The 72,089-nt window shown below is 37.7% G+C and overlaps 2 protein-coding genes across 3 annotated transcripts; both read right to left on the minus strand.

The window, feature by feature from the left end:
• Positions 1 to 9,880: 9,880 nt before the first annotated feature.
• Positions 9,881 to 33,179, minus strand: PCYT1A_1 (Choline-phosphate cytidylyltransferase A; the record flags this gene model as incomplete). Of its 2 annotated transcripts, XM_012945260.3 has the most annotated exons (7): positions 32,203 to 33,179; positions 30,041 to 30,157; positions 29,561 to 29,712; positions 27,910 to 27,992; positions 24,137 to 24,275; positions 11,747 to 12,144; positions 10,551 to 10,758 (listed from the first exon to the last, which is right to left on the minus strand). In XM_012945260.3, the coding sequence occupies exons 1-7, from the start codon at positions 32,639 to 32,641 to the stop codon at positions 10,551 to 10,553; spliced, it is 1,536 nt and encodes a 511-aa protein (XP_012800714.3). In that variant the 5' UTR covers positions 32,642 to 33,179. The 2 variants fall into 2 exon arrangements, with proteins under 2 accessions (XP_051067438.1, XP_012800714.3); XM_051214286.1 differs by lacking the exon at positions 29,561 to 29,712 and having other exon boundaries at positions 9,881 to 10,758.
• A 67-nt stretch (positions 33,180 to 33,246) lies between these two features.
• On the minus strand, positions 33,247 to 42,814 carry LAMTOR2 (Ragulator complex protein lamtor2). Its single transcript, XM_051214287.1, has 2 exons — positions 41,612 to 42,814; positions 33,247 to 34,605 (listed from the first exon to the last, which is right to left on the minus strand). Exons 1-2 carry the CDS (start codon positions 41,804 to 41,806, stop codon positions 34,426 to 34,428), a joined length of 375 nt encoding a protein of 124 aa, XP_051067439.1. The 5' UTR covers positions 41,807 to 42,814; the 3' UTR covers positions 33,247 to 34,425.
• Positions 42,815 to 72,089: the final 29,275 nt, after the last annotated feature.

Genomic DNA, 72,089 nt, shown 5'->3' on the forward strand with positions numbered 1-72,089 from the left:
ATTGAGTTTGTCAGTATCTCGAAGGAAGGCTGTATTGAACCTTTGTATTGCTGTTTGTCCACTTGTCCAGTTCTTTTTTAGCTTCAGTTTTAAATTGGCTACAACTAGGTGGTGGTCTGAAGCTATGTTAGCTCCTCTCCTAGCTCTCACATCTTCCGTTGTCCTTCGGAATTTTTTATTGATGCAGATATGATCTATCTGGTTCTCTGTGGTGTGGTCCGGTGAGATCCATATAGCCTTGTGTATACACTTGTGTGGAAATATTGTGCCCTCTATGACCAATTTGTTGAATGCACATAGATTTGCAAATCTTTCTCCATTTTCGTTTCTCTGTCCCAGTCCATGTCGTCCCATAATGTCTTCATATCCGGTGTTGTCTATTCCGACATTGGCATTTAGATCTCCCATTAGAATGATGAGGTCTTTTCTTGGGCATTTCTCTATGATTGATTGCAGCCGCTCGTAGAATTGATCTTTAATGTCGTCGTTGCTATCATTGGTGGGTGCATAACATTGGATAATATTCATTGTGATCCCCTCCTTCTTTGTTTTGAATGATGCTTTGATGATTCTGGATCCGTGAGATTCCCATCCTACAAGTGCATTTCGTGCTACTTTGGACAGCATAAGAGCGACTCCCTGAGTGTGTGGAGCATTGTCCTCTTCGTGACCGGAGTATAGCAGCATCTCTCCCGTAGCTAGCCCTTTCTGTCCAGCTTGGGTCCAGTGGGTTTCGCTGATTCCCAGTACTGCTAAGTTGTATCTCCTCATTTCATTGATATTTGACTGGTCTTCCCGGTTTCCCACATTGTTCGAACGTTCCATGTACGTATAAAAATTGTTGCTCTGGTTGTTAGAAGGGGTATCGGCCTCGTGACTTCCGAAGGAACTCAGCTTTCACCATGAAGCGTCATAATTCTTCTAAATGAAGATCTTCTAACTCCCAGGGCAGAGTTTAAATGGTTTGAGTTATTTTTTCTGGTTAGCGTTTTTTTAGCGAGTTAGTTTTTTACAGGATGGGGTCGCTAACCCCATGCCCAACCCTCCTCCTTTACCCGGGCTTGGGACCGGCAGTAACTCTAGAAGAGCTACAGACGAAGTAACCAACTTTAGTTGATAATGAATTAAGTTTGCATACTTCAGAAATTTTGATAGCCATCCATTAAAAAGACATAAGCTGAAAAAGAAATAACAATCCGTTAAGCTCCCATAACCGATAGATTTTAACCTCATCAAAGACTAATTTACCTAACGTTTTACGGTTAGCCTCAATTTCGCTCAATGATCCAAGAATGGAAGCCCCTGTTAAGGACCCATTACTCATGAAAACCCAGCAAGTGGTGTTGAAGCAAGGAATTCACTGTAATCTGATAAAGATATTAATTGCCCATATCACCGCAATAAGACTTTTCAATTTAGAAATTCTCACCAAGTATATTATGAGGAGCAGAGTTGTAGAGGGCTGAAATTTATACATTAGTTTTGCGACTACAGGCACCCCAAGTTTTGCTGTTAAAATGTTCGGTTACTGGGACCAATTAGTTGTTTATTTCTCCCCCTCATTACATTAAATTGAATCCGGTATGTCATGTAATGAGTAATTCACATCAAATCTAGAATTGGACTCATCTGATACACAAAATGGTAGGATGGCTCTGAGGATTATAAAATAAACGAATAAAAACTTAGTATGAGGATACAAAATGGAAAGGACTGTACTATTTTCACTGTTGGCTACTATTTTTAAAGTCGATAGGAATCTTACTAACTGAAATCAGTGCGTTTCAGAGCGAGGATTTTGTAGTGAAAGTTCCTTTTATCTCTTGAACAAGGCTTTCGCGTAGATTTCAGACACCGTATATGCACAAGTGTCTCTCAAAATCATTGACTAGCGGTTGGATATGTAAGCCCTATGGTTCGTCTGTTTGAAAATTCTGAAGTATTATGAAACACTTTGGGTGCTTTATCTGTCTATCTATCTTGAAATCGGTTGTATTAGCACAGATGTACTCACACCTGGTTTTCCTCAAAATTTTAAATTTTAGTTTCCCTACGCTAAACTAGTTCTAACCATTTGAGTTCAGAAAGTGTTATTTCTGGTCTGCTGAAACCGCATCTAAAGCTTCGTGCCGCCGTTCGAACCATATGTTGAAACGGACAACAGTATTCACTGAGATCTAGACCAGTAGACAAATACTGAGTCTTCAAAGGTCGCATATTGGATCCAAATGTGGTCATTAACCTGACCTCAACTAGTCAGTTTCCAGGATCAAACAGAATTACCTGTTATGTCTGGAGAACTAATCAGAAGAGGCCATTGTGGACTAGATTCCGATGGACAACCGACTGTACACTGACCGACTAAACGGAACATTAAGAAATCAGAAGCATGTGAATACATGTGATTGTCTTCGGTCTTTGACTAAGCTCCCACTAACTGCGATTCTGGTAGGGGAAAATATCATTTCTATGGTCAGTCAGTCAGTCAGTAACAACGTAGAACTTCGTACGTACGTACATCAGTTCGAGTTGCCACACCACATTAGCACAGAGATACAGTTGTCGATTCAAATCCCATAGTGGTAGACGTAATAAGAGTATAAGCAGTAATCGGGAAGATTAGGGTTCGGAGATGTTATTTAAAGAGTATAATCCAGTGAAATAAATTTGGAAAGAGGAAAAAAAGGGACATGAAGAATTCAGAATATTAGAATTTGGGAGAACACAGAGAGTGGATGCACCTGCGCCATTGCAAACGATTTTGAGCCATGTCAATCAGGGTCTCTAACCGTCGGTTGCTATCATCTCGCGGTCCCCAACCAGGTAGTCTACACCTACCAACATGACTCAGTCCACTTGTCAGTGACTTCATGGACTTGTGCCATGTTTTGGTTTGGCCGCCCCTAGCTTTCTTCCAACCTACTCCTATACCACTGAACATAGCACATCGAGGTAGTCGGTCGTTGGGCATACGTAACACGTGTCCCAGCCATCTCAACTGATGAAGTTTCACTACATCATCAATTGATTTGCCATCCTTACCTAGTACCCGTTTCCTAACAACTGCGTTACTTACTCGATGGTCCCAGGATATACGAGCAATGTTTCGAAGACACCTACGATCGAATACTAGTAGCCTACGGATATCCTCTACTCTTACCGGCCATGTTTCACTGCCATAAAGTAGGACGGAACGAACTGCTGCGCAGTAAACACGTCCTTTGGTTGATAGACGGATATCTCGCCTACGCCATAAATGACGCAAGTTGGCAAAAGCTAGTCGAGCCTTCTGTATCCGTGCTGAGATTTCGCCACACACCAGACCACAAGGGCTGATGAGACTTCCAAGATAAGTGAAGCGGTCGACACACTCAACTACTTCACTCCCTATCACTAGTTCGGGTGTCGATGTAACCCAATCGTGAAGCAACATTTTGCATTTCGAGGGAGAGAATCGCATCCCGAACATGCTTGCACTGTTGCTTAGAGTGGTCAGAAGACTCTGCATTTTGCCAGCGTCTTCACCAAATAAAACTATGTCATCGGCATATTCCAAGTCAACAAGTGAATCTCGCGGTAGAAGTTCAACCCCTGGAAATTTAGATGAGAGTGTTATCTCTAAAAGTACGTCGACCACAAAGTTGAACAAGAATGGGGAGAGTGGACAGCCCTGACGAACACCACTTGAGGTAATCAATTCTGATGACAGTTCGCCATAAGCTCTCACTCTACCAGTTGTGTTCGAGTAGAGAGCCTTTATAAGGTTAATGTACTTCTTTGGTACTCCTTTCAGTGACAAACACTGCCATAGAACCTCACGATCAACAGAGTCGAATGCCGCCTTAAGGTCGAGAAATACTACCATTGTGGGGCGTCTGAATGTGTGTCTGTGTTCTAGAACCTGACGTAGTGTGAATATCTGGTCTATACAACCACGTCCAGGTCGAAAACCAGCCTGATTTTCTCTAGTCTGCTCTTCACGAGCTTTAGTTAGGCGTCGAAGTATTATTGAAGCTAATATTTTAGACACTATATTAGTCAAACTGATTCCTCTGTGATTGTCACAAGAGGACTTTTGTCCTTTCTTAAAAACGGGAACAATCAGTGATTGAGACCAGTCACATGGGATTACGTCCAGTTCCCAAATTCTACCTAAGACCTCGGTTAATCTCATTGCTAATACTGGACCACCATCCTTAAAAATCTCAGGAGTAAACCTGTCAGGGCCTGCTGCTCTCCCTCGTTTCAGATTTCCTATGGCTTTTTCAACTTCGTAAAGGGACGGAGGACCTACATTAACTTGCCATTCAGGTTGACTAGAGATCGTGGGAAACCGAAGTGTGGCTGAAGGCCAGTTGAACTGATCCCTAAAGTGCTCTGCCCATCGATCCAATCTCCTGGATTGAGAATGAATAATATGTCCATCATTCTCTGAGATTGTTTCGCTAACGGTCGGGTTCCTAATTCCGGTTTCCTTAACGAGTCTGAACAATTGTCTGCTATTACCTATTGCCGCTGCCTTTTCCATCTCTCTTGCTTTCGCTACCCACCACTGTTCGCGATCATTGTGTAGGCTTCTTGTCAGCTTGCGCTTAAGCTGACTCCGCTCTTCATTATGTTCAGAGCCAGGTGGAATGAGTTTCCGAGCATCTATCAGTGAGATAGATGCTGCTGAGATCCAGTGTTGCTCCCTAACCTTCTGGTTTACCTTACTAGCAGATATCACTGCTGTTTCCACAGCTTTTCGGATATCATTCCATGCTGCACCGGGATGGGCATCACATACATGGCTGCCTAACTGTTTTCCTAGTTGTTCCTGAAATATACTCTTAGCTTGACTATCATTAAGTAAGCCCCTAAGAGGTTTCCTTGCAGCGTCTTTCCTACGTCCAGTAAGACGCAAGCAAATACGCGCTCGCACTAGAGCATGATCTGAATCTAGGCATGTGCTCCAGAATGAGCGACAGTCTTCTATGGAGCCCCTCCATCGGTGGTTGATAGCGATGTGATCTATTTGGGTCCAACGTTGGGACGAATTAGGGGTCTCCATGTTAAAAGATGTTTTTCCTTATGTTTAAAGTTAGTATTTGCAAGGAACAGGCGGTTATCTGAGCACAGCTGCAACAGACGGTCGCCATTATCTGTTCTTTGAGCCACGACACCATAAGATCCACCTAGGTGTCTTTCCCTATCGCTTAGTTTACCTACTTGAGCATTAAAGTCACCGGCCACTATTACTACATCTGAGCGCTTAGCTTTTCGGAGAACGTCCGAAAGTTTTCTGTAAAACTCATCTTTTACATCGTCTGAGCTGCAGTCAGTGGGAGAATAGGCAGAGACGACGAAGAGGCAACGACGAGTGTCCCTATCTTTCCGGATTCTTACTGTTCCGTTCGGTCGGACAGCGCACAAACGACTGTCTACTGGGATCCACTCTAAGAGAGCTAGTTCTGCCCTAGGACTCAATGCTATACCTACGCCGGCGAGGCCACGGGAAGCAGAATCAGGGCTTCCAGATACACGAAGCGTAAATCGAGTCGGTTCTTTATTTTGGCATGGTGAGGTCAGATGAATGACGCTATTCAGATCCTGTATGCGCGTTTCGGAGACGCAGCACACATCGATGGCGCGAGATTCTAAAGTTTTTGCTAAGGAAGCCTGCTGTCCTATTTGGCAAAGTGTTCGTACGTTAAAAGCTCCTACGTGTAGTTTAGAGCGTGGTTTCAGGAGACCAGGAATGGCGTTCCACGTACTCGAATCGTTTGCCCTAGCGGTGCGAGGTGATAAAGAGACGTGGGGAGGGTTAGTCGGGGAGATAAGAGAGGTATTAGAAGGTGTAGGAAAGATTTGAATGTGACCACCTTGGTCTCTTGTGCTGTCACGGGTATGAGGGCTGATATCACTTCCCGGCTGCCCACACCGTGGAAGGGTATTTCTTGAGGAACCTGAAAAGGAAATTGGATTAGTGTTGGTCTTGACGACCTGGGAGCGTGACCGCAGAGCCCAAGGGACAACTGCTTGAGGCCGGTCGCGCACGGCCTTTTTGTGGAAGGTTTTTGACGTGTTAGCTCCGTTCTTCAAAGGGCCTTACCGCCGGAGACGGAAATCCGTGAGGTAAGGTGAGGTGTGACATTTTCAGGGTCGACCTTTTCTAACCCCACCCCTCCTTGTGGGAAGGCAGCATCGCTGTCGTGCTGGATGTCCGAGGGAAACACCTTACTGCTGTCACACCCCTCTACAGTCAGCAGTACGACTTCGCCCTCAGACCTTGAGTTGCTGCTTTTAGTCTTACCGTTCACCAATCGACCTGCATGGCATGGTAGAACCTGCAGGAACATATGTTCCAGCCAATATAGCTCGGTTGGGTCATCACGATAGGCAAGCCCGACCACCGCGTCAAGGTAGCAGCTATGGAGTGATTCTTGACCTCTGCCACAGAACCAGATGGTCTGCAGATAAGCACTAATATCAAACGATTAGGAGGGGAGATCGACCTAAGCCCTCCAAATCCTAACGAAGTTGAAATGTTTATAGCTGACCTGGAGCGAGGGAGAGCATTGGGACCTGATGGGTTGACTCCAGAGATCCTTGAAAATAGTGACCCACTGTTAGCTGGCCTGGGGGGTAATTTCACTTGATTTGTTTCGACCGCCCATCGTCTGATTTTATAGGAAGTGACAGAAACCCCTTTTGATAACCGCAGAGTGGTCAGTTTGAACAGTATCGTGCCTAAAATATTAGCTACATTGATCATTCAATGTTTAAATAAGGCATGTGAATGAGCTTGGGGGAACTAAGTTGTTTTTAGACTTAGACTTACCGATCAAATATACACCAAGTTTTGGGACAATGATGCTTATTGAAATCCAACAATAGTGGTGTTTGTTGATCTGAAGGTACCCTGTGATTATGTTGGCTGGGATGTCTTGTTGTAATATTTGTAATAAAGAGGTGCGCTGGGGAAGCACATAAAAATTACGAAGGCTCTTTACTCGAGTCACAACTTATGGGCAGTTGTTATTAGCATTGTTAACCCCAAGGAGTGTTCCTCAGGCCGATCAACTTCCCCTATTTCTGTTAAACGTCACAATAGGCATATTCATAGTAATAACACTTTAACTCTTCAAGAATTGTTTTGGTAGACAAATTTGTAGACTTGGAGTACGAAAGTGTCGTAGTTCTATTCAGTGAAGACTGAAAACATGCGCTGCCTTTTAATCAACTTGGACGATGATATACGGAGGCTCGAAATAGGTTTCTCTCGCTAAACGCAAAATGTTCCCTGAAGACTGGTTTCTTTCAACAGCTAATGATGAGGGATGAAGTAACAGAAAGTGTCGACCGCTTCAATTATCTTGGTAGTTTCATAATTCCTAGTAGGTCTGACGAAATGTCTTGACACTGATCTAGAAATCTTGGTGGGGTTTTGCATCTTTCAGTGGAGAGCTGACTGTCTGCTAACCAAAGGACGACTATACTGTCCAGCAGTTCGCTCTTTTTAACCTTATGACTGTAAGAAGTAGTCTTTAGAAATAGAGAACATCCGTAAGTTGCTAGTGTTTGATCCAAAATATCTTTGAAGCAATGCTTGCGTATGTTGGGACCTGTAGGTGATTAGACGCAGAGTACTGGGGAAAGGTAGTAAGTTAGTTGATATGATTGCGAATCCTCGTCAAGTAAGGGAGTTAAAATACATATTACATACACCCAGAAGCCACCTACGCCGAAGTGTGATGTTTGCTGATGGAGTAAGATGACAGAAACTCAGGGACAGCCAAACTGAAAACGTATTAATCTATGAAGTGTTTGACCATTAAACTTAGCCATGCTGATAGATACAGGCTATTTGGTTGAGGTTCGCACGATAACGGTAGTCAGTGGCTGGAAACGTTGGGTAACACGACTCAAAATGAACCACAATGTACCAGCTATATTCTCTATTGATCTTCTTATCGATCTTGAATTCCAATACCACCTCAAATTGTAGTGAAATGCTCTCGAGATAATTCCTATGCTTCATACATCACTAATATTGGTAACACTTATTAGATAACTCCTAACGGTGCATCAATTTGGAGAAGGCTATACAGAGCGACGATCAGTTTATCATTGCATAGTACAGATCGAAAGGCCACAAGTACACAGAGAATACGAACAAAATGCGAATGAATAGGATTTAGGAATCACATATATGTAGGTAGGCGAATGAGTCATCGAGCAATTTAAGCCAGTTTGAGGAATATAGAGTAAGCCGTAACATGTGATCAAGCATACATGACCACAGAAGCATGGAGATAATGGCTCAAAGATATGAGCAAACTGATGCCAACATAAATAGCACTGTCTACTAAATAAGTTAGTCAAAAGGATTTGTAGATTTTAATACCATGTCAAGCCCACATGCGTTATTTTAGCTTACAGACAGACCACTTTGTTTCTTCTAGAGTCACATTTGATCTTGTCAATAATTTGCTTATTAACCTTGACTGTTTTTATATGAGCGCATATGTAGGCATTGTATATCTTATCCACTACTTGCCTGTAGCTTATTTTTGTCTGACCATAAATATTGAGTCACGTTTGATAAAATTCAGTTGGCTCACTCGCCTTATCCGCTCCTCCTTCCCAATTTTTGCTCTGAAGGTCTGTTTGGATAAGCGAATGCTTGGAATAAATTCATCCAACGTAAGACTTATTATCGCGGAGTTAGACTAGGTAATATACGAAGTTAAATGGAAGATTTATGTACATAGCATATTTATACGATCATCCAAATCCGAGTTAGATACTGGGCCACAAAAGCTTATTACATTTAAACGTGCACAAACCCAAGCGTAGATGGGGGTGTTATAACATATATATGCTTTCACTCGGTCCTTTCGAATACCATTCTCAATACTTAGTCTTTATTGTTATTAAATTATTTCGATCTCTTCGGGTATAAATCTTGTTGATTTCATCTCGTCATTATGAAGCAGTATGGTAACTTGGGTCAATGAACATTCATATCAAGCTTTACATTGATGATGACTGATTGACTGCAGGTCCTATGTCATTTGTGACTGATTGAAATTTACTCGTCACAGTTAAATGGTGTCTATTACAAAAAATATATTGTTTATCCATGGGCCGACCTTTTAAGCTGTTCACGGACATATTTGTGATTTAAGTAATCTTTTTGGTTAGTTGACGCTGTTACTAAATCAATCACTGCAAGTGACTCAACAGTCTTCAGACTGTAATATTGAGGATTTATACAACAGCTGATTAATCACTGGTTCAGTAGTGACTAACGTGATGTTTATTACTTCCTGTTAGTACTATTTGAATTCCACCGTTCAAATTGCAATGTGTCTAAGTGAACTGGGATCACATGAGCTATACTGAGTTGTTAGGTTGTTTGATGCACTCAATAGGGAATATTTCTCGACCAGAGATTTTGACGGAAATGATGTTTCCTGAGAGATGTGATTGTACATCATCCAGTTCCACAGTTTGAGACATCACCGATTAGAGATATACATTACTGAAGTGTCAAATAGCATAAGCCCTGGGTCCAGGGATTCCTGCTGACTGCCTCCAGTTACCTAAAAAACCGTTAAGTCATAGTTACACACACGTTAGGTGTTATCGTTTAATATTCCTATAGGGATTAAGGTACTAAGAGAGGTAGTTATGTTTTGTTTTGTTCATTTGTATCAGTCAGTACAATTCCCACTTGTGGTTCCATTAATATACTCAGTCGTATCAAAGTAGAAGACTGTGCTAATTGTAAAGACAATCTATACTGCTCTATGTAACAATCATTTATAAGAATATTCATTAGAATTTGAACGAAAAGTTCTACAGAAATCGAGCACCGAGTAAGTAGAAGGCATTAAAAATAAAAATTATAATCTCAATGGTTTATGTTTGAATAACTCCAGGGTTTTCCTGAAGCAGATCGGATCAGTGAAACGAGCAAAATGTTGGTATTTTAACCGCTAAAATTATTTGAAACACAATTTAATAATAATTGGGTGAAATGTTTTTTTTTCTTTTCAAAAAGTGTACAAGCGAATCATTCTCCATAGGTATACACAACACGAACAATTTGCTTTTACATGAATAAATTAAAACTAAACGTGACCTGAATTATTAATTTAAAACAAAATTTTTCATCCCACTTACATGGGAACTTACACTTTTGGGACAAAAAATATCAATTAAAACAAACAATTATACACACATACAAAGTAAATATACAAAGGTGGAAATTAATTACCACAAACTTTGTTTATATTTCCTCACAGAAATTATGTCATCGATTTATTTGCGTAAAACAATAGGGATTTGTAATCATGAACATCATCATTATATTCAGAAATAAATGGTGAACTTATTCGATATGATATGCACAAACTATTCGTTGAAATCACATCGCATTACACCACTTTAACTATTGATATGCGAAAAAATGGACAGAATGAATCATACAAGAAAGCATTGTGTAAAAAAAGAAACCTGAATGATGATCACTTTTAGAAGATCATTTCTTCTCGGTAGATGATTTAATTTCTTTCTGTGCAATAACGTAGACTGCGGTAATTGTTCCTACGTGACTTAGGTTCACTTTTAGGTCCTTGTCGAGAGAAGGAATTACGTCGAGTTTCATTCGTAAATCTGTTTATAGTAGTAGTATTCTTAGTTAAGGTAGTTTCAGTTTGAAATGTTGATAGGTAATCATCACCAGTGACACGTGGTCGTTTTTTACATAATCTATTGTTGTGTAAGAAAAGGAAATAAAAAACGAAAATTAGGAAATTTACCGATTTATAATTAAGATCAATGCATACTGCTATATACATGCAGATTATTTATAGGTGAATGATCAATATGGAATAATTGTTTTCAGTGTGTTTGGAGACCTTAGGTGACATAACTGAAACAAAGTGAGTATAGTGGGGTGATTGGATTCACGTTTTCCTATTTTCTATTAAATCCTATGCTCTGACAACAATCGATATTCCCGTGGTAAGATTTTTTTATTACATGATAATATGGAGACCATATTATTTACGATTTACATGTACCAAGAGAGAGAGAGAGATAAAAATTCCAGTTCTTAACATCAAACAGGGAATATTTAGTCTTTTACTAACATAAGCACTACTATTACATTTGATCACGTTATTTCAATGTAGGTAGTGATATATTTTCTTTTATATGACAATAATGAGGTTTGATAGAAATACCATTTAAATCGGTTTATAACTGATTAGTGACCAACGTCATGTTTGTCTAGTCTGTAGTGTCGATTGAGTTCTTTAGATTCGATTGCAATTTAGCCAATGGTCTGGATATCGCATGGACTATGCTTTGATATCTGCAGACAAATTGAGTGTCAACTAATACGAAACCTAGGTCCGGGGTACCCTGGTGAATGCTTTAAACAACTTGACATGATTAACACCAGTTGAAGATAAAAATGACTCCATCAAGTGACTGTAATGTTGGTATAAAAATGATACAGGTGTTCAGATTGAAATTTTTTATAAAAGGATAGTAGAAACGATTTTAGGTTAACAGATTAAGTGCTTTTCTTATTCAGTCTATAATTTATTTTATAATTTACGACGAAAACACACGTAGAAAGATTTACATGGTTACAAAAACGGAAATTTCTAAAATAGATAAATCAATATTAAGCTAATTATAATTTTGAATGTGATATAATAATCATAGGCTAAAAGCCATTAAAACGTACATTCTTTGTTCATTAATCTGTTCATCAGAATCAGTAAATGAACTACTGGAATTTGATCCATACATTGTCATACTATAACATTTTCTTGACTTTTTACTATATGGTTCTTCCGACTCATCATCATCATCATCTTCGCTAGCGCTACATGTTGGTGATGTTTGGGGTGTATAAAAAGTTGAATTCAATGCTGATATAGGTCTTTTACAACGACGTGATGACCACCAATGACGTAAATGACCATCAGAACCAAAAATACGCATAAATGAACGAACAACTTCATGTGAAATATCTTCTAATTGATCAACAAATTCACGACGTTTACTATCAAAATTTTGAATAAAAGTAGAACCACGTTTCATCATGTTTTCAAGATTATCTTGTAATTGAATACTTTTTTCCTACATAAATTTAATTAAGGAAAAAAGAGAGGATAAAATGATATTCATTTAAAGAAGAAAAGTAATGCATTAAATTACATCATTAATAGTCATTTAAAGAAGTAGAATTTAGGGGCATTTATTAAAATTTTAATTGCATGTATATTCAGCTGACCAGGTTAAAAAAGGAGCATACGACACCGTGAATTTCACGACTAGCTACTAACTCAACTTAAAGTGGTTGCAGTTTAATGGCAATGTTGAGACAATACGAATAGAATGAACATATTCTAAAAGAGATTTGATCAATTGTAGTCTTTCACACTAACAACAAGAAGATTCAAACGACACTTACAAATGAAATAGAGTGATATAATCTTTAAAAAAATATTAACTTCATGTAATCGTAAGATATTTAGATTTTCCCCATTTTGAAATCGTGGAGATTTACAACTCTGGAGGATCATTTTGTTAGTTACCGATGATGTTATTGTCTAGAAGGAATAATGAAAACTTTACGATAAAACCATCTTATTTCAAAGAAGTAATTCTACCAAAAATTTACTTTAATGAGTAGTGAAAACAGCAGGTGTTTGTAGCCCGAAAACGTTTTTTTAAATATCTTGTTGCTTTATTACTAATGACTGAGAAGTGGTTGAAATACCCTACTTCTACGATATTATTTAAGTATAAACAAGTAGTGACTGGCGTAACATAATTTTGTCGATAAGAGGGATGTTAGGTAACAGCATTGAAAAAATCATAAGACTAATTCACTAACATTGACAGATTGAACATTTCTCTTCTGACATTGACTTGGTTAAATATGCGCTGAAGAACAATTCGCTAGTGAAATTATGAGGACAGCGAATGAGCGAACACTGTCATTATTAAATGTATGAATTATTTGATTGTTGATATGTTTGAATGAATTTTGATTGATCTTTTTTCTCATACGTGCATCCTGTAAGAATACCTCGATAGAGCCGTTTGTCACAAGCTTTTAATAGATAGTGTAGATGAATTGTGGGTAGCAGTGGAATTCAGGATACAGTTATCTGAGACATAAATCTTTACTATCATTCGAAAAATATTTTGAGTCTGTTTCACTAGGCGCTAATCTTAGTTCAAAGTACATATATGTGTCGTAAACCTGCTTACTATTTGAAATACATATACTTTAATTTTTAAAAAAGGTTCTGAAATAAGCCTTATTGTGATACGTGATTTAAGAAATTCAACGTTTACTTATGGAAGTATAATCCGTTTATTATCTAAACTTTATATATATATATATATATATATATATATATATATATATATATATATATATATATATATATATATATATCACCTATAAATTGTAAAGATAGGTGAACTTCATTTGACCTGAATGAAAATACAAAACTTTGAGAAATATGATTCAATGATGTTTGGATTAAATACTAATACTATTACTACTACTACTACTACTACTACCAATAATAATAATGGCCATCGTCACATGCTGTCTATACATGTGATAGGGTTATTAATTCATTACTATCATGACGAAAAAGTATTTCAGGATTACTTGTTTGTGAAGCTGAATTTTAATTTCAGGTCAACTAAAAACACAAAAATAGATGTAGGATGGAATAGAATTTTGGATAGATTAATAAAATACCCTTACATTTACGTAGAAAAGTTTAAGCAGAGATGTATAGTGGCTAACAGTGGAGTCAATGATGCACATATAATTCTATTTGGGATTCTTTGGCTGGATCCCACAGTTAACGTTAACTCCTGAATTCGAACTTAGTAACATTCGCTTCAAACGTCATCGCGTTATTCAGTTAGTTACTGAGTCCAGTTAGCCACTGGCTTGTGCGATGGGGGAATTTTAATATATATATATATATATATATATTAGTTTTTCACAGTTGACAGTTTATTTTGTAGATGACATTTGGTTTTCCTTCATTTGTCAATCCGTCCTTAGGTCCGCATTGGATTGATTGAAATGATTTTCATGGTTTGTGTGTTACACCTATTGCAAACAGCTTCAATAATCTCGTAATTTCTGATAGGTCTTTTAAATATGGTGAGATGATCCGTTTGGTGGTTTTTGTACTTGACTTCTCTTCTACTGATGAGTTGGGTTGATATTTCTTGATGAAGTTGCATAGACAGCCGTTCCTTTGAAAAATAGTCTTTAGATATTTTTCATCATTTTTCCGAGATGCAAGTGTGTGTCCTTGCCCTCTTAAGTAAAGTTAGTACGCAATTGATTTTGTGAATTCCTGGGTTGTTGCTACTGTAATTGAGAATTTGATTCGTGTGGATCTGTTTACGATAAACCTAAGTTTACGGTTTCCCTGTGTTGGTTCTGGTGATTAGTACATGCAAGAATGGTAGTTTGTTGTTTGACTTCTTTTCCATTGTGAATGTTTTATCATTGAAGACATGTTTGTAGTAGCGATGATAGTGAAAGCTGGATCCAGAGAATACAGTTTTTAAAGGCAGAAAGAAACGACATGTATGAAGGAATACTGGAGCTCAAGATCTAGATGAACAGTAAATACATGTGGACAATTGTAATCTATTCGGAGTCAAATCACCAGACGTTTTTTAGCATCTCAGCAGTTCACCTGCAAAATGATTAACGCTCAGTGATAATAAATGAGTACTAACTAAATCTTAAAAACTATACTTTTTTAAAGTGCAATGAAATAATTTAAGATACGTAATACATAGGAATTTACTACTACATTTAAACGTGAAAGTTAGTTCGACTTTTAATACTTGATATAGGATTAACCAATAACAGAGTCATTAATTTCAGTTACCTAAAGTCTCGAAATAAAGCACGCAATATCAAGCCACTTAGACTAGAATCCACACTACCACTTAATCGACACGATTCAATCGTCAATATGACACTGATCACTATCCACTCAGTGCTCAATAGATTGTAAAATTATAGTAGTTATTCACAAAAGCAGAGCGGATAACTGTGTGAATATATTTGTATTAATAAAACCCTTTTTTCGTTATTGCCTAATACGATGAAACACCGATTAATTCACTATGAGGACACCAGACAAACGTCGTAAAGTTGTGTATAAACTACTGACTACTAGGAGAAAAATTCAATATTACCAGACAAAATATTGATGAATTCGAGCAAACTTTACTTGATATCTTACAACATACATCGAGCTAAAAAAACCAACACAAGGTTTTTTCTCGTGTTGTCAAATAAGAAACATTGTACAAGGAGAATTCTAGTGCTGATTAACACTTATTAATTAATCGTCTATAACCTGTTGAATAAAAAGTATGAGGTAATTTGGAAATTCAAGATTTAAAGGAGGCTAGAGTAAATACATGAGAGTCATTATGACCTTCGATTTCATTTCGAACATACATCTCGAATTCACTAATAAAGGTATTTTTAGCTTTGTATCTAACTATATTATTTCTTGTAATTTTAAGCCTTTTTGAAGTTTACAGGAAGTTTTGGAAAGAATAAAATCATTTTATTTTTTACTTTATTCAAATTTATCATTGGAGCTGATTAATTTAAACTCTTATTCATGTTCTTAATGTTTTAGGCTACGGATATATGAAATTACATTTAGTATTGTGGTAAGATATAGTTGATATTTGTTACATTCTGCGTTTACAATATCACATCAATATTAAAATTTGATTATATTGGATAGAGAAAACTATGGTAGAAGTATTTCTAAGATTAAAAATATGACAATTAATGAACTCATGTTATTGATAGTTAAAATTAACCATTTCAAAGGTATACAGCACCCTGATAATAAATATGATTTGGGATTTAGTACACAAATATAGTGTTCTATTTGATCCCATCAACATTTTATGTATTACTATGTGGACTTGGCGGATTAAAATTCTGTTTTCCTAACATGGAATGACACAAAGAATCCGGTTCAGTTTAGCTGTATATCACAAAAATCGAGGTTCTAACTAGCGGGAAGTTGGCTCTTACGTAAGAAAATAACTCATGATATCGAAAACAATGCCGATGTATAAAAAGGTCCTCATAAAATGGCAAGAAAAATATTAAATATGTAATTATAGATCATGATATGGAAAAAAATCTATCAGTATTAATTTATCAGTTTTGAATGTAAAGGAAATAATGAATGAAGTCATCACAGAATACAAACGACTAATCACTAAGTAGAGCAAAATGTCATGTTTGTCCCGTAACTTCATGATAATGGAATTCTATTGATCAGGTTAGATGATTAAAACTAGTCGGCAGGAGACTTAGGTTTCGAATCCGATACGGAGCATCAGTCCTCTCAAGATTATAGATACGTCTTAGCGATGAGTATTAACCAACACGAAACCAAATTCCAGGGTTTTATGTCGACTAATTTCAACCAACTAGCATTTGATGATAAATTGAAACCGAATGAATTTTCATTATTAATAAGTTTAACAGGTGAGAAGAAATAGACAATATAGCTTTTGTTTCCACGAAAAAAACAAACAACAAACTAAAGAACAAGATTACAAACATGATAAGAATGACTGTTCACAAACTGACTCTTCAATAAATGTTTTAACTTTAATTAGGGAATTCTGAAATTTAAAACAAAATAGTTATTACGCACCCTACGGAATATTAGGATAAACCTTTCAAGTCAGTTGGAAACGATATATTCAGTTTAGGTTAATAATATCTCTCAAGTTTGTACACGGACGCACACTCAAAAGTAATATTATTATAGAATTGAAGGTAAATACAGAAGACGAATCTTTGATCAGTGAAATATATTAAGTGGCGAGACCATAATTTGTGGATGGAGCAACGAAGTTAAGGATAGCAAGTTTTAGATTTTAGTGCGAAATTCATTTTGGCACTATAGATTATAGCTAGTTCGTGATGAAATACCGTACTTTAACTACTAACCTTTAATTGTAACTCTAAATCCTACTTCTAATTCCTCATATTAATTTATAACTCTCTTCTGATCCTGGTAGGTAGGTGAGTTGCTTCAAGGTCAATAGTGCTGCTCAAAAGTTGTCCATAAATTATAATCCGGCCCATTAAATCATAATAATGAAAACTGATTGAATTGGTTAAGCAACGTGTAAATTTTAACGTATTTTAAATGTCAAATATTACAATAATGATAAGATTAATTACAGATATAAATCTATACAAGAAAAAAAACATGTGATTAAAACACGCTAAATCAGTAGTTGGATAAACTGAAATGAGAAAAAAAGAACTGGGTTTGTATTTCTTAAAAATAATAATAAGAATTTGGACAAGATGAAAGTCAATAGTGTACAGATAGTTTGTTTACAACGTGATCAATGGTACAGAATCATCACTAGTATCGCTACTACTGGTGGGAGTATTAGTATCGGAAGAAGTATTGTTAACATCATAATTAGTAATATTATTTCCATTTAATAAATAAAATCCAGAATCCTTTAAAATACCAATTAAACATTGTGATGTTGATAATGAATGTACCGATGATATACAAATATTCACATTTAATAACCATAATGTTAATGGTTTTTGATTGATAGTAGTACAATGAATTTCAAATAATTTTTCAATTGTATTCAATGTTGATTGTGGTGATAGAAATGTAATGGAACAAGATGAATTTATAAATGGATGAAGTGTACAAGACCAATTCACTTCATATGCATTCGTTAATTGATTAAAATTACTAGTTCTTACAAAATGTGGATAAATTAAACAAGATAATATGTCGAAATGATTCATTTGATGAATAGTATGATCTGATGGTATAGTACAATGTTTATGCATTGCTAATTGACAACTAATTGCAAATAAATTACAGAGAACACTTTTTGATTGATGACAATCAATGATACATTGTGGCACAACAACACTTATTCGATAAGTTACAGTATAATTAAATGAATTATTTAATATATTTTTATCCATATCCGATAGTAATTTCGACATTAATAAATGTATTATATAAGGTAATTGTAAAAGATTTTTAATGTCATTAGAAGATAAACATTTATACCAGTTAGTTTTGATTACATGATGAAATAATTCCCCTAATTTATTCAGATTTACAGCACCTTCTAAACCTAAATCCCAATTAGATAATTTACCATTCACTAATAATAATAAACGACTAGTATGTATAGCGGTACGAATTTGTGCTTCACAACTAATTTCATTTAAATGAGGTGAAGCAATCACATTAGGATGTTGTAATAATTTACCCATAATGCAATTTGATGATGATGAATGGATTAATGGTTCATTTTCAAAAACATCTAATGCTGCACCACAACAATGCCCAGATTCTAGTGCTTCTAATAAAGCAATTTCGTCAATAATACCACCATTGGAACAATTAATGATTCTAATGCCCGGTGAACAGATAGACAATGTTCTAGAATTTATAAGATGCTTAGTTTCTGATGTTAAATTAACATGTAGTGTAAGATAATTTGATTCACTTAATACATTGTCTAATTCCATAACAGCATCTAACCAATCTGGTAAATTAGTATTATCGAAATTATGATTTGGATCATAACCAATGATACGCATACCAAATACTTTCATTCGTTGACCAACAGCTGAACCGATTTCATTATTAATACCTATAATGCCTAAAGTTTTCCCAGATAATTCAGTGATACGAAATGTAGCATTTCTTTCAGTGGATTTCTTTTTAATATTGAACCATTCAGAAGAGGAATTCAATAGAATATGAGGAATATGTTTAGCTAAAGCTAATATTAATCCACAAGTATATTCAGTTGTTGATATGATATTTCCATATGGTGCATTTATAACTAGAATTCCATGCTCTTGTGCTGTGATACAATCGATAGTATCCACATTCCCACCAGTTCGAACAATTATTCGTAGACCGAATTTACATGCCAATTTTAAAATCTGATCACTAATTGGAGTAGTTGAACTGATAATTAGAACACTAGCAGAAGATGATTGTAAAATATATAAGAGACGATCTTCAGAAACACAACTTTCTTTAAGATCATAAACAGTTAGACCATGATCTGTCAGTAGATCGACCGCCAATTCAACCAAATTGTCAGCGATAACAATATTATTCAAAACAGGAAGTAATGACATTTTATTAAAACAGTATTAACTCAAGTTTGATGTGATTAAAAAAATCACAAATGCCTATTTATAGTTATGGCATTATTGTATTTTGCTTAAATTACACGGCTACCAGGTCAAGTGTACACAATAGTAAATGCGAGTATAATAATGACAGATTAATAAGGTAGATAAGCGTTTAAGTGAGAAGTACGTGACTATGAACATTGTAAACTGATAAGGCCTCACATATAAAAATATATATATTGGTAATCTAGCAAAATAAGGTATCTGTCTGAGTTGGTTCAACTTGATAAAATTGACAGCGGTAAGGGTGAAAATGAAACGATACATTTAGCCATACAAATGAAAAAAATATATAAATATACATTAGGCATTACGCGGAGGACAGTAATTGAATATAAAGTAAAAAAATGTACTGACAGTCAACATCTTTACACTGAAAACTGATCGAAATACAACACCGTAAGATAATCAGTACATTATCATTGATGGTGCGTGAAAGAATGAAAATGCATAACACACCATATATAAAACTATTGGCTACTAACTAACTTTGAAGTAGTATTAATTATGTAGTGAAAGATTAAACAGCTTTAATGATGATGCGTTATACTTCAGGAACACATTGAATGTCTTCGATGCAATTGGTTAATCATAAAATTTTAATCGCTGATAGGTACGCATTTACCTAGGTTTTACGGACTACCGAAGGTACATAAACCGGATATCCCATTGAGGCCAATTTTGGACATGTACGATTCCCCTTATCATACTATAGCAAATTGATCATTAACTGTTTTAAAACCACTCCACAAACACCTAATGAAGCATAGTATTAAGGATGTATTCCAATTCGTCGACAAGATTAAAAACATAAACACGAAAGGTCAAACGATGATGTCCTTTGACGTAACGTCATTGTTCACAAATGTCCCACTCAGAGAAACTGTAGAATATATTTGTGAACAACTTAGAGAACAAGAATTAGAAATTACAATCCTTGTGGAGATCATCAAAGAATTACTACTCAAAATGTACTATGAATGTGCATTTCGAATTCAATGGTGAAATCTATAGACAAATAGATGGTGTTACGACGGGTTCACCCCTAGGTCCCATATTAGCTGGCATTTTTCTCTCTAAACTAGAAAACGGCCCACTGGCACAACAGATCGACAAGTTTTCATTTTACTGCCGATATATGGACGATACGTTTATCCTTTGTAACGACCATACGGACTTGATAGAAACACTAGAGCGAATCCATACAGTTCACCCGTCCATAAAATTTACATGTGAGAAATAAAATGGGAGTAGAATAGCCTTTCTAGATGTTCTACTTACAACGAGAAAAGACAAGACATTAAGAAGAAACATAAACAAGAAAACTACTTGGACGGGCCAATATACAAACTTTCTTAGTTTTGTTCCTCTGTAATACAAAAGGAACCTGATCAAGACACTGCACCATAGAATCAAGACCATATGCTCTCTAGATACGGTCGAAAATGAAACAAAGGCATTATACACGGCCCTGAAAAAAAAATGGATACCCTGAGAAATTTATAAATAAAAACATAGCCAATAAGAGAGAGCATAGAGAATGCCTAACCGTGAATAAAAAGCCTCTGTATATACGCTTACAATTCAGAGGCGATGAACCCAATGAAATGTTAAGACTGAAGTTAAGCAGATCAATCCAAAGAACTTTTAATGCAGGTAAACTACAATTACTGTTTTCTACACGTCAAATGATCACTCCGAGGTTGAAAGATAAATCGCCTAGACCAGCCACTTCTTTCTTTATTATTTTAACTGCTCCTGTGGAGCAAGTTATATTGGCAGATTCTCTAGTAAGTTGTATATTCGGGCTCGTGAGCATCTCCCAGTGTGGTTAAGCAAAGGTGTAGTTAAAACGGTTAACAGCTCCATTTTAGCCCATTTAATTCAGACCGGACATACAGCCAACATGGAGCAATCTTTCGCAATAATCATTTTGTATGAGATACAATAATCATAGGAATGATAAGTTGTTCTTAGATAAATCAATCTTATTTATCTAAGTATTTTATGTCATAATTTCTGCGGAATTCTACTCTATCCACTTCAGCTTGGACAACCGGGTAGTAGTACTAGCCCTTATACATAAATTATGGCCGGAAGCCAAGTACGTATATCTGTATTTGTAAATACTCGGTAAATGAGTTACTCCAATATATGAAAACATTGATAATGGCTGATTTGATAAAAGTAAGCAGCAGAAACAACAAATAGATTATTGTGTAATATATGAAGCATCTATTGGGAATCATAAGATTACTGAGACCGTTTGAAGTAGGCGTAGAACATAAGCTAGCCAAATCACTTCACTTATTCCTATGGACACAAAAAGGAGAAAAGTCAAACATCATCTATAAGATAAACTGCCTCAACTGAGAACGTCATATCGGACAAAGTGGATACCATTGTCGTATGAAAACTAACTAGCTGTCAAAAATCAAGACGTATTTTAGCTCATATCAGTGTAGAAAAACGATTATGGACATATGTTCAATGTGGAAAATGTTGAAATATCGGACATATAGAACATTACGAAGATTGGACGATATTTATAGGGTTTGCACTCAAAGTCACTCAAAAATCAGTAAACATATCAAAATCAACCCTATTTATTAACTAATTAGGAAAATCATGGAAAAAATTTAAGGTCAGAAATCAGGTGACAATCAAAATTAATGTGCAGAAAATGACAGGAAAAGTGTCAACAGCAACCAACCAAAATTATGGTTGACAGAATAAACTGTCTGTCATATGTGGGGGACTCCGCCTGGTGCCCCCCCAGGGGACTACTGCCGGTCGCAAGTCCGAATAAAGGAGGAGGGTTGGGCATGGGGTTAGCGACCCCATCCCGTAGAAAACTAATTCGCTAAAAAACGTTAACCAGATGTGGAGAAATTCGAATATCTAACTTTTACTTGGAATTTGAGTTGATAATGTTGTCTACTAGGGCAAGGAAAGCGTCGGAATTAAACTACCCAGGTCAGAGAGTGAAAATTTGTCGCGTTCATTTACCTGAGCTACAAAGTTTTTCTACGATCTCAAAGTGGTGACATTCATAGAAATTGTGTTCATCAAGATCCTATCTACAAATTGTAAATGCCAATGATTGTCTTTTTCCATGTGAAGAGAATGGAGAGAATGAGAAACCACGAAAGCTATTTTTTGGGATTTATACCATTATTCGTCAATATTAGAAAAAATAGTCTGACGAAAATTGGGCATCGAGTATAGAGAAGTCATTGTATGTGAAAATTATATTTGAAAGAATCTCAGCGATTGAAATGCAAAATAATTCCGACGTTTCGTCCAGGAAACTTGTCTGGACTTCTTCAGGGTAATAATCAAAATCATCAAAGAAATATGTAGCGTTTATTAATCAAGTCTATACTGTGTTAATCCAATCATATTTGGATGTTGACTCCAGTAAATAGGATAACATGAGTTAGTTAAATGCAAATCGTGTGAAAATAAATGACTGAACGAACTCTGTGTGTGTATGTAGGTGTAATATTGAGTCACTAACAGTTGATATTAGGTGTTAATATGTTTTGGTATGAAGGAAAAAATAAATGTGAAAGTTGAAGATTGAAAAAAGTTTCCTTAGGTCAACCAAGGATTTGGGAACACTTCTCAAGCACTGTTTGTGTTCCTTCCTGGACATTTCTCCCACATAAGCTGCAGTATAATCATGAAAGTTGATCTCACAGACAATATTTTCTTGTCCTTCCTTTGGGAACTTATCCTTAACTTTCATTAATGCCGATCTTATGGTGTCACAAGCCCGAAAATACACGCTTATATCATACTTGCTTGGAATTCTCTTGATTTCTTCCGATGTTTCACTACGGTATGGGATAACCACGGTGGATTTCCAATTCTTTGGAATATTGTCTTGCCGGACGTCTAATCTGTAAATTGCCAATATTTCGTTATGTGCCTGCTTTATCTCGTAAATCATGAACTTTTGATTAATTTATAAATTACTGACTCATTTTCTTCTACTCCGACATTATTGTAATTTAAACGTGATTCTTGTATTTTTCTGAGGGAATAACCGCTCGTTTTCGTTGTTCAATAGAAGTGCAATAATATTTCCGAACATTTCTCCACTAGTTTAGTGGATGGGTATTGCATATAAGAGCGTGATTCTCACTGGACATTTAACTTCAGTCATCTATATCTTCTAGGAACACGCCACTGCAGAGCATTTCAACTTGTTAGATGAAAAAATCTAACAGGGTGAAATTTAGAGCTTGAAATGAAATAATCAGTGAAAATTATGGTCTTATATACAGCATTCACGAACTGAATTAATGGAAAACTAGACCAACTTGTCCTGTTATTCCATAATTATATGACCTCCCTAAAATGAAGATAGATAGCCCTTTGTGTCCTATATTAGATATGAATAACTCGTTATTTCGTGTTATCGCTAAATGGCTAGCTGAAATTCTACGTCCAGTCAGAAATCAACTCAATATATACACTGTGGCTGAGTCGTATGATTTTGCTAATTCAATAGCAGGTGTCAGTGTAACAGGGAACAAAATGACTTCAATAAATAATACATTTCTTTGATAAATTTAGTTAATGATGTAACACCACTCATCAGTATCCAATTTTCCCCAGAGAATTTTAACATCGGTATAGTAAGATAAAATATCAGGAAAAGTTTAACATATTACATAAACACTTTATTTTACTGGGAAAATAAAATAAGATTGTTAAAATGATACCTGGTATAATAGGAATTAAAAACTGAATAGAATGTATGCACATACTACTAATAAAATAGAATTTGAGAATGAAGAACGAACTCACTTTCATATAACTAATGTTTAAATCTTTTCTGGACAAACCACGTCGTATATTTCTTCTTAAATAAACATCATAATCACGTACAATACGTCCGATTACATCAGTAGTAGAAATTCCTTCTGTACGTTGAGTTACAAGAAACCTTAATAAAATGATAGAAATGAGAATTTTCTGAGAAAGACTTTTAAAATGAATTCACTACACTATAACACGTAAGTGCTATGTAAATGAAATAATAATAGAAAATATTAAATAGACTAGTAACATTTCAATTATAGGGGATTAAACTGTTCAAAAAATCTTTATAGACAAAAAAAGATAGTTAATATCTGAGTGTTTTTAAATACATTTTTAATTAGTGAATTACATTAACTTCAGTGATCAGAAGAATTATAAAATAAATGAGAAAACATTGTTGGAATGAGATACAACAGTTGTTATAAAATAATACAATAAGATTCATTAACTTGGATAATCTAAGTGAATAAGTTATCAACACAAAGATAGTAATTAGATCATTAATTAATTTCATATGACATGGAGAATCTGAGGTATGCAAATAACGAAATTATTTTAAGCAGGACGATATTGTTTGAGTATCTTCAACACTGATAATTAGGAGAAAAGTTAACTATTAAACAAATGTATTAAATTTTTTTTAAAGACCCTACAGAATAGTAAATTATAAAAAATTGCTTGAATATGAATGTCTAGTAAGCACACAACAAAGAATCATTACATTAAAGTATAACTACTAGTGTGACTGAATAATTTGATGGGTTAAGTTGGCTTTTAATCATTAAATCAGTGGTTCAAATTTTATTACGGTTAATTCAGTTTCAGCAATTTGATACTGTTGGCGGGACATAGACTAGATTAAGGCATGCTCAATGCATGATTGCTTTGGTGCACGCTGATTGGCTAATTCTTATCCAATCAGCACTAGTCGATAGTTGGAGAATACTCTAGAATCTTCTCGTGTAAAAACTATAAATATACTGACGTTTTCTCTATTGTGCTTCTGACTTGCTTCTTGCTTCCATCTAACCTTGTTATTTGGAATATAATCTCCTTCCTGTTCAACCGTGTTTTGATTTGGGGACTTGTCGAGTGAATCGGTGTCCGAGAATACTAAGCAATAGGAATAGCTGGGTCATAACCGTAAGAAAAGAGAGATCATAACAGATACCACTGTTAGTCATATTATTTAGTTCACTGAGGTAAATTAGTCTTATTAGTAAGTGAAGACAACGTACTTGGGATCTGGGGGAATATCGTAACCAATGGTTAAACATATTGGTAGACATAAGCTCTGAATTGGTGGTGGTAGATTTCAAAAATATTTATTAGTAATTCAGTCTTTTTTCTTAAAGTATGTAGACAACACTTAACGTTTTGTACTACTGCCGATATCGTTACTACTTCTACCATTCTGACATTTATATTGGAAATTCTATCGCACTCTATTGATGTGACGTGGCAGCTTGAACTTATGCGTATACGTATATAAATAATTTTAATAATTTAGTACAACCCAGTTTGCGTACTCGAATTTGATTTATAATATTTTATGTGAACATCAATGATACCTTTTTGTTAACCAAACCGAGAAAGACTTGAACTACTAACCTAAAGTTTGGAAGACAAAAGCTTCTATTAATAAACCTCTATTTAATTATGTAATGGATTTTTTGACATACTAGATGAATGAAGACTAGATACATTTTTGGCAAATTAAATGTCATTGGGTGGATATATATATGAACTTTTAAAAACAAACTTGTGGTAAATTACAGCTTAAAACCTATTGAAACGAATATAATAGGATTTGGAAAACAATTTTCATAAAAAAACTCATCTTTGTACTTTTTTCAAGTTCTTGAATAGTTAAAGTTTTTTATAAGTATAAAAAAGGAAACAGAAAACAAAAGGGATAAAAAAGCAGTCAGTTATAGGGAGACTCTAAAGATTAACTTGATTAATGTAACACACACCTTAGCCAATCATTAATTCTATTTAAAATATAGCCTGGTACAAATGTGAGTTAGACCTAATCGTCATACCAAATCAGAACAGACAGATGAAATTAACAAAATACATATTAAAAGGGTCAGAATAATTGTAGTAGAAGTGATATAGAGAAAGACTAAAAATTGAAAATATGCTTCGAAAAGGTAGCATGCAACTCAATGAGTTGCTCACCGACTATGTGGTCAAGCTCCCAAGTAGTCAAGTTCACTTTCAATCTAGTTTCTCTTTTTCTTGTGCACCTACCAACAAGGCTTAATTCAACAGTCAATAATTCCACAGACTGACCTCATATTTTGGTTTAGTAAGCATTAATTTCACCCAACCTTTTCTTATTTCAGCATACATAGTGAGTCATTGCGAGTATGTGTCACACACGTCTCAGCCGCCGAAGATTCACAGCCTCATCAGTCGAATTTTCATCACTGCCTAATATATGTAACAGATCAACAAGTAATTTTTGTTGACATTTGATTTATAGTTGTGTGGAACTCGACCGCATAATTTCAAGTAACTATTTCAAATAGCCACTGAAGGAAATTTATAAAATATGAGAAATTTATGATTAATAGGATGAGCATAGTAACTATGACTATTGTTAGAGTGAAACAAACAATATGTGTGAATGTTAAACAGGAAATCTAAGTAGAAACAACTTGATAATAACAAAACAGAAGGACATTGTAGACGTATGAGTAAATATGAAAAGAATAATTGAACTAATAAAATAAAACTCTAAAACAAGAAAATGATTAAGACAGGGGTAGTTTTAAAGTGCAGATTTAAAACAAAATAACGGCTAGAATAGGGTGTTAGCTAACAGTGAAATTCAGGACGCGCGTTTTATCCTATTTGCGACTCGTTAGCTGGATGTACTTGCATCCCACAGTCGATGTTAACTCTCGGACATGAATCCAGTACCTGTCGCTTCAACCGCCACCAAGTTACCCACTTGGGTACTAAGTCAAGATAACAATGAAAGCTCCACAACTAAACCATCTAGCCCAGAAAACGAAACTTCACCTGAAAAAGTTATATCTAGATCATTAAATTGGGGTGTATCCCATACTTTAAACTCCAATCAATCCTATTCAGGTCAAAATTAATGGAGATGTATTCAAGATATCTGATGGATTCATATTTGACAAGACGTACCTTGAGGGAATGGATTCCACCTGTATGATATGAATATGCCACCCAATTATACAGTTCAGGTTGCGGCTACGTTATAGATACACCTTCTCGAAGAGTGCTAGATAACACGAAAACTAGGTTCAGAGTTTACAATCGACTATTTCAATCACTTAACATTAATTTATTTTAAATGCTGTTTGTATTTTATCTCAATTTATAAAGGGATAAATTTGTACGAACCTACTGATAAGTGAGGTAACTACGCTTACAACAATTACATACATTCATTGTTATTGTAATGAAACTGGGAAATCAAGATTAAGTAAGACAATAAATAGATTTTTCCAGAAAATCATGATTGAATCAAAATTTTTTTACCCGTGATTGAAAATGGATAATTTATTTGCACATCAATAAAGGCATTATTTTCATTGAAGCTTTCATTAAACGGTAAACTTTTAGGTAACAATTACATAAATGATAGAAAGTTACTTAATTTAAAAATTATTTAATTGATACTACATTTAATTAGATAATACAATGGGATATTTTTTTGTGCAAGATAAAATGATCCAAAGAACCAAACTGATTTTATTTAAGAGATAAAAACTTACATGCCAGCATCTTTCAGTGGTTTGTACACATCTTCACTATCAGGTGATGCATATGGAATGTCATCATGTGCAACAAAATCAATCTGTGAGAAATTGAAAAGTTAACATACAAATCAAATTAACAATGAAGATATTTCTTTTAAATGTTGTGTATGACAAATTAATAAGACTGATAAGCTTATACATGAAGATGTCAACCATACAAAAAGAAATGACATAATGATCAGACATAAAATGTAACAAAACTATAACAATGATAAATAAAAATTAGAAATATTAATAAAGACTTTATTTAATAACATTTTAATTGTTACCTGAGAATGGAATGTAGCATATTAGAAAAACCACGACAAACTATGCTGATGATTTCAATTGTTGATGTAATCTGATGCATAACCTCAGAGAATTTACCCATATATCAACAAATGGCAATCCAAGAGAACCATTCTCGATTGAATAATGTTATGTATAAACTGACTACATTTTCGCGAATGTCCGGCGCTTTAACCGGGTTGGTGGACATAAAGCCCACTTAGGGGAGCTGGGAAACCCCGATTCCAAATCAATGGTGCACATAGGCCCCATTCTCCTGAAGGAACAAATGGAGTATTAACCAATCGTTGGTCACCGGCTACCATGGGACTGCATCTACTTATGATGCTCCACTGCCTTGTGGATCAGACCTTCAAGTCGAAGGCTCCGGGTGTGGCCCCCTAAGAAAACCACCTGCTTCGGTTTGGAAACCCGGGCAGCATCACAGCCCTCACACATATCAAATGAGATCTGTGTGACGCATATTTATTTGGTGCCTCCTTGTGCCAATATCTATGTCTTAAAATAAATAAATAAAATCTCTTTTATCAAGGTTTCAGTATAAAGCCCTTAGTACCACACATATGCAGAACGTATTAAAGTCATTCAAGAAACTAAAGAAACGCAGGATAAACAATGGTTCAACCTCAGTGGTATTCGTATGACATTTTTGTTTGTGCACAGGTAAGTTGTTCATTTACTTATTGAAGGGCAAATACACTACATAAAAATCCATCTTGTTCTAATATATGGCCGTGAATATATATATATATATATATATATATATATATATATATATATATATATATATATATATATATATAAAGTAGAAAACATTCGCAGGTTACTATTATTTACTCGCATATGATGAAACTAAGTGAGTAATGATGATTTTAGGTGTCGAGTATTAAGAGAAAAGCACATGAGAATAATTAAGCAAAAATCACTTAACAAATTAAATCGACAAAAATACAAACTACTACACTCGTGATTATGTAACTCTTTTATCAACTACAGATTTATGTGCTCGGCTATGAGTCACATTATTTATGATATCCAGTAAATACCATGCAGCTCCCCAAATGGAAGTAGATGAATTGAATTACGAACACGTGACGTATTGGTTTTAAGTTGAGTGCTGTTAATCATAAATCCACAGAAGTAGCAAAATGATTGAATATTAAAATTCATTCGGTTGATCATAAACAACGTAGAGCCTGGACATGAATCTGTCTTTTTCCAAGTTGTCACACCAAATCAGCACAAGATGAGATACGTAGTAAAAGAATTCCAAAAACAATAACAAAGATTTTACAATTAATATCATTGGATTAATCACCTTGTGTTTCTGCAGAAATTCATCAGTAATAGACCAAGGAGCATCATTTATAACTTCATCCACATAACGACAATGTCGTATAGCTTCATAACGCTCTTTCTCATTCATGACTGTACGACCCTTATAATGGTGAACATCTGCATCATTAGAGACTGGGATAAAATTGCAGCAAATGAATCAAAGTAAGAATCAATCAGTACAAATATTTATTGAAAAAATTAAATGGTATCATTTGTCTATCAGAAAATAAGTTACAAAACGTAACTTGGTAGTCTTACATGTCACTTCATACCTAAACTTTAAGCAATACCTAACGGGTGGACTGAAGAGAACAGTTTACTGTCAAAATTAAACCTTCTTTTATTGATGTAACTAAATGAAATCATGATTAAATGCTAACAAAGTTTATAGAGATTTATCATTGTCACTTTAAAATTATCTCTTAAGATGTTTTACAACCAATAATGAAATCAAACTTACCACCAACAATAAGGTAAGTGTCAGGGAAGGCACACTTCGCTTGCATCAACTGACGAGCATGGCCAGAATGAAACATATCATATGCTCCATCAGCATACACGCGGACTGGTCTAGGAGCTAAAATAACAAGACAGTAAAAAATGTATGAGTTTTAGTTGAGGTTTTTCGGAGGAGTAACGACAAGGTTTATGCATATGGATATATAGTTAACTGCACAATATAAATTACCATTAATTTTAACATGGTGGTTTTTTGTCTTCGCTTTGGTTCTACGCTTTTGAATTATTTTATAATTTTTTTCCACGGCCTCACATTTTACATCGCAATAATATTTTCAATATCCAATCTTCTCTACTACCAATAAACTTTTGCGACCTCTACTACTCCAATATCGTATCTTGCTGTACTGATATGGTGTGGCAATTTGAAATGATGTACATATGTCAAGCTCCACGTTGCACATGACTGACTGGCTCAGTAGTTAAGGCATTTAACGTTTAGTTATTGATTTCCAGGCTCGAAGCCTGCTTCACATATTTCGGCTTTCAGCATTCACGTAGTATCACTAGCCTTTACAGTATGGTTCGAAGCCAAGTACACTTATCTGCACCTCGTAAATGAGCTAAAATGAATACTGTCAATTTAATTCATGGAACACTTCTACCAAATACTTGCCAGAGATACCATAATTAGTAGGTGTACATGTAAACAAAAGCAATAAGAAATCTGTGAGCTGAAGCGTGGATCGCATCGTAAGTCATAACGAACTAATGGTAATAAGTCATCTCGTTCAACGTGTTTCTAAACAGCATTTACCAACATAGGTTTACTACAAAGATGTTAACTAAAACAGGATTACATAAATAAAGATGGTTTTGTCAACATTTATGCACTACATTGATTAATTAGCAGAGTAAAAACCCAACGAAGGAGCGAAAGTATGTGAAAATGAACAAAATTTTAGTAAACAAAAGATAAATATACATAAGCCACAAGTATGTTTAAGTTTCGAAACATATAAAGAACGACAGAGCATGTGCTGCTATATCGTAGTTAGAAGTTGCGTATATGTAACAACGGATATAGTAATTCATCAATTTTTACCTTTCGATGACTGGAAAGAAAATTTACATTTACGAAATATCAACCGGTAGCTTTATACGCTGATGACATTTCTAGGGGGTGACTATATTTCCCTCTTTCAACCTAATTTCACCTACGTCAACACTACACATCGAGGCGATGAAGCCTTAACAGAGTTGTAAATTTAACATAGAATGTAGAACAATTGGTTAATTATAAAAAAAATATTTGAAAGCATAAGTTAAGGAACAGATTCTGTTCAGTCCCTTATTTGTTATATTTCTGTATCTCAGGTTATTCGTTTAGATTAATATATTTTGGATATCAGAGAAGTATTTTATTTGAAGTTCATATTATTACCGCAATAAAAATAACCAAAAAGCATTTTGGATTTATTAGCACTGTGTATAGTTTTTCTGTTAATTATTACTAATTTATCCATTTTAATGACGACAACAACAACAGTTAGTTTGCATTAATGGTGTAGACGCTTAAATTGCTGAATTTCAGTTACTACTGGGTTTTCCTACCATTGTATCGTGATTCGATCACCGTTAAAAGTTTGGAAGCTCTACACGGCTGTTTCCTCCTAGTATGGAACTTCTCAGCAGTGCGCATCTACGATCCCGCGTGCAGGACTCGGATCCAAGACCTTTGGTCTCGCACGCGAACGCTTAACCTCTAGACCACTGAGCCGGAATACAACGGTGTTAATGTCTAACCTCAATCGATCCATGGTCTTGTATAACCATTAATCTTTTGTCTGAGGTAAATAGCTGTCTCTACACGACACGGATTGTACTCCACTGGTCACGGGTCCTCACTAGAACTCTAGGAAACCCATCTTGAAGTCAGTCACTAGTGAGTACATGATTGTTATTAGAATAGGGGTTTGTGGAGACTGTAGTGGTTTTAATAGTTGAATTCATAAGTCGACTAGGTCAACGTGCAAAATAATTAAAATTGAAAAAGATGCAATATTTATCAGAAGCATATAGAAGGGTGAATGTGTGTTGTATGAATTTAAACAGAAATTACGTATATTTAGATAAAGAAAATTAAGCAAAATATGACTCTACCTTTACCAGATTTAGCCATTTCTAAAGTAATTTTAATTGTGTAATCGCATGCATGGTTTGCCGCCATAGCTAATGGTTCGTACCAAAATGGAGCAGGGGAACGATATGCCAAGGAATGTAAAGTTAACTGAGGTAGTAAATTATTATCACTAGTTATTAATGAATGATTTCCAACCTTAGTTTCATCGGAAGTAACATTATCCAAATTTGATGACGTAGTAGAGCAAGATACTTCAGATATATGTATGTTACTATCGTTATTCTGAAATGAATTAGATTGTGTTTGTTCTGTGATTTCGGATACTTTAGAAGTTGTTAAGTTATCTGTTGAGTCTTGAACGGATGATTCTTCATTAACGTATGTCCCGTGATAATTATATTTCCCACCATCTATAGCTTCAGCAGATGATTCATGATCAGTTGATATGATAGGAATCATTTTACAATAATAAAAGCCAAGTATTTTAACTGTGTCTACGTAAATTATGCAGAAAATAACTGGGTATCAATAGTCTTCTTAATCTGGTTGGATTACAAAGGTCTATATAATTAAAAATAATAATTTATATTAGGGTTGCAGCATTATACTCAAATTACATACAATCAACAAATACATAGAACGAACTACAAAATACCAATTGGTATTCTATACTAATACGATATTGCAGAGGTGAGATTATCTCAGTTGTTAATAAGTGGAGGAGGAGAAAGAGTAATAATCAAAATAACGCCATTTCAAAGTTAAATGTCTAAAGAAATAAGTCTGACATCATTTAATACGGGTTGAAATTTTCTTTTTTCTTAATTGAGTTATTAACACTTATATGTATTACAGATGGACGTGGAAGATAACATTGTGTTCACTTTTTAAAAACATAATTACGACATAAACTAGCTATTTTATTTTCAAAAGATTTTAGTTGTTTATTTACTTAAACTAACGACAAAAAGAACTTTATTAAATTATTACAATTCAATGTTTATTCAATTAGTGCTTAAAGTAATGTTAATTTACTGAATTTTTGAGTAAATATGAACAATGATATCGATTAAGAACAGATAAACTTTATGAGAGAAATCTAGTAAAAATATGTAACATATTAATAAGTAAACAATTAAACTCAAGTAAAACTAGGGTGTATTGTAATTGTAATGAGTATGTACAAATTCATTATCACTATAAGACATATTTGGCACGGTGAGTAATGGACAAATGACATTTATAAAAAAAATGTGTAAAATTTTTACTCAATAGTGTGTAAGACTAAGATTACGGCTATGCAGTTACAGATATGAGTTTTGATTCATCTGCTAAAATGTTTCTGAAGTATTGGACGGTTTGTTAGAATATATGTTCACAATAGCGATTACTTTTTTAAGAACGAGGGCTAAGTTACGTTCACATAAAATAAGCTAATTTTTAGAATTGTACATCTTGATATTTAGTTACGAGTCTGACTGGAAAACTCATGACGAAGTTACAGACAGCGACAAACTAGATAATAGTCAGGTATGGGTTAGTATTAATGATAATCTTAGGTCGACTTCAAATATTGTAGAAGGATTTTGGAAATGAAGATGGTTATATAATTAGTTGAGGAATGACCGATAGGGAAATATATGTATATAGAGTCAATGGAAAATGGTTAGCAGTGAAATCTAGAACACGCGTTTCGTTATACTTGCGACTCGTCAAGAAGAACATATACCAACAACTGATCACACTTCAGCTTAAATATTAACAACAGGGCAATTCAAGCTACTAAAAACTAAATAAAATTTAATACGCCCTTATTATTAATCGATTCAGGTTTCTGAAAACCTATTAGGTCCCATTTGGAACTGAAGTTCATTGGTTTTCGTATTTAAAGTACAATTACTGAGTCAGAAAAGTGTACCCCGGCTCTAAATGCCCAATTTTAAGGAAGAAGTTAGCACAACTAAACTCAAAAACATGTTTCTTATATAGTTTATCACATTAACATATAGGTAGTCGATTAGACATTTTTATATAGCATATTAATTCAACCTTATAACATATCTAATTAAAATGTAGACTATCAACAAAGGGATCTAGGATGAACAAATAGTATAGAAAACAGCATCACAAAATTAAACCATAAGACAGAAAAACAAAGAAAAACATTAACATCTAGTGAAAATAGGTGTATATTTACAAAAGTCTGAAAAGAACATAATAATGTGCAAACTAATTGAAAGATTTTAGGAAGCTGCAATAATACTCAATGGCTCTTGTAAATTTTGTACTAGAGCATTCATCTTAGCACGTAACATTCCCAAACCCACATCTTTGGAGGCATGGAGGCAAAGAAGAACTGAAGCTACACGTGTAATTATTAGTCTGCCTTCAGACAATTTCAAGATTATTTCCTGGACAGTATCCTAAAAGTAAATAAGTAAGAAAAATATTGTGTTTTAAATAATTTTATCACAAAATATTCACGGCATAATTGGCATCAAGTTTTTAAATAAAACGTTTCACTTACTTATGAGTAGTAAAGTTATGGGAAGTAACTTCTGAAGCACTGATAACTTAAATCCACGACATATTATGTCTGGGAATATCTGGTAAGGCGAGATTTGGCACTTAAATGATAAGAATGAATATATATATAGACATAATATGGGAGGAGATAAACAGGTTTGTATGCTTGCATACAGACCATGATTATTATACGAGATGTATTATAAGTACCGACAACCTAAACCTTGAAGCAGGAACGAAGCCCATAACCTAGTGTTGGAATGTATAGCCTACAAACAACAGAGTGGATGCACCTGCGCCATTGCAAACGACTTTGAGCTATATCGTTTAAGGTCTTTAACCATCGGTTGCTATCATCTCGCGGATCCCAACAGGGTAGTCTACACCTACCAACATAACTCAGTCCACTTGTCAGTGACTTCATGGATTTGTGCCATGTTTTGGTGTGGCCGCCCCTAGCTTTCTTCTAAACTATTCCCACACCATAAAACATCGCACGTTGGGGCAGTCGGTGGTTGGGCATACGTAACACGTGTCCCAGCCATCTCAACTTTTTATTTATTTATTTATTTGAACACATAAATATTGGTACAAGAGAGCGCCAATATATATGCGCCACACAAAACAATGAGAATGCGAAGAGAAATAAAAAAAAACTAAGGAGCGCAAAAGAAAAAGGGAACAATAACGAAGAGATTGGTGTAAGGTAATGTGGTAGTAACGAGGTACAATCAGAAGAAATCTTTCAGGTAAGGGAGACACAACCACTTTTTATGAAGAACGTAAAAGAAGGTTAAAGCATGATCGCCACTGGCTTCTATTCTGAGCCATATCTGATAACGTCTCTAGCCACTGTGTAGCACCATCTCTCAGACCCCAACCAGGGAGTCGTGAAGGACCGACAGAAGCCAGTCCTTTGCAGCTTTCTTTCATGCCACGACACCATGTCATGCACTGACCACCTCTCCGCTTCTTCCAACCAGTCCCAGAGTCGGCAAATAATGCACGACGTGGAATTCTCTGGGACGACATTCGTAGAACATGTCCAAGCCACCGAAGTCGGTGTTTCAAGATGGTGACACCAATTGAATTATCATCTCTGTGCCCGAACACACGATGCCGAATCTCTGCATTACTGACATGGTGTTGCCACTGAATGTCAGCAATCCTTCGGAGACAGCGATGATCGAACACAGAGAGTCGTCTAACGTCCTCAACTCGGAGAGACCAGGTTTCACAAGCATAGAGCAAAACTGCTCTCACCGACGCGTTGTAGATCCGACCTTTTACAGCCAGACTAACATCACGAAGGCGCCAAAGGTGGCCCAGATTGGCATAAGCCGCTCTGGCTTTCACTATTCGTGCATTGATCTCATCACTCACACCCCCACCAGCACTTATGCAGCTACTCAGATACACGAACTTCTCGACTACGTCTATCTGCTCACCATCCAGGGTGAGTACAGGATTGGAATCCTGCCAGTCTTGTAGAAGTACTTTGCACTTCGAAGGTGCAAAGCACATACCATACCTACGGACACTGATTGTCAACTGATTAAGTGCGGATTGCATGCCTTGGGCATTATCGCACAGTAAGACAATATCGTCCGCATACTCAAGGTCGAGAAGTCTTTCTCCAGGCAACAGATCCACACCACCATTACTTACATTCATCAGAGCTGTTTCCAGAATGTCATCGATGGCAAAGTTGAAGAGGAATGGTGAGATTGGGCAACCCTGTTTAACCCCACTGCTCGAATGGAACAATGGAGAAAGGTGGTAGTATGCCCTCACTCTGCCTGAGGTGTTTGTATATAGGGCTTTTAGGATGTTAATAAACTTCTCAGGCACACCCTTCTTCAATAGACAATCCCAGAGAACAGTCCTGTCCAACGAATCGAAGGCAGCCCTGATGTCAAGAAACACTACGATTGTTGGCCTTTGATAAGTATGGCGATGTTCTAACATTTGGCGGAGGGTGAAGATATGATCAATACATCCTCGACCAGAACGAAACCCAGCCTGCTCCTCGCGAGTCAATCTTTCTCGGGTTTTGAACAACCTACGAAGTATGACGGAAGTCAATAGCTTGGACGCAATCGGAAGTAGACTTATCCCCCGATAGTTGTTACAGGAACGACGTGAACCCTTTTTAAAGATAGGGACAACTATCGACTCATTCCATGACGTTGGTACACTCTCTAGTTCCCAAACCTTTGTAAACAACGTCGTCAATTCCTTAGTCAGAAAGTCACCACCATCTTTAAAAAGAGACGGAGGTAAGTCATCTGGGCCAGGTGATTTGCAACGCTTCAAGAGTTGGAGTTCCTTGCGGACTTCCTCCTCGTTTGGTGGATCAGTCGTCACCGGCCATGGAGGGCAGGACAGTCTGACCTATGTTGCCGGAGCAGCAGGCCAGTTGAACTGCCCTTCGAAAAATTCTGCCCACCGTCCAAGACGTCGATGGATGTTAGTGATTGGCATCCCATCATCCTCGCAGATTGTTTCACTCACACCAGACTTCTTGCTGCCAGTGGCTCGGATGAGCTGGAAGAGCTTCCGGTAGTTACCAGATGCAGCTGCTGCTTCCAGCTCATTAGCACGCTTCGACCACCAGGCTTCTCGGTCCTTACGCAAGCTTTGCCCAATTTCCTTACGTAACATCCTTCGTTTATGGTCAAACTCACGGTCACCCGGAGTAGACCGACGGGCTTCAATGAGTTGTAAGGAACCAGAAGAAACCCAGTGCTTAAAAGCGGGACGTTTCGCAAACCCACAACTGACTGTTCCCGCCATTTTCATGGCGTCATGCAATTGCAACCAATGCTCATCTATACTTTTCGGTGGAGTGGTAGCTAGCCTAGAGGCTAGCTCGGCTCGATACTTACTTGCAACAGAAGTTGCAACCAGCTTGCTAATATCAATCCGTTGATGGTGGTCACTTCGTTGTCCACTGAAAAGTAAGGCAAGATTGGCGCAGACCAAGGCATGGTCAGAGTCCAGATAGGTACTCCAAAAGGAGCGGCAGTCTTGTACACAACCACGCCAGCGGTAGCTGATCGCGATGTGATCAATCTGAGTCCAGGCTTGAGATGCAGAGGGAGGACGCCAGGTGGCACATCGGCGATGACTGTGCCGAAAGTTAGTGCTAGCCAGAAACAGGTTGTGGTCTGTGCAAAGTTGCAGTAGACGGTCCCCGTTATCTGACCTGCGACCAACGAGTCCCCATCGGCCACCTAAACGACTCTCTTCTGTCCCTAGACGCCCGACCTGAGCATTCAAGTCTCCGGCTAGTACTACAATATCTGTCGAACGCACTTTCTGGAGAAGAACAGATAACTGGTGGTAAAACTCATCCTTGATTGCATCCGGGCTGCAATCTGTCGGGGCATAGGCGGAGATGACGAAAAGACATCGTTTCTCACGCCGATTTCTTCTCACTTTGATGGAACTTTCTAATCTAACAGCACATAACCGACTGTTAATGGGGATCCAATCGACTAGTGCTGCCTCAGCTCGAGCGCTTAGTGCGACACCAACGCCAGCAAGACCAGACGAAGATGCCACTACTTCGTCAATTGATTTGCCATTCTTACCTAGTACCCGTGTCCTAGCAACTACAGTACTTTGTCATCTAACCTAGTATATATTAGGAAACATCACCCGTCGAAGTACATGGTGGCTAAAAAATGTCCTAATTACCCCAATCGATGAAGATTCACGACCACACCAACCAATTATTAGACAATCCAATACTAAGATACACAAATGGCGAGTAGTAGAAAACCAATATTTTACGTCAGTTACAACGTAGAATCCGGTACGTATGTACATTGGTTCAAGCTGCCATACCCCAATTAGCACTGAGATGAAATTTTCAGACCAAATCCCAGAATAATAGAGGTAGTAATAGTATCAGTGGCAACGGAAAAGATCGGACATGAAAGATATGATCTAAGGAAACACAATTAGTGAAATAAAAATTGTGGAATTCAGAAGCTTAGAACCTGAGGAAAGAGAATGGACGCACTTGCGACATTACCAACGATTTTGAGCCATATCATTCAGTCTTTAAACATTGGTTATGATAATCACACGGACCCCAACCCGGTAGTCCACATTTATTAAGATGGCTTAGTCTAGTTGTCAGCGACTTCATGGACTGGTGCCATGTTTTGATTTGGCCACCCTTAACTTTCAGCCTACTCCTACACAAGATAATATCGACCATCGAGGTAGGAGATGGGTGGACATATGTAACACATGTCCCAACTACCTCAGTTGATGAAAATCTACCACATAATCGATCGATTTGCCATCTTTACCTAGAACCCTATTCCCAACCCAGAGACTGGTTACTCGGTGGTCCCAAAATACATGAATAGTGCTTCAAAGACACCTATAATAGAATACCAGTAACTCGAGAATGCTTTATATCTTTAATGGCCATGTTTCACGCTGATAAAGTAGAACACAGCTGACTGCTGAGCAGTAAACTCGTCTTTCGGTTGGAAGACGGATATCTCCCCTACGCCACAATTGATTGAATTTGGCAAAAGCCGATAGGGTCTTCTGAATCCGTGGCAGGGTTTCGTCAGACACCAGACCATCAGGACTGATGAGATAGAAGAAGCGGTTGATGCATCTAACTGCTTCACTCCCTGCCATTAAATAAGGGAATGTCACAAGCAAATCCCGAAGCGACATTTTGCGTTTGGAGGAAGAGGGCCGCATCACAAACATGCTTACATTATTACTTAGGGCGATCGGAAGACGGAGTTTTTTCAGCTTCTTAACTAAACAGAACTACATCATTTACGTATTCTAAGTCAAGAAATGGGTGGTCTGGTACGGGACCAATCCCTAAAAAGTCAAAGATGACGGTATTATCTCTAAAAGTACGTCTATGACAAAGTAAGATAAAAATGGGGAAAGCGGACAACTTTGACGAGTATCACTTGAAGTAATCAATTCCTATGAAAGTCCACCATAAACTATGATTCGACCAGTAGTGTTCAAATAGAGAGCCTGTACAAGGTTATCGTACTTCTTAGGCACACCTTTAAATGAGACTGCCATAGAACCTCATGGTCAACAGTCAAATGTCGTCTTAAAGTTAAGGAATACAACTACTGTCGGGCGTCGAAAATCAAGTGTGCGTTACAAAATCTGTTGAGGAGTGAGTATTTGATTTATACATCCGAGTCCAGGTTCACGTATCACTGATCCATCCACTTCATAAACTCACCATTGGATTACTACAAAAAGCTACTGTTAGTCCGTTGATATAATTACTTACAAAACACTGGTTATAAGTACGACTGAATGGAGTAACAACCAGCTGAAAAGTCAGGCTAATTTTAAAAAAAGGACTATTTAATGAATTAAAAAGCCATTACATAATTCGCATCAATAGAACACTACTTGTAAAATAGACAGTATTTATTAAATGCACAAACTATGAAATACTAATCTATATATGGATTGCTATTGTTTTAGACAGGTATTTTATGAGACAACCATTACATAGAATGTCAGAATAACCATTGTGTCTAGATTATTAAATTAAGCATCCTGATAAACTTAAATTTAGAGCTGATTTTTTAAAAAGACCTGACTAACATTTACTCTATTTTGTCAACCAAAATTACCAACAGTTAAAATTAGTCTAGACAGTATATTCAGAACTTAAACTTTGTAATCTATGTTATTTCAATATTTTTTTATGAACCACAGTTCATATAAACAAAGGATAGTGACTGAATAGAAATCCCTTCCTCATGCTGCTTTGGGTATGCAACTAACTTAATAAGCATTTTGGAATTTTGAAAATTACCAAGCCTGATAGTAAATCTTTATGCGCCGATCAGTATAATGAATGGTAACCTTTGGGATCCATTCTTAAACCAATATTATGTGTATATTCTTATCGTATAATTGTTAAATGAATAAATTATTCATATTCATGTCCCTCTTATTATGAGCTTTATTTTGACCTATGGACTATTATTATACGATTTACCATTCTTGAACTATGCCGTCTATTAATTACTATCTCCCACATTCATAGCCACTTTTGGCTAAATGTTGTACAAATGTTGTTTCCTATTTTATGGTACGATGTGATCTGTCTGGTTGGTATATAAACCCAGTATGTTTGAAATGCGGGATTCATATCACAGAGGCTGAGATTGATGTTCTGGACTTAACAGGCAGGGATAGGTGGAGAGTAGGACCAATAAGGTCTCTAGACTGCTCGTACTTGTTTTTATGCGTCATTGGTCCGGTCGATAAATCACTGTTCTCTAATTGGCGGTATCATTGCGTTATATATTAATAGGAGACAAGGAACAAGTTATAACAACTTGGCACTTTTTCTAAGGGGCACCTGATTTCTCCATATTTTATAGTTTAATATTTATGTCAAGGTATTTCAAAACTTGTTAGTTGAATTCGTTATCTTCTTCTTACTTAATTAACGTGATAATTTTGATGATTTCATATTGAATATCAAGATTAATTACAGGAAAAAATAAAACGGAATCAGTAACTTAGCTCAATTAAACTCTGAACTTAATGGTTGATTTTTGGAGTCATTTAAACACGGGTGTTACAATACGTCGACTAAATGAGTTTAACTGAAGGGTATATACATATATATATATTCAAGTCAACATAAATCATATCAGCGTACCGAGAATAAATCAATAAGATGAAAAGCAAAGGATGGGAAGAATTGCAGAGAACAATGGAGGTCCAAGTATCAGAAATACATTTCAAAAGGACGGAACTTAAGGATGAGAAATCGAAAATGACATTTAACTGAAGACTTAGAGGAGGATAGATGTATTCTCAGACTGGAAAACGTGTTTGAACGAACAAAGTAATGATATGAAAAATTACCGATTCACTGGACTCTAGTTGGCGCTGATATATATTCCAAACATTAGCTGCGATTGCGGCTTTAGATCGCTCACTATCACCAGCAAGGCTCGTGTAGGCAAGAAGAACACCTTCAGGATTAAATAACATAACTGATTGTATTCCGCCAGTATTCATCTTTCTTAAGGCAGAAGTAAGAGCACGTGGGCGGAGCATCTGGAATAAGGTAACTACTTAAGTTGTGCATTTAACGTAAATTTCAAAGATGAAATGTCATCTTAAATAATCACTTGTCATAATGTCAAAGAATAACCAGATTAACTTCAATAAAGCCAGATTAAAATACTTACTATGTTCAAAGCCCAGTTATCATACAGTTTCCACGAAAACAGTGAAAAATGTATGGTTTATTTTTGCAACTAAATATAGTTAACCAATATCACAAGAACCAGTAAAGTATTGATTCGAACGGAAATGAAGGAAATTTGTTTTGCTTCTGGCAACAAAGATGACCAACATAAATGTTAAAACGAAAATTATTCGCTTTTTGAAAGACTTGCTACCAGCACATGTTTTCAAGAAATTTGCATACTGCGATTTGGCCATTATGATCTACATTAGCTTGTGATAATGACAACTATTATATGCCTCTATACAGAAGACTACACTAACTTATGCACTGCAGGAACTGCCAAATCTCCATGGATAAATCCAATTAGTAGCTTTCAATAACCCTTATAAGATTTCCAGAACCCTATCCCAGTTTACTTTAGCGCAGAGATTCTGGCAGGTAGCTATGGACAAAAGATATAATTATGAAGATTAGTTCATAGATTTGAGTAGTATTTTTCAAGACATAATTCAGATGTCAATTCCAAAGATAGTCAATAATTAGCATTTGCGAAAACCAAGTATTTTAGCACCAAACTTAATCCATTCCGTTTTCCTCTTTAAGAAACCAATTTGTTAAGGTGAACAAAATATCATTTTAGGATTAGCATATGTTGTCACAATACTAGGAGGACTATATAATAGCTTATTAAGGTTACTGACGATTTCTGAAAGGTCATTTTGAATGATCCTTCAAAATAATTTTAACCTAAAGTATCCATATACTTAGAATGTCAATTCATTACTTCTGACAATCCACTTACGTATGTACTTAAGTGCGAGTGACACCGTGAAGAGAAAATCCGAAACGCGTACTTCTCACTTGGTCGCTTTTCAAGGTTCAAACTCCAAACTTTTCTCGGCAGAATTAGCTGACTGTATGTTCGTAGGACTATGTATTTGGTTCGTAGAAGAATATTCCTGGCTACGAAGAAATACAATTCTTGTAATATTCTGACCAGAAACTCGGAATTCCGATTTAGACTTGCTTATTTGAGACAGAAGGTCGACGGTCTGTGTTAATCGCTTTTGCTAAGCTTCTGTTAGTGTCCAGTGCTCTCTTGAATGAGTCAGTTGAAATTGTAGGGACTACTTTTCCCACCGGCAGGTTCTGAGGGTCTATGACTTGTTGTACAAACCTGTAAGGTAGATGTATTGTGTTCGGTCTTGACTATTAAACGTGCTTGCTATGTCTTCTGAGTTGTCCTGATCTGATAAAAAGGAATAGAGAAAATATGTCAGACCTGAAATCACCTCCAAGAATTCTATTCAGTTAAACCGGACTACCCTCTAATCTGAAATGAAGCAGAGTCAAGAGGTCTAACTTCTAAAGCGGGCGTGCGTAAGAAGGAAATGCTCTGATGCTTTCCTAAGAAGTATGTAAAGCACTTGTAGAATGGAGGTCTCATGGATCCAGAATCATCAAATCATCTTTCAAAAAAGGAGGGAATCACAATGAATGTTATCCAGTGTTATGTACCCACCAATGGTAGCAACAACGACTATAAAGATCAGTTTTTCGAGAGGCTGAAATCGACTACAGAAAAGTGTTCAGGAAACAGCTTGGCCATCCTGATGGGAGATCTAAACACCAAAGTCCTAATGAACAACACCGATTATCGAGATATTACGTGGTGACATGGACTGACTGGGAGAAAGGAACGAGAATGGCGACAGATTCGCAAACTTATGTGCATTCAACGAAATGGTTATAGCCACCACCAAATACCTCCACAAACGCATGCACAAAGCCACATAGGTCTCAACGGACCACACCATGAAGAACCAGATAAATCATATTTCCATCAGCAAAATTTCGCAAGGTCAATGGAAGATATGAGGACCAGGGGAGGAGCTGACATAGCTTCAGACCAACGCCTAGTTGTATCCAATTTAAAACTGAAGCTAAAGAATAACTGGAAAACTCGATAAACAGCAGTGAAAAGATTCAACACAGCCTTCATTCAAGATATTGACAAACTCAACAAATTCAAGATAGTTCTGAACAACTGGTGCCAAGGTTTACATGATCTACTGAAAGAAGAAGAAACTACTATGGAGGACAACTAGGGAGGGATCAAAGAAGCATTAACGTCAACGTGTCAGGAGGTGACGGGCCACAAGAAGTATCATAATAAGGAATGGAGCTCTATCAAAACCCCTGGCAAAATTCAAGAAAGGAAGAACAAAGAGGTGGTAATTCACAACAGTCGAACAAGGCACAAGCTGAATGCACAGAGGCAAACAAGATAGTGAAAAAGAGCTGACAAGCAGAAATATGTGGAAGACCTAGAAATGACGGCGGAAAAAGCTGCGAGAGAAAGAAGTATGAAAAATCCATATTATACAACAAAGAAACTAGCAGAGAAATATAGTAAACCAGAGAGACCGGTCAAGAAGAAAGAAGGTAAGACAATCGACGAGATTCAAGAACAGAAGAACAGGTGAATAGAATACTCTTTGATCGACTAGCTCCATTGAATCCACCATTCATCGAGGCAGTACCCACAGACATTCCTGTAGATGTTACTCCACCAGCGACCAAAGAAATTAGGATGGCTGGTCATCAGACAAATCATGAGAGCAGCAGGATCTGACAATATACCAGCCGAAACACCGAAGTCGGACACAGAAGTAACTGCAAGTATGCCTCACACTTTATTCAGGAGGATTAGGGATGAAGAACAACTGCCACTGACAGACCGGAAAGAAGAATATCTCATCGAAATACCAAAGAAGAGAGACCTTAGCAAGTGTGAGAACTACAAAGGCATCACACCACTATCGGTACCAGGTAAAGTTTGAACAGAACGTTTCTGAACCGGATAAAAGACTTGTGACGGTATTGGTTCTAATCACACAACCCTCAAACCTGACCATGAGATAACTGGGAAAATAGATGTTTACCATTTAACACATAGAGACGTCTAGCAAAGGTGAACGCGGGAATATTCAGTTAATTCAATCGAATGGTTAGGCTCAGCCTCCCAGATGTGGTCATTTTGTATAACTTGTCTTTATTCACTCTAATTATATTATTCTATATTTAACCTAAGGGTGTTCTTCAGAAGTACTGAGTGTTAAATTGTCAATGGTTACGATACAGCGAGTCAGTGTAGACAAAGATATGACTTCCACGTAAGATCTTATAGATTAGGTAGTCACATGATGACATATTTACAATTTTATGATGAGGTTTATTATAATAATTGTACTAATAATGATGTAGACCATAATTCTACAGACTCAGTAGAAGGCCAACTTCAAGATTAACAGTTCAGATTCTGTGAATATCGCTCGTGAACAAACCGAATCACGATACTAGGGATCATCGTTAAACAATCAACATAACGTAACTCGTCACAATACACCAACTTCCTTGATTACGAGAAAGCATTTAACAGTGTGGATAGGAGAACATTCTGGAAACTTCTTCGTCACTATGGAGTACCTGAGAAAGTCGTCAACATTATCCGGAATTCGTATAACGGACTACGCTGCGACGTCGTGCGTAGAGGACAGCTGGCAGATGCATTCCAAATGAGGGCCGAGATCAGACAAGGCTGATTACTGTCTCCTTTTCTCCTTCTTCTGTTGACTGACTGGATTATGTAGAGCTCTACATATGACGGGAAGCACAGAGTACAATGAACAGCCTGGATGTGGCTGGACGATATAGACTTCGCAGATCACCAAGTTCTGTCTCATACGCCCGAACAAATACGAGACAAGACAACCAGTGTAGCAGCAGTCTCAGCACTAATAGGCTTCAACATACGCAAAGGAAATGGCTTGACCCTTAAACACAACATGGAGGACACCAACATAAACACATTTCATACACATAGTTCCCTTTATTATTTTAAAGAGAGTAAGAACAAAGGTTGCTGCACCAACCTTTGTTCTTACTCTCTTTATAAACACATTTGATAGAGAAACTCTGGAAGAGCTGGAAACTCTTACGTAATCGGGCATCATCGGTGAACAAGGAGGATCTGCTACATATGTAAAGGCAAGGATTGGCAAAACAAGGATGGACTTCCTACAGTTGAATAGCATATGGAACTCAGAACAACTAATCGCTTATATCAAAGGATCGTCAATTTCAAAGTCAATACAGTTCTACCGTACGGAGCTGAAACGTGGAGAACCACTACAACAATCATAAAAAAGGTACAGGTATTAATAAACAATTGTCTACACAAGATACTCAATGTTCTTTAGTTGGATACCATCAACAACAGTCTACTATGAGAGAGAACAAACCGACATCCAGCTAAAGATGAAGTTATGAAAAGATACTAGAGGTCGATAGGACACATATTTCGGAAATCACCAAACTGCATCTTGAGGCAAGTGCTAACTTGAAATCCTGAAGGGAAACGGAAAAAAGGAGGACCGTGGCACTCACTGTCGGGAATCGAAAGTGGACATCAGAAAAATGAAAAGCAACTGGAAATAACTGTAAAAGGTTGTCTAGGACAGGGTTGGTTGGCGAATGCTGGTGGCATTGGGCTTTAACCACACAATTATCAGAGCGGAACATGAGACAATTGGGGAAATAGATATTCGAAATTTAACGCGGAGAAAAACCCAACGATGGCGAGGGCGGGAAGGATGAATTGCATTATTCCGAGTAGATCAGATGGCTTGGCTCAACCTTGCAAGCGTGCTTCCTGTTGAATATTACTTTATATCTTTTACTCATATTAAAAATATTGTTCTATCTCCAGCCTGAATGTGTTTTCCATCATATATTGGTAATTGTTACGATACAATGAGCCAGTGTAGGCAATAATGTGACTTCCCCGTAAGATCTTATGGATTAGGCATTTACATCATGACAAATGTGCAATTTTGGGATTAGGTCTATTATTAGAGCAGTACTAATGTCATAGGAGACCATGAATATACAAAGGTTTAATGAAACAATACCTTTTAACTCTACGTTCCGATGACTTGCCCTAGGTGACAAAATGTTATCAACTCTGTGGATGATGGATACATGATGTTCGACTCCACTACCTACACTATCGAATCTATTGCTTTGGCGCAGCCGAAATTCGTGATACGGATTTTACTAACAGCGGTTGTATTGGTAGGCTTGGTTTCACAAAACACCATCACGCTTTGGTGCATGTTGCACAATATCTTTCTGAGTGCGCTAATCCAGCTCAGGAGTCTTTTAGCGGGACTTCTGATGGATCTTTTGTGATGTTCTTAAGCTTAAAAAGCTGAGGTGTTCTCTAACACTTTCCAAAATATTTGAGTCTATATTTGAGTCCACCCGTGTTTGTGGGGGCAGAACATTTTGTATGTATCACGCTCTTTATGATTGAGAATAAGTCAATCAATCTGTGATATAGATTGTTTTCCTGCGCTCACCACTCAGACTCACGTTTCCAATATTATGCTGAATTAGCTATTCTACTAAGACAACCTGTAACATGCTAACTCGGACTTTTATACTAGGATTGTGTGGCTAGCATCGGATAGACAAAAAAAGGAAAAAAAGTTAGACAACAAAGGATATAGTCATTAGTATTCTTAACACTTCACGCTCTATATACACACCCTCCTAATAAACCGCTTTCCTTGTATCAGCCTTGACTCTCTTTCCTTCATGTGAGTTTACTCCGACTTGTTAAACGACACAACTCATTGTTCTTTATTACTACATTCTCTAATATGGAGCCTCTGACTTCATTTCACTCTAACAAGATATAATGTGAATTTATTCTAAATTATTATACCTCTGTCCGTTCTACTACACAATGTTAAGCAACGTTTGGCGTTCATATCCAAGTGCCTTGCTGCTCTTCTGTTTCTCTTTTTTCCTCCGGAATCATGCTCTGAGGGCACAGCTGTGGAACTTCTGACGTCTGGAACAAACTTGACGCACGCGTCCCCTCAAGGTCACAGTTTACAGCAAGCGCTCTACGGGTATACTTTATAACAACTATAAACTTGATAAGCTGCGAAGCATTTTGTGAACCAACAAATGTTGTGATTTATAGATCATGCCCGTAAAAATGGCGTGTACCTGCGCATGCAGAAATATATATATATTTTTATTATTAGATTTAGACCGTAATCATTATATTTAAATCAAATAATGGTTGTAATTTTTCTCACTTTAAATATTCGAACGAGGACGTCACTGTTCTTGTTAGTGTTGTGTTACTTATCCAGACGGTTTGATTGAATTGTCTTAGTAGTTTCAAGCTGTATAATCAGCACTCTCGTCGTGTTACAGTTGATAGGCTTTGATTCATGGGATTATCAGGCACACTTAACGGAATGGTTATCAAAAGTAGGCTAAATGATTGATTTGATCAATCGCTTCTGACTTGAACCATGAGTCAAACCCATATACTTTCACACCGATTCACACAGTTGGATCCAGAACATTAGATCTATTTTTCGCTAGGTTCATCACGTCCTTGTGCGTAAATGCCGACTCAAAGTCATATGACAGGTGAGAGAACATATGTAATCAATTTAACCTATCAAGGCTTTTAGTTAAATGTTTTTTCCTTGATAGGGGAGACAGTCGTATAGATACCCGTGATTCCTGCACATCTTATACAGTCTAGAAATTACTGCTCACTTTTCATTCTCTGTATCAGTGAAGCCAACGTGCTGAAACCAGTACGTTTATTCATTCATATGAGGATGGGATTTATGGTTCTGGCTTATCTATCCTGTTGAGTCTCTCACTTTAGGTTAGTCATAATTATTTGGCATTGTATTACTTTACTGCCAAGTATTCTCGGTTAGTTTACTTTGCTCTACTTGTTCTCAACTAAAAACACGACTTGGACAGAAAGTAAATATATTTCAAAGCAGTGCACTAAATTACGTAAATTAAGTAGGAAAATATCTATATATACGTAATCTCTAGGCGGGAATATTTTAGACCTTTCTTAGTCCATCCATCAGATGCGATTGGTAAAAACGTGGGACAAATAACTCGTTCCAACGTTATCTTATCTGAAACATGATCCAACCAAGTCCAAATCCTGCTAACACTTGTCCTATACGACGGTTGTCGTACTCAGAGAAGAGCAAGAGAGGAAACTACTGAATATATTATATGGTTACCGAGTAACAATAATTAATAGAAGTTCTGGGATTTGCAGTTTGGCGATAATTAACGAGATGAAAACCTTGGACTACATTAACATCGTTGGTCATTCTTGGCCTTATAAGTTGAAGAATAAGTTGCAAAAGCGTATTGTGACACAATATTGGTTGTCCGTGTATTAGCCGTGAAACATTTTGATCATGTTTCCTGCTAGTGAATATTGAAGTATCTCACTTGTAATAAATTATTACTGTGCAAACTGTTCTCTTGATATTTTTACCATGGTCAGGTTTTAATCTTTCCATATTAGCCTTCCTAACCGTGGTATTGTGGTTTTATTCTTACTGTTGAAACTGTTGCCTTGTATCTAGACTCTGTGTAACCTACGTTTCAGATTATTTAAAAAATTATGTGTTCATAACAGTCGACAAAAACATCTTGAATGATTTTTAAGTAAAAACACAAACTACCTACTTGGTCCTCAAATTTTTTGATTGTGGCATTATCTGATTTTGGATTGTAAATATGTTCACAATTTGACCGTGATTCTGAATTGAGCACAAACAGGAATTGTGGGTTGAATGGTAAATAAACCACTCACTCTTAAAGGCTGAAAGGTTAGTTCCTCACGGAATTCAAACCAGTCATTTAATAAGTAAGGGAGGATGAAATTGTGTTTCTAGATGTTATCTTACGACTTGAAGCCGTAAACGGTGTGATAATTATGATAATTAGGAGTATTTGAATTAAATACAAACTAAAACCCCAGAAATGGCGCGAATGGACAAAGAAGTAATAGGTAAACACGAACAAATGTACTTCATGTGCAACTCGAGATCAAGCATTCAGAAAGCACATAGTTTGTAACAGCTTAGGTTGGTTGGTTAAGAGTTGACCTCAAACAACCAAGCATATTCCAAAACAATATAGTTCAAATATTTATTCACTTCCTTATTTTGTATAAGCGTTATATTTCCTATTATCTTATACTGAATGTTGAGAGGCTTTGTTTGTCTAATTAAATAACTCCACGCTCCGCTGTGACTGCGCGAAGGTCGAAATAAAGACCTATTCACTACTTGTCTGGTTTCTTCTATCAATAGCACGAGGGTTACCTTAAGGCACGAAAAGTTCATGCAAACACTACAATGATTCTAGTGTCATATTATATAACAGGTCAGACTGTACTCTGACTAGTGCTAGTTTAGCTAAGGAAGTGAACAACGTAGAAGTGGGAGATACCTTGCCTCCTCTAACATAAATGTGGTACCGAATCTCGAAATGTGAGAGGGTTTTCTTCGAAGTTAAATTTTTTCGGATGATATGGTTGTAGAGATGAAAACGTGTTATGATGGTCAGTGCCAATCCGTGGGACGGGTGAGGTTTCTAGCGAACGAGTTATTGGTTAGCCTGTAGTGGCATTGGGCTCTAACCACATAATCATAAAAGCTGAACATGAGACAATTGGGGAAATAGATATTCAACATTTGACGTGAAGAAAAGTCCAACGACTAGGTCTATTATTAGAGCAGTAATAATATCGAAGTAGACCATAATTCTACAAACCTTCTTGCGTCTGAAGATTGTGAGTATGTCAAGGATGAGAAGATCCGCATGCTACTTGAATATACTGTCACTGTGGTCTGTCGAGTGTTAGACGAAAGTCTGAAGATTATGTTCTAGTTCAGTATTAAGTGCATTTATCTTTGCCACAAGAATAATCGACCTAATCCCAAAATTGTAGATTTACCGTGGTATGACCACTAATCTATAAGATCTTACATCGAAGTCACATCACTGTCTATACTGATTCGTTCTATGGTGATACTCGGTAGTATGATATTTAGCCCTACTCAAGAACACACTTAGGCTGGAAACAAAATAATACATTTAATATAAAAAGGAAAGGGCTATACAAAATGACCACTCCAACCATGTCCAAGCCATGCCATTTCAATCAAAAGACCTTGCCCTACCCTTTTCTGACCGCATCTATGAAGTTAAGTGTTAAATCGGAGTCCTTTCACTTATCGCACATTCGCCACCAAGGATCATGTGGCTGAGATCAATACCACCCTAAGGTTAGGCAACGGTGACTAACTCTATGCATCCAGAATGCCAATGAGGTGGAAAATAAGAGGTTCGGTGCCTAAGGTAGGTCAGATTTCGTGTTCAAAAGGGGTAAACAAAGTTTTTCAAGGAGAAAGTAATGAGCCAGGAATATCACTATTACCTGAGTATGCTTTCTGCTTAAAATGAGTTAGTGAAGATAAGATGATCGGTTCGAGGAGTGATATTAAAGCAACGGATATTGATTTGGATAATAAAATAATGTGATGAGATCGATGAGTTCACCAATGACAGTATTAAATGCTCACCACCACCTTGACTAGCTTTGATCTTGTATGACTAAGCTTTGTTTTTAGTCAACCACAATCTTAAACATTCCTCGTAAACGGTGTTAGGTCCTGCCTATTTGTTTCTGCTGTCATCTAGCCACTATCAAGTACTTCATTTGCATCTTTCTTCTCTCTTTAAAAGACCGTGAGGATTTCTGCCTTTTTCATACTAACGTTGGTAATTTGTTTTAAAAAGCGATAAAGTTTGTCAAGCTAAATAACTCACTTGTTTTGATTTCAGCCAAGTTACGACAGCTCAGACACTAGCATAGAATTGTATAGGTGGATAACTTATTACTACAGTGTGCCGTCGCTAAGTAAGTTGAATCTTGTTGGGGACGTTAGATCCTCAGAACTCACTTGGGAAAGGACCTGATTTTGTAATTTCATTTAGAAAATTTGAATTTCTTTGTTTTCGCGCCAAAGGAACTCTTGTCACCATGTCATATTTTCCACTGGGAAATATCTTAAATATTATTGGCCCGTTGCGTCTTTTAGTATGCTATTTGGTAACTCTCCCCAAGGACGATCTTGTATTGTTTATATACGTTTTGAATTGCGTTTATTGTTATCGCTCGTTTCTGGTTGTTTGCAGAATATACTTCCCCATTCCAAGTTTGGACTTCTCTCTCCAGTTAGCGGTGCTGGGACGCATCGAATATCTAGCTTATTGGTCTTTGGTCAAAGAGTCTTGTTTCTCGTTTGCAGATTAGGTGGACTCATGATAGTGATGATGTCACAGGTATTCAGTGTTTGACAACGCTTCTACCAGTAACACCTAATATATTTCGTTCCCACCCAGAGAAATCAAAAGACAGAGTCGAGGAGATCGGAAGAGTGTATTTGGCGATTACCAATATATCAGAATTCTCTTTTAGCGGTAAATAAATCCCCAAAGTAAATAGCTCTGTAAGTTTTCGACATTGGATGCTGACCATATGTTTTAGTGGACTCATCTAGCTGAAGGCACTCGGTCATGCATCCGCACCAGATCACGTGTGGTAACGCCGTGCTCAACATCTACCGCAATTGCTAGCCAGATTAGATCAGAGAATTCCGATATATTGGTAATCGCCAAATACACTCTTCCGATCTCCTCGACTCTGTCTTTTGATTTCTCTGGGTGGGAACGAAATATATTAGAAGGTGTTACTGGTAGAAGCGTTGTCAAACACTGAATACCTGTGAAATCATCATTGGTGAGACCGACGTGATCTGGTACACCTAATTGCAACTGTGAGTCTGTTCCTTTTTGGGATTTTTATATCATTGCTTCATTTTTTATTTTTTAAACATTGTGATTTTTTTTCGTGTTTTTTCTTGGATATATATATTTTTTCCCCTCGTTCATTATCGTACTTCATACTTCATCATGAGAATCGCGCGCTATCTAAAAAGGACAGTGGTATTGTTTCTCGTTGAATTAGTAAATTGTTTTGATCGTAACTTACGTATCAAAACTACGATTTACACTTTAATTGAATCTAATACAGTTAAAGTGATATTCTGTTGAGTTTTTTTGGCTTTTGTGTATTTATTACGTTCGAAGCATTCTTGGTCTGTGTCAAAGTACTTTCGTTAAGGTTTGAAATCTTGCTAAAGTTTTTCTTGTGGTAACCTTTTGTTCGTTGACAGACATTTGTGTTCATACTGTGATCATATTGTGTGTTACACCTTGATCAGACTAAAATGGTTGGTAGTACTCACAAATGTGGACAACCAAACTGTTTGTTCCCTGTGGAGGAGGGAATGCAGTGTGACGAATGCCATAAGTGGTTCCACAAAATGTGCACCAGCTTAAGTCCCACCGCATACAAAAGATGTTCGAAGCCTAACTCACGTTGGCTTTGCATGTTTTGCTGTGCCAACAAGGCATTACTAATACAGGAGGCTATGAGCCTATTGGCTTTGGCCTGTCAAAAGAAGGATGGCATATGCGCTGACAACACGGGCACTGACAGTGACGAATGTGTCAGTGTAGTACCTGCTGTCACGCGACGCCTCAAACAACCGACTCTGACCGACGTGAAAGTGAAATCTTCGTTGACATTAACAGGGGGAGTAGTACCACCTGGTACTGACATTGTTAATAATGCACCTTTAATGGGAACCGAAGATCTGGATAAAACAGTCACCGTTGCAAATAGTCCCAGTGTTATGAGGGATGAAAAATGGACTACGGTATGTAGGAAACGAAACGAAAAGAAAAAAGCTGTAAGCAGTACACAGGTAGTTAGTAACTCACTGGTGGACTCAAATTGTGAGCCACAAATTGCACTACCAAGATCTGATGGTAAGAGTGAAACCCATCCTGGCGTGACTGAGAAGAAAAATCTAATTACATCGAATATTATTGTGAGCAAATTGCTGGAGTCAAACGACCCTGATCCGAAAATTAGACACGCGCATGACTTAGAAAAGCTAGGAGAATACATTCGTAGTATTTTACCAGATAACTCTAAAGGAGTTCAGGTCAAAAAATTGGTAAGAATAGGCAAGAGGACCGAGGACAATGTTGAACCCCGTCCATGCAGACTCCTTAAGGTAATCCTAGGATCGGAGAAGCAACGGGATCTCTTGTTAAGTAGCGCTCGTTGTCACGACAATTCTGACATCCGAGTTAGACCTGACATGTCTCTCGAAGATAGAATAAAAAGGAAGAAAGCACTAGCTGAACTTGAAACCCGTCGGCAAAACGGCGAGGAAAATCTCCGGCTAGTGGGTTTTCGGATAGTCAGGTCTTGGAAGCGAATGCTACCAAGGCCTGTGTGGATAGGCTGTTCTACTTAGGAGTTTTATATGCCAACGCTCGTAGTTTACGAAATAAGTTCTATGAACTAGAAGCACTAGTAGACAGGTTAAAGCCACTCATAGTAGCAGCGACAGAAATTTGGTTAGTCCATGACTTAGACATTACTCCAGAATTATCCGGATACCATTGTATCAGGAGTGATAGACATAGATGTAGAAAAGGAGGTGGCGTCCTGTTATATATAGCCAATGGCATAAATATCCGCTCCTCTACTAGCGAATCCCATGATAGCGGCACTTGCGAAGTCATTAGCTGTAAGTTGGCTATAGGATGTAGTACATTTATACTAGGTGTCATCTATCGGAGCCAAATCTGCTTAGCTGATGGCTTTGTTTTAGAGCACATTCATCTTTGGAGTGATAATACCAGGTGCTTGATAATAGGAGACTTTAACGCACCTGATATTAGTTGGACTGATATGACCACAGAAGGATCTATAAACTCCTTTGATAGTAGGTTACTGATAACAATAATGGAGCATGCACTAGTGCAGCATTTATCCCAACCCACACGTTTTGGTGTTAACCAGGGTTCTTCTCTGCTGGATTTGGTAATCACTCATGAGACTGAGGATATCGTCGACTTAAATATTCTTCCACAGTTAGTAAACAGCGATCACGCTGTTTTGTCATTCGCGTTTAGAACTAGGGACATGTTATACGATCAGGTTGCACCGCGCCCAAATGTATGGAAAGCTAACATATCAGCCATTCAGTAATGCGCTGTTAAGACAGATTGGTTAGTAGATACTAGCATATCAGTTGAAGAAGCATGGTCTGTATTTAAAGGTAAATTTAGACTAGTTACGTCCCCGTTCATACCATACCTGGTACCGCGAAGACCGAATAATAGTCCACCATGGATAACTAAAACGGTCAGGAAACTCCTTAGAAAAAGGAAGAATCACTGGAATATGTTCATCTCTACTGGCTTAGAACAATACGGATCCAGTTATTGTAAGATTAGGAATGCCTGTAAAGCGTTAATAAGCAAGACTAGACATTCATACGAAAAAAATTGGTTAGGGATTCTAGATATAGTCCGAAACGGCTATTCTCGTATATAAAAAGGCGAACTAGGAGAAGCGATGGAATTCCATCACTTTTGATACAAGAAAAACCGTTAATCTTGGCAAGAAATGATACCGAAAATGCTGAAGCTTTATCGGAATATTTTATTAAAGTATTCTCTATCGGTAATGAGGAACGACCAATGATTCATCGTGACCGTGACGGCTCGCTGATGGATCCTGTAGTCATTGAGAAAGATACTGTTTTAAGGCTACTTCAGCATCTCAAACCTGATAAGTCCAGTGGTCCCGATGATATTCATCCTAGGATTATGAAAGCCATATCAGATGAAATTGCTGAACCATTAGCGATACTATTCGACATGTCTCTGAGACAGTCCAGACTTCCTAGAGACTGGAAAGACGCCATAATAAGTCCGGTGTATAAGGCTGGGAGTAGGGATATAGTTAGTAACTATAGACCCGTTAGCTTAACTAGTGCAGTTGTGAAACTGATGGAGAAAATCATTCGGATAGCTGTTATAAACTATGTTGAAGGGCAAAATCTTTTCTCCAGGGCACAACATGGTTTTCGGAAAGGCCTATCTTGCTTGACAAATCTTCTCATTGCACGAGAAGAGTGGGCTGCGGCAAAGGATCGGAATGCTCCTGTGGATGTAATTTTCATAGATCTAAGTAAAGCCTTTGATAAGGTTTCCCACTCTGGTCTTAAATTCGAATTGAAACTTTTTGGAATCCATTACACAGTCGTCGATTGGATAAGTAACTTTCTCCATGACAGGAGACAAAGGGTAAGGGTTAATGGGGCTCTCTCCTCGTGGGTACCTGTAAAAAGTGGGGTTCCCCAAGGCACAATCCTAGGTCCTCTTCTCTTTTTACTTTATGTAAATGAATTACCAACTGTAGCAAAATCATCCGTTCTACTCTTCACTGGAGACCCATACACAGTATGTCGGATAGAATAGTATTACAGGACGATCTTAGCTCATTGGTGGCATGGTTAGACAGGTGGTCACTAGAAGTAAATCCTAATAAGAGTGTAGTGATGCAGTTAAATAACTCTGATGAATCGTATGACCATACACTACGTGGATTCGTGCTACCCAAAGCAAGAAACTATAAAGACTTAGGAGTTATATTAAGCAATGATCTCAAAACGACTAGTCACTGTAAGGCTGCTGCTGCAAAAGGCTATAGGGTATTATGGTCAATTCGTAGGTCTTTTCAGTATTTAGATGATGAAATGTTTGGATTACTATACCCGATTTATGTGCGACCACATTTAGAATACGGGATTCAAGCAGCGAGTCCTTGTTTCAAATATGAAGCAGATATGCTAGAAAGAGTCCAATGACGAGCTACTAAGATGGTACAGGGTCTATCTGGCCTATCTTATGAAGACAGACTGAGACACCTTAACTTATTTCCGTTATCTTACCGTAGAGTACGGGGTGATCTAATATTGGCTTATCGTATACTGAACGATGACCTTGGTATTAACATGTCTTATCTTTTGCTTCCGTCTAGAACCGATCATTTGAGAGAACATTCGAAGAAAGTTCAAAAACCGAGATCAAACCGTTTACGTCTGGAGTTCCGTTTCTCGCACCGAGTAGTGAATTACTGGAATTCTCTACCGGAACACGTAATATCAGCACAGTCAGTTGATATATTCAAAACGAGATAGGACCTCCACAGTATTACAAACTGCAAGGATTAATATAGGTCGACAGACCTCCTATCCTTATTACTGAAGACTGACTGAACAGACACCTAAAGTACTCAAGCTTAAGACTTTGTCCCCGCCTTCGTTTCAACTGATGCCTTTCTGGCCCGACAACATCGAAGCCTGGTTTTGCTACACAGAAGCCGACTTCTCCGAGCACGGCGTGATCGACACACGTGCACAATTCCTCGCAGTAGTCAAGGCACTACCGCGCGAATTCAACAGGTACGTAACACCTAGTATGTTTACTAGTGATGTTTCCGATCCTTACGAAATCTTAAAACGCTCGATTCTTAAACGAGGAGACCTAACCGATCGACAAAGGTTAGATCAACTCTTCAATAACATCGACCTGCAACACGGTTCTGCGACGGACATGTTGCAACGGATGAGAGAGGTTATAGGCCCAAGAACTTTCGACGAAGGTCTATTCAAACAACTCTTCTTGTCAAAACTTCCCCAACAGGTGCAAGCAGTTCTGGTCTCGTTCCAGAACAACGCCTTAGACGAGCTAGCTGCATCTGCCGACCGCATTTTAGAAATTACGAAACCTTCTACTACCGAAGTATTTTCAGTCAAAGAAAAACCTCAAACGACTCAGAATGATATAACCGAGTTATGTCACACACTCACGCGTTATCTTAGTCTTCGTACCGACCGTAAGAGATCGCGCATCCCACGTAGAAGCATTTCACGTAAGCGATCTGTCTCTAGACCACGAGAGACATGACCGCGACTGGTGCTGGTATCATAACCAGTATGGAAAGTTTTCCAGAAATTGCAGAAAACCCTGCAATTTTCTCAACACGAAACCGAGTGATTCGAAAAACAACTCGGGAAACTTCTAAGCCGGCACGCGTTAACGGCAACCGTAGCCGGCGAACATAGCCGTCTGTTATACGTCACAGATGTGACAACGAGAGTTCGCTACCTCGTCGACACTGGCGCACAAGTTAGCGTTCTCCCAGCAAATCCTAACGACCGGCTTCACGAATCGACCCTAAACTTACAGGCGGCAAACGGAAAACCGATCGCTACGTATGGCAAAAGGTACGTTTACCTTAACGTGGGTTTACGCAAACCCATTCACTGGATCTTCGTTGTTGCAGATATTTCTATGCCAATCATTGGTATGGATCTTCTACAACACCATAATCTGATCATCGACACGCGCGAACGGAAGCTAGTAGACGGAAACACTAATTTATCCGTTTGCGTAACTTCTTTTACTGGTTGCAAATTATCCCCAGTCACAATTAAACATATGATAGACCCACTCTATCAGCCACTTCTCGATAAGTATCCTGGGATACAACAAACGCAACCGAGATTACCGTGTGTAACCAGCAACGTTACACATCACATCACGACTACAGGACCACCTGTATTTTCTAAAGCACGACGACTAGCTCCCGAAAAGCTAAGGTTAGCGAAAAACGAGTTCGACCATATGATAGACTTAGGAATCATACGACCGTCAAGTAGCCCATATGCATCTCCGTTGCACATGGTCCCTAAAAAGGACAGCAACGATTGGCGTCCAACTGGTGACTATCGGCGGTTGAACGCGAAAATCATTCCCGATCGTTACCCGTTGCCTCACATTCACGACTTGACAGCTACGTTCAAAGGTACAACTGTCTTTTCGAAAATCGACTTAGTTAAAGCGTATAACCAAATCCCTATGGCTACTGACGACATACCGAAAACAGCTATCATAACTCCCTTCGGACTCTATGAACTTTTGCGAATGCCTTTCGGTCTAAGAAACGCTGCTCAAACATTCCAAAGATTCATAGACGACGTTTTCGAGGTCTCAACTTCGTACATGCGTATGTTGACGACTGTCTAATCGCATGTCTGGACAGAGAAACACATCTCAAGCATCTGGATCTTGTTTTCGAACGATTACAAAAACATGGCATTACTGTAAACGTTCAGAAATGCCAAATTGGAACTGACTCATTAGACTTTCTGGGACACACTATCGATGCTCAAGGTATCCGACCCCTTAGAACCAAAGTGGCGGCCATTCTGGATTACCCAGAACCGACCACCGTTAAGCAATTACGCACGTTTAACGGCCTCGTAAGTTTCTATAGACGTTTCATACCGAAATGCGCATTACTTATGAAACCTCTTACCGACCAACTTCGTGGAAATGCGAAATCCATTAATTTGGACGACACCGCACGAAAAGCATTCTCCACAGTTAAGGAACTGATCGCTAAAGCAACAATGCTCGCACATCAGGACACCGAAGCACCCATTAGTATCGCAGCAGACGCATCGGACTCGGCAATCGGTGGCATCTTACAACAATGGGTTAACAACTCCTGGCAACCCTTGGCATTTTTCTCTAGAAGGTTGCTAGACACCGAATCGAGGTACAGCACATTCGGTAGGGAACTCCTAGCTATGTATTGTGCTGTACGGCATTTCCAACACTATATCGAAGGCCGTGAATTCACTCTTTTCACGGACCATAAACCGCTCACTTTCTCGTTAAGCTCTCCTTCAGACAAGTACTCTCCCCGTGAGTCTCGACAACTGGACTACATTTCGCAGTTTACTTCAGATATTCAACACATCTCTGGAGCAAACAATGTAGTTGCAGACGCCTTATCTCGCATAACTTCCTTGAACAGTTTCCAAGGAATCGACCTTCTTAAACTCGCCGAGCTTCAAAAGAAGACACTGATCTTCAGCACGAGTTATCGTCCACAACCCTTAAACTACGCATCAAACAGATGGGAACAGGTAAGGAAACCTTACTGTGTGACACATCTACAGGTAGGGATCGCCCAATCGTGCCGAAACATTATCGACGCAATGTCTTCAATACATTGCACAAACCTTCTCATCCAGGCGTTCGTGCAACCATCAAGCTTATAGCAGAACGGTTTTGCTGGCCTGGCATGAATAAAGACGTGAGGGAGTGGGCACGCTCCTGTGTAAGCTGCCAAAAATCTAAGGTTATCAGACACCATAAATGTCCTTTAGGCTCATTTAAAACTCCCGATGCTCGTTTCGACCATGTTCATTTGGATTTGGTAGGACCTTTACCAGATTCAAATGGATACTCTTACCTCTTAACCTGCGTAGACCGTTTCACTCGATGGCCATAAGCAGTACCTGTCAAGGACACCACTGCTGAAACAGTGGCTCGCGCCTTCGTCGAGCGGTGGGTAGCAAACTTCGGCTGCCCTTCAACCATCACTACAGATCGCGGACGTCAGTTTGAATCTGATCTTTTCCGTCGTCTGACCACACTTTTAGGAATCACTCGCTTCTGAACGACCGCCTACCATCCACAAGCAAACGGGTTGGTAGAACGTTTTCACCGACAACTAAAAGCTTCACTATCAGCTGCAAACGTTTCACAGTGGACGGACGCTCTTCCATTCGTCTTACTAGGTATCCGCAATGCAGTGAAAGCTGACATTGGATACACTGCGGCTCAACTCGTTTATGGAACGACACTTCGACTTCCAGGAGAATTCGTGGATCCTTCGTCCTCTTCAATGAATATAGATCTAACCTCCTACACGAACAGGCTTACAAACGCAAGGCGTTCAGTTAAACCTGCTTCCACTCGACCACAATCAACCGATGTTTTCGTTCAACCTGACTTACGATATAGTACACACGTTTTCGTTCGTCGAGACTCGCATCGACGACCATTCGAATCAGCATACGAAGGACCCTTCAAAGTTCTTCAACGTGAATCTAAGTACTATATAGTCGATAAGAACGGAACAAACGATAGCATCAGCATCGATCGCTTAAAAGCAGCGTATTTAGAAGGAAATCCTACTCACGTCGATTTTCCTTTGGGACAATCGCACAACACGACTCCTACACTCATAATTCCTCAACCAACACTAGCGATGATACTCCGAATATATCTGAAAATATACCTAAAACGACGCGTTCTGGAAGAAGAGTTAGATTTCCAGAACATTTAAACGACTACTGCACGTAAGGCACTACTCGACATTTTATATTATCTCGAATTTTCTTTTTACGATATATAATATTTAGAAAAAAACAATTTTAATATGCCTATATATTTATATTTTTATTAAAAAAAAACAAAACATAAAAAACATTTTTTTAACGCTATTACGTGTGCTTGAGTTTATTTTCCTTTTTTTCGCCGACATTGTGTTTTTACGCACATACGAGTGTATTTCGACATGCACTTACACTTTCTTTTTCTTTTCCAGGACGGCTGGAAAAGAACGATGCAGTTTACGAGGAGTCGAAATTTTCGTTGCAACTTTTTCTTTTTTACTATGTTGTACCTCGGTCCCATATAGTAAGGAAAGACGACCAGACGCTGCTAAACTTAGTAAGCTATCAGAAGAGTGTTTACCAACGACAAACTCCTTGGGTTTAAACTTCTGGCTGGCCACGTCTTAGGGTCGTCACTGCCCCACTAGGGGGAGTGATCTGTAACAGTAAATAAATCCCCAAAGTAAATAACTCTGCAAGTTTTCGACATTGGATGCTGACCATATGTTTCAGTGGACTCATCTAGCTGAAGGCGCTCGGTCATGCATCCGCACCAGATCACGTGTGGTAACGCCGTGCTCAACATCTACCGCAATCCTTAGCCAGATTAGATCAGAGTGATGATTTCACAGGTATTCAGTGTTTGACAACGCTTCTACCAGTAACACCTAATATATTTCGTTCCCACCTAGAGAAATCAAAAGACAGAGTCGAGGAGATCGGAAGAGTGTATTTGGCGATTACCAATATATCGGAATTGGCAGTGACGACCCTAAGACGTGGCCAGCCAGAAGTTTAAACCCAAGGAGTTTGTCGTTGGTAAACACTCTTCTGATAGCTTACTAAGTTTAGCAGCGTCTGGTCGTCTTTCCTTACTATATGGGACCGAGGTACAACATAGTAAAAAAGAAAAAGTTGCAACGAAAATTTCGACTCCTCGTAAACTGCATCGTTCTTTTCCAGCCGTCCTGGAAAAGAAAAAGAAAGTGTAAGTGCATGTCGAAATACACTCGTATGTGCGTAAAAACACAATGTCGGCGAAAAAAAGGAAAATAAACTCAAGCACACGTAATAGCGTTAAAAAAATGTTTTTTATGTTTTGTTTTTTTTGAAATAAAAATATAAATATATAGGCATATTAAAATTGTTTTTTTTTTGAAATATTATATATCGTAAAAAGAAAAATCGAGATAATATAAAATGTCGAGTAGTGCCTTACGTGCAGTAGTCGTTTAAATGTTCTGGAAATCTAACTCTTCTTCCAGAACGCGTCGTTTTAGGTATATTTTCAGATATATTCGGAGTATCATCGCTAGTGTTGGTTGAGGAATTATGAGTGTAGGAGTCGTGTTGTGCGATTGTCCCAAAGGAAAATCGACGTGAGTAGGATTTCCTTCTAAATACGCTGCTTTTAAGCGATCGATGCTGATGCTATCGTTTGTTCCGTTCTTATCGACTATATAGTACTTAGATTCACGTTGAAGAACTTTGAAGGGTCCTTCGTATGCTGATTCGAATGGTCGTCGATGCGAGTCTCGACGAACGAAAACGTGTGTACTATATCGTAAGTCAGGTTGAACGAAAACATCGGTTGATTGTGGTCGAGTGGAAGCAGGTTTAACTGAACGCCTTGCGTTTGTAAGCCTGTTCGTGTAGGAGGTTAGATCTATATTCATTGAAGAGGACGAAGGATCCACGAATTCTCCTGGAAGTCGAAGTGTCGTTCCATAAACGAGTTGAGCCGCAGTGTATCCAATGTCAGCTTTCACTGCATTGCGGATACCTAGTAAGACGAATGGAAGAGCGTCCGTCCACTGTGAAACGTTTGCAGCTGATAGTGAAGCTTTTAGTTGTCGGTGAAAACGTTCTACCAACCCGTTTGCTTGTGGATGGTAGGCGGTCGTTCAGAAGCGAGTGATTCCTAAAAGTGTGGTCAGACGACGGAAAAGATCAGATTCAAACTGACGTCCGCGATCTGTAGTGATGGTTGAAGGGCAGCCGAAGTTTGCTACCCACCGCTCGACGAAGGCGCGAGCCACTGTTTCAGCAGTGGTGTCCTTGACAGGTACTGCTTATGGCCATCGAGTGAAACGGTCTACGCAGGTTAAGAGGTAAGAGTATCCATTTGAATCTGGTAAAGGTCCTACCAAATCCAAATGAACATGGTCGAAACGAGCATCGGGAGTTTTAAATGAGCCTAAAGGACATTTATGGTGTCTGATAACCTTAGATTTTTGGCAGCTTACACAGAAGCGTGCCCACTCCCTCACGTCTTTATTCATGCCAGGCCAGCAAAACCGTTCTGCTATAAGCTTGATGGTTGCACGAACGCCTGGATGAGAAAGTTTGTGCAATGTATTGAAGACATTGCGTCGATAATGTTTCGGCACGATTGGGCGATCCCTACCTGTAGATGTGTCACACAGTAAGGTTTCCTTACCTGTTCCCATCTGTTTGATGCGTAGTTTAAGGGTTGTGGACGATAACTCGTGCTGAAGATCAGTGTCTTCTTTTGAAGCTCGGCGAGTTTAAGAAGGTCGATTCCTTGGAAACTGTTCAAGGAAGTTATGCGAGATAAGGCGTCTGCAACTACATTGTTTGCTCCAGAGATGTGTTGAATATCTGAAGTAAACTGCGAAATGTAGTCCAGTTGTCGAGACTCACGGGGAGAGTACTTGTCTGAAGGAGAGCTTAACGAGAAAGTGAGCGGTTTATGGTCCGTGAAAAGAGTGAATTCACGGCCTTCGATATAGTGTTGGAAATGCCGTACAGCACAATACATAGCTAGGAGTTCCCTACCGAATGTGCTGTACCTCGATTCGGTGTCTAGCAACCTTCTAGAGAAAATGCCAAGGGTTGCCAGGAGTTGTTAACCCATTGTTGTAAGATGCCACCGATTGCCGAGTCCGATGCGTCTGCTGCGATACTAATGGGTGCTTCGGTGTCCTGATGTGCGAGCATTGTTGCTTTAGCGATCAGTTCCTTAACTGTGGAGAATGCTTTTCGTGCGGTGTCGTCCAAATTAATGGATTTCGCATTTCCACGAAGTTGGTCGGTAAGAGGTTTCATAAGTAATGCGCATTTCGGTATGAAACGTCTATAGAAACTTACGAGGCCGTTAAACGTGCGTAATTGCTTAACGGTGGTCGGTTCTGGGTAATCCAGAATGGCCGCCACTTTGGTTCTAAGGGGTCGGATACCTTGAGCATCGATAGTGTGTCCCAGAAAGTCTAATGAGTCAGTTCCAATTTGGCATTTCTGAACGTTTACAGTAATGCCATGTTTTTGTAATCGTTCGAAAACAAGATCCAGATGCTTGGGATGTGTTTCTCTGTCCAGACATGCGATTAGACAGTCGTCAACATACGCATGTACGAAGTTGAGACCTCGAAAACGTCGTCTATGAATCTTTGGAATGTTTGAGCAGCGTTTCTTAGACCGAAAGGCATTCGCAAAAGTTCATAGAGTCCGAAGGGAGTTATGATAGCTGTTTTCGGTATGTCGTCAGTAGCCATAGGGATTTGGTTATACGCTTTAACTAAGTCGATTTTCGAAAAGACAGTTGTACCTTTGAACGTAGCTGTCAAGTCGTGAATGTGAGGCAACGGGTAACGATCGGGAATGATTTTCGCGTTCAACCGCCGATAGTCACCAGTTGGACGCCAATCGTTGCTGTCCTTTTTAGGGACCATGTGCAACGGAGATGCATATGGGCTACTTGACGGTCGTATGATTCCTAAGTCTATCATATGGTCGAACTCGTTTTTCGCTAACCTTAGCTTTTCGGGAGCTAGTCGTCGTGCTTTAGAAAATACAGGTGGTCCTGTAGTCGTGATGTGATGTGTAACGTTGCTGGTTACACACGGTAATCTCGGTTGCGTTTGTTGTATCCCAGGATACTTATCGAGAAGTGGCTGATAGAGTGGGTCTATCATATGTTTAATTGTGACTGGGGATAATTTGCAACCAGTAAAAGAAGTTACGCAAACGGATAAATTAGTGTTTCCGTCTACTAGCTTCCGTTCGCGCGTGTCGATGATCAGATTATGGTGTTGTAGAAGATCCATACCAATGATTGGCATAGAAATATCTGCAACAACGAAGATCCAGTGAATGGGTTTGCGTAAACCCACGTTAAGGTAAACGTACCTTTTGCCATACGTAGCGATCGGTTTTCCGTTTGCCGCCTGTAAGTTTAGGGTCGATTCGTGAAGCCGGTCGTTAGGATTTGCTGGGAGAACGCTAACTTGTGCGCCAGTGTCGACGAGGTAGCGAACTCTCGTTGTCACATCTGTGACGTATAACAGACGGCTATGTTCGCCGGCTACGGTTGCCGTTAACGCGTGCCGGCTTAGAAGTTTCCCGAGTTGTTTTTCGAATCACTCGGTTTCGTGTTGAGAAAATTGCAGGGTTTTCTGCAATTTCTGGAAAACTTTCCATACTGGTTATGATACCAGCACCAGTCGCGGTCATGTCTCTCGTGGTCTAGAGACAGATCGCTTACGTGAAATGCTTCTACGTGGGATGCGCGATCTCTTACGGTCGGTACGAAGACTAAGATAACGCGTGAGTGTGTGACATAACTCGGTTATATCATTCTGAGTCGTTTGAGGTTTTTCTTTGACTGAAAATACTTCGGTAGTAGAAGGTTTCGTAATTTCTAAAATGCGGTCGGCAGATGCAGCTAGCTCGTCTAAGGCGTTGTTCTGGAACGAGACCAGAACTGCTTGCACCTGTTGGGGAAGTTTTGACAAGAAGAGTTGTTTGAATAGACCTTCGTCGAAAGTTCTTGGGCCTATAACCTCTCTCATCCGTTGCAACATGTCCGTCGCAGAACCGTGTTGCAGGTCGATGTTATTGAAGAGTTGATCTAACCTTTGTCGATCGGTTAGGTCTCCTCGTTTAAGAATCGAGCGTTTTAAGATTTCGTAAGGATCGGAAACATCACTAGTAAACATACTAGGTGTTACGTACCTGTTGAATTCGCGCGGTAGTGCCTTGACTACTGCGAGGAATTGTGCACGTGTGTCGGTCACGCCGTGCTCGGAGAAGTCGGCTTCTGTGTAGCAAAACCAGGCTTCGATGTTGTCGGGCCAGAAAGGCATCAGTTGAAACGAAGGCGGGGACAAAGTCTTAAGCTTGAGTACTTTAGGTATCTGTTCAGTCATGATGACGTATGAAGTTCGATAATGAACGAGGGGAAAATATGTATATATCGAAGAAAAAACACGAAAAAAAATCACATTGTTTAAAAAATAAAAAATGAAGCAATGTTATAAAAATCCCAAAAAGGAACAGACTCACAGTTGCAATTAGGTGTACCAGATCACGTCGGGCTCACCAATGAAGATGTCACAGGTATTCAGTGTTTGACTACGCTTCTACAGTAACACCTAATATAATTCGTTCCCACCCAGAGAAATCAAAAGACAGAGTCGAGGAGATGGGACGGCGAGACTCTAATTTAGGGACGAGCCAATGAGAAGCGTTTGAGCAATTTCAATTATTAGCCAATCAGATGACAGTATAAAGTAAAAATTTATTACAAGAAAGTAATGAATTACGGTGGATATTCTTCTTTTACATGAATAAAAGACTTGTCAAGGTTTGATAAAGGTTCAGAGGTTCTGAATTCATAATGCATGCGGTATAGAAACTCGTCCGTAGGGTTAGGGTGCTAACATGCGATCGGTTTACAACGGATTTTAGAGAAGAGGTGTTTATTGAGAGGCTACAACCCTAACCGTAAACCCTAACCTCTAAAATCCGTTGTAAACCGATCGCATGTTAGCACCCTAACCCTACGGACGAGTTTCTATACCGTATGCATTATGAATTCAGAACCTCTGAACCTTTATCAAACCTTAACAAGTTTTTAAATCATGTAAACGAAGAATATCCACTGTTTTTCATTACTTATAATATATTTTCACTTTGTACTAACTGTCTTCTGATTGGCTAATAATTGTCAAGGTTATTTAGGATTCGTTCAAAGGTCGTCCCTAAATTAGAGTCTCGCCAAAGGAGCTTGTACAAAATAGATCGATACACTAGGTTAATAATAATATACCAAGAGAATTAAGAGTAAAAACCCTAGGTGTCTGTCTGCGAGTAAAACGAAGGGTAACAAAATACAGTTAGGATACAAATGGTATATTAAACAAACAGATAATAACAGTTATTATGGAATGAATGTTACTTGTAAACTGATTCGTGAGATAACAACCGCAAATTGAGTTCATTTGATTGACGAAGATTCTTCTGTAAGTGGTTGCACCCATGGCGTAATGAGAAAGACAGAGTCCAATAGTATTATATAATAATAATCCGTGCCAAAAATCCAACATAGTGTCGGAAGGCCTAAAAGGGTGTTATAACACTATTATAGTCTTCAATCAAAACCGTGGCCAATAAGGCAGAAGAAAAAACGGCGTAGACAGCGTTTTATATTTTAACCAACGCTGTAGTGAATTCGTATATTAATCCTCAATCAAGTATCATCGTTTTTAAACAAGTGATACAGAAAAACAACAGATATTGAATAAAAAATGTGGTTACATATAAAGTGTGACAAATTAGAGTAAAAACGCGGTTTTTATTTTGTTACAAAAATCACTGAATATACGTCACCATAAATCTACTTTCTTCACTTCACGATTCCTAACTAATGAAAATAATATTTCTTAGTTGTTAGCTAATAAATATTTTAGTGGTTGAGTTCACGAGTCAATCTAAGCCACAACATCATTGAGAACCTATAGGCACTGGTTGACCGTTTCGTCCCAGTATGGGACTCCTCAGCGGTGTGTATCCACGATTTCACACCATTGGAGTTCGAACCCGGGACCTTTCACGAACGCCTGACCTCTAGATCACTGAGCCGGCATCCAACGGCGTTAATGTCTAACTTTGATACGTTCACGATCTTGCGGCACCCAGCTCAGTGGTTCAGGGGTTAAGCGTTCACATGTGAGACTGAAGGTCTTCGGGTTCGAGTTTTGCGCGCGGGACCATGGATGTACACTTCTGAGACGTTCCATACTAGGATAAAACAGTCATCCAGTGCTTCCAGGTCTTCATTGGTGGTCTGGCTTAGATCAAATCATGAATCCAACTATTAATGTTACTACAATCTCTAAAAATCCTTATTCTGATGATAAATATTTGACTGCAGTTTCACAAATGACAAGTCGTTGTCTGATCAACTAATAAAGGCATATGAATAAGGTTGTGCACTTTAAAACTGTTGGTTGAATGAGTTTGCACAAACAGGAAGATGTCTTAGTTATTACTCTTTATTTAGATAATCGTTTACAATATCCTTTTTTCGGTAACTACATATTCAAAACTTGCAAGTGAACGAAATTTTATGAGACAATTCTTGTTTCCTATTGACTGAATTGTGATTTATGATGATTGAGAGAAATATTCAAAGTAAATTTAGATATATTGAATCAAATTATTATTGATAAAGACGAGATCTTATTCAATTGATTTCATCATGCTAATGACCTTAACCTAATCCTCTGTTGTTAGTTAAACCCTTATTGTTACAGAAATTTTGAACAAACCAAAGTCATATCTTCATTACCATTTTATCAGTTGACTCACTTATTCATTCATTCAAATGAAAAGTTTTATGTCTTCATAAAATTCACTTTCTTTGTTAGCGAATGACGTAAAAAGATTAACTGTGTGATAGATTGATAGATCAGAGGATTGTAATTAATAATTTACATTAAAATCTGGAAAGCTGTTGACCAGTAATGAAAGAAACAAGATCGTGACCAAGTAATGACTGAGAACCCATGATTTCTGAAGTTATCTATTGTGGTAGTGAGATGGTTATCATTGATGGTAATAGAGAATGATCATATTATATCAAAACAGAACTGAATTTGCAGTAGGTTTCATCAGAGTCTAATTTGGTAGTCTATAAGTAATCAGTAAGTAATGAGTTTGATTCCGTGACAGGAAATAAGTACTAAGTGTTGGAGAACCAAGCCTCTTTTTAGAGTCTTTTCGTTTATAACAGTGCATTGACAGATATCATTTAGTGATAAAATCTACCCTCAATATGAACAAGTCATGGTAAAACGCAATATGACGTTATGTTATATTTAACAAACAAAAAATTAAATTAATTCACTTGTTGTTATGTCCAGATGAGAATAATGAATGATAACTTTTGGGATCCATTCTTGGACCAATATTATGTGTATATTTTTATCGTATAATTGTTAAATGAATAAACTATTCATATTCATGTCCCTCTTATTATGAGCTTTATTTTGACCTATGGACTATTATTATACGATTTACCATTCTTGAACTATGCCGTCTATTAATTACTATCTCCCACATTCATAGCCACTTTTGGCTAAATGTTGTACAAATGTTGTTTCCTATTTTACGGTACGATGTGGTCTGTATGGTTGGTATATAAACCCAGTATGCTTGAAATAAATGGTTCATATCGCAGAGGCTGAGATTGGTGTTCTGGACTTAACAGGCAGGGATAGGTGGAGAGTAGGACCAATAAGGTCTCTAGACTGCTCGTACTTGTTTTTATGCGTCATTGGTCCGGTCGATAAATCACTGTTCTCTAATTGGCGGTATCATTGCGTTATACAGTAACAGGGCACGCAGGTCACAAGTTATGACAATTGACTGTATGATCAGTCTGTTTTTGTCATATGTGCAACCATTACAGATTGCCTCTATATTGTTGTTGTTACAAGCATTATCAACAAAGATGGATGGCGGCTAGTGGTGGAATCCAGGACGTGCGTTTCATTCTATTTCAGAGAGACTAACCAAATGCATTACCAAACATCAATGAGAGGATTCAAACAATCAAGTACAACCAAATTAAACTTCACTCCATTGCACAAGACTATTGCTACCTGGACTCAGTTGCTATGTGGATAACGCTACGGCATTTAAAGCGAACGGTACTGGGTTCGAGTTCCATGGCGAACGCTATTCAAATTTAGATACATTCAACTGATGCGTTCAAAATAGGACGAAGCTCGCGTTCTGAATTCCACTGCTGGACATTAGCAATCTCTGCTTAAAGAATAAAATTGTTTAATAGTTTTTACACATTTACGAGATATTTTTTTCATTCACATCATATGGCCTTCTTTATATGTTCTATTAATTCTATCGAAATTGAATATCTGAAGTAAATAACTCAAAAATTAATCTTGTTTTATCAGAAGGGGTTTTATGGAGATTTTAGTAATTTCAATAATTGAAATCACGAGTCAATTGAAGCTAGACTACCATGTAAAACCTGGAAGCGCTGGACGGCCGTTTTGTCCTAGTATGGGACTCCTTATTGATACGCCTCCACGATGCTGCCCCCACAAGATTCGAACCCAGGACCTATCAGACTCGCGCGTAGGCGGGCAACCATTTGACACCTGAGCCGGTCAGCATTCAACGGTATTAATGTCTAACTTCAACCAATCCACAAAATTGCGCCACTGTACACCATTGTCTTCAGTGAGCTGATATCTCACAACAGACCTGGTTGAACTCCACTGATCTTGTTTGTTTTTGTTCCCAATGAATTTTTTTAAAATTTCATTAACATTTTCATTATAATTGTTTTAGACAAATTGAATAATGACAATCTTGAATTACTTATGAATGCTTGAATTAATAGCGATAAGAGTTAAAGAATATTTTATTCAGTTGCTCAGATAAAAAAGAACATTTCAATAAAATAAAACTATTGAATAGAGAATAAAACAGGCGACATGATTATCAACTTTATGAATGAAACGATAGGATAATCTTTCTCCCCTTTTTTTCTTTTACCAAAATGAAGTATTTAAATTTGAGATGAAACATTTTCAATCTATTTTTAATGAATTTATGTCAAAAAAACCAAAGAGTAAGTGAACTTAAGACAAAATTTTTGAAAGCATTTATTATATTTGAATTGTTTTATATTCTGCTTATTTTTTTAAACTGAAAAGTGATTACTTCCTTTCTATTCTAGTACTTTATGTTAACTGTTCAATGAAAATAATTTGGTCAATGGTAATGTGGTGTGTGCTACTTATATCGATATATATATATAGTACATAACGCTAGTCAGGAATAGAATGTCTGGCAGTAGAAGGTCAAGAAGATCGAGAAGGAAAGAAAGGGGACAGAAAGCAATTGGTATGGAAATGCAGGAACATCGAAGTCTAAGACGATTGATTGATATTTGCAAAAAGAACAGTCAAGTTTGAGACAATTGATTGAAATTTTGCAAATTAAGTATTTACTGTATGGTTTTCAGATTTTACTAAAATGTTCTGTAACTTTGTATTCACATGTATTCGATTGTTCTGTAGCGGTAACTAAATCCCCAAAATAAATAGCTCTGTTAGTTTTCGACATTAGATGCTCACCACATTAGTTTTAATGGACTCACTTAGCTGAAGGCGCTCGGTCATTCATCCGCACCAGATCACGAGTGTGAACGTCGTGTTCAACATCCCCTGCAATCGCTAGCCAGATTAGATCAGTCGATTCTCGATATATTGCTAACCTATCATATATTTCTTCGAACCTCCTCTCTTCTGTCTTTTGATTTCACTTGGTGGGTACGCTTCATATTAGAAGGTGTTACTGGTTAAAGCGTCGTCAAACCTCAAATACCTGTGGCATCTTCAGTCCCCACTAGTGTTCTCGTTCAGTACAGTACTATTTTGATTAAAGATAAAGAAACAACTAGTTTAAGCTTGATTATTTTGTCTACCAGAGTGGTAGACAAAAGATCCCCGTCATATTAAAAGACTAGTATTTGAACGAAAAATATTCTTTACGATGAATTTTAGAAATTTCACTGATTGAAATCATGAGTCAATTGAAGCTAGACCACCATGTAAAACCTGGAAGCACTGGACGGCCGTTTCGTCCTAGTATGGGACTCCTCAACAGTGCGCATCCAGTGCTTCCAGGTTTTCCATGGTGGTCTAACTTCAATTGACTCATGATTTCAATCAGTGAAAAGTAAATAGTAATAAACCAGTAA

Source organism: Schistosoma haematobium, chromosome 2 (assembly GCF_000699445.3).
Source record: "Schistosoma haematobium chromosome 2, whole genome shotgun sequence".
NCBI lineage: Eukaryota > Metazoa > Platyhelminthes > Trematoda > Strigeidida > Schistosomatidae > Schistosoma > Schistosoma haematobium.

Excerpts from the sequence above, each read along its gene's own strand:
- LAMTOR2 (XM_051214287.1), bottom strand. The coding sequence starts at position 41,806 with ATGCTCCGCCCACGTGCTCTTACTTCTGCCTTAAGAAAGATGAATACT. Across the intron at positions 34,606-41,611 it reads AACTAGAGTCCAGTGAATCG|GATACTGTCCAGGAAATAAT; the intron begins GTAATTTTTCAT and ends ATTTACTTTTAG.